Source organism: Anomalospiza imberbis, unplaced genomic scaffold, assembly GCF_031753505.1.
Source record: "Anomalospiza imberbis isolate Cuckoo-Finch-1a 21T00152 unplaced genomic scaffold, ASM3175350v1 scaffold_231, whole genome shotgun sequence".
Lineage (NCBI taxonomy): Eukaryota > Metazoa > Chordata > Aves > Passeriformes > Viduidae > Anomalospiza > Anomalospiza imberbis.
In genome coordinates, this window is record NW_027099862.1 from 1 (window position 1) to 62,550 (window position 62,550).

Consider the following 62,550-nt stretch of genomic DNA (forward strand, 5'->3'; position numbering starts at 1 on the left):
GTGAGGGGGGGCTCGGGGGGCTTGGGGGTCTGGGGGCTGCCAATCGTGGAGTGGAAGTGAGGGGGGGGCTCAGGGGGTTTGGGGGGTCTGGGGGCTACCAATCGTGGAGTGGAAGTGAGTGGGGGGCTCAGGGGGTTTAGGGGGTCTGGGGGCTGCCAATCGTGGAGTGGAAGTGAGTGGGGGGCTCAGGGGGTTTGGGGGTCTGGGGGCTGCCAGTCGTGGAGTGGAAGTGAGTGGGGGGCTCAGGGGGTTTAGGGGGTTTGGGGGCTGCCAATCGTGGAGTGGAAGTGAGGGGGGCTCGGGGGGCTTGGGGGTCTGGGGGCTGCCAATCGTGGAGTGGAAGTGAGTGGGGGGCTCAGGGGGTTTAGGGGGTCTGGGGGCTGCCAATCGTGGAGTGGAATTGAGGGGGGCTCGGGGGCTTTACGGGGTCTGGGGGCTGCCAATCGTGGAGTGGACGTGAGTGGGGGGCTCAGGGGGTTTAGGGGGTCTGGGGGCTGCCAATCGTGGAGTGGAAGTGAGGGGGGCTCAGGGGGTTTGGGGGGTCTGGGGGCTGCCAATCGTGGAGTGGAAGTGAGTGGGGGGCTCAGGGGGTTTAGGGGGTCTGGGGGCTGCCAATTGTGGAGTGGAAGTGAGTGGGGGGCTCAGGGGTTTGAGTGCTTTGGGGACCCCTCCCCAGCTGGTGCCCCTCACTTCCCCCCAGGCCCTTCGACATCCTCATCCTCGCCACCATCTTTGCCAACTGCGTGGCCCTGGGGGTCTACATCCCCTTCCCCGAGGACGACTCCAACACCTCCAACCACAACCTGGTGAGCACCCCCAGACCCCCCCAGGAACGGGGGGCGCCCCTCACCCTGGCAGTGCCTGTGGGGCCTTTACTGGTCCCAGCTGGCTGCTGGGAGAGCGCTGGGAAAGGGGGGGTTCACCCCACCCTGGACTGGGCAGGGGGTGGGGGGTGACACCCTGGGGAGGTGCCAGAGGGCGGCACCGTGGGGTGGCAGGGGCTGTGGGGACCCGGGGGGGGGTCCCTGTGTCACACGTGTCCCCTGGCACACGCCTGTGCCGCTGCCTTAATCCGCTTTGCCGGCGCCGGGGGGGGCCGGGGACGGCCTAATCCCGGCTGAGCTGCCCCAGTCACCCACAAAGGGGACACTGGGAGGGGGGCTGGAGGGGGCCCAAATGTCCCTTGTCACCCCGAGGGAGGAGACGCTGGGGCAGGACACCCCAAATAGCTCTGTCCCTTGACCTCCAAAGGAAGGGGTGGTGTCAGGGGTGTCCCCAAATGTCCCTGTCCCTTGTCCATGAGCAAAGGAAGGGTCAGGGGAGGTCCCAAAGTGCTCCTGTCCCTTTTACCCAGGGGAAGGTGGGAGGTGTGAGGGGCTGAGAGGGTTCCCGAGTGTCCTTGTCCCCAAAAGGAAGGGGATGCAAGGGGGTTCCCAAGGGTCCCTGTCTCTTGTCCCCAAAAAGGGACAAATATCCCTGTCTCATTCCTCAGGAGAAGGGGGGTGCTGGGAAGGGGAGCCCCAAATGTCCCCAGGGGGTGCTGGAAGGGGTGGAGGGATCAGTGAGCATCCTCAGATGTCCCTGATCCCCGGGGAAGGGGACACTGTGAGCAGTGAGGGGATGGAGGTGTCCTGAAATGCCCTCCTGGAGAAAGGGGTCAGGCTGTCAGGGGAGGGCGGGTCCCCGAAAGGGGAAGGGGACACTGGGTGACCCCGTGTGCCCCTGGAGCAGGGGGAGCTGACCCCCCCCCCCCGCCCACCATGCCCCCCCAGGAGCAGGTGGAGTACGTGTTCCTCATCATCTTCACGGTGGAGACGTTCCTGAAGATCATCGCCTACGGGCTGGTGCTGCACCCCAGCGCCTACATCCGCAACGGCTGGAACCTGCTGGACTTCGTCATTGTCATCGTGGGGTGAGGGGCTCTCCGGGGACAGGGACAGCTGGGCGAGGGGGGGACAGAGCTGCGTGACCCCCCGATGTCCCCCCAGGCTGTTCAGCGTGATCCTGGAGCAGGTGTCCCACAAGCCGGGCGATGCCCACCACATGAGTGGGAAGCCGGGCGGCTTCGACGTCAAGGCCCTGCGCGCCTTCCGCGTGCTGCGCCCGCTGCGCCTCGTCTCCGGCGTCCCCAGTGAGACCCCGGGAAAAACGGGGGGGAGTTTGGGGTGCCCCCCCAGCCTCCTGCCAACCTCCCCCCGTGCCCCTCCCCAGGCCTCCACATCGTGCTCAACTCCATCATGAAGGCGATGGTGCCGCTGCTGCACATCGCGCTGCTCGTGCTCTTCGTCATCATCATCTACGCCATCATCGGCCTCGAGCTCTTCATCGGCCGCATGCACAAGACCTGCTTCTTCATCGGCTCTGGTAGGCACAGGGGGGGTCACCCCGTGGGTCCCCCCCCAGCTCTGGGACACCCCAGGAGTCCCTCAGTGCTCCCACATGCCCCAGCCCAGGGACCGGGATCCCTCAGGGATACCCACACTGAGACCCCCCCTAAAACTCCTGAGACCTTCCCCCTGCAGCACTGAGGATCCCCCAGGACAGCCCAGCAGGGTTCTGGGGGTCCGTAACACACTGAGACCCCGCTAAACTCCTTGAGCACCCCCCCAGGACAGCCCAGCAGGGTTCTGGGGTTCCATAACACAGAGACCCCCCTAAACTCCCTGAGCACCCCCCAGGACAGCCCAGCAGGGTTCTGGGGTTCCATAACACAGAGACCCCCCCTAAACTCCCTGAGCACCCCCCCAGGACAGCCCAGCAGGGTTCTGGGGTTCCATAACACACTGAGACCCCCCTAAACTCCCTGAGCACCCCCCCCCCCCCAGGACAGCCCAGCAGGGTTCTGGGGTTCCGTAACACACTGAGACCCCCCTAAACTCCCTGAGCACCCCCCAGGACAGCCCAGCAGGGTTCTGGGGGTCCGTAACACACTGAGACCCCCCTAAACTCCCTGAGCACCCCCAAGGACAGCCCAGCAGGGTTTTGGGGTTCCATAACACACTGAGACCCCCCTAAACTCCCTGAGCACCCCCAAGGACAGCCCAGCAGGGTTCTGGGGTTCCGTAACACACAGAGACCCCCCTAAACTCCCTGAGCACCCCCCAGGACAGCCCAGCAGGGTTCTGGGGTTCCATAACACACTGAGACCCCCCTAAACTCCCTGAGCACCCCCCAGGACAGCCCAGCAGGGTTCTGGGGTTCCTTAACACACAGAGACCCCCCTAAACTCCCTGAGCACCCCCCCCCCCCCCCCAGGACAGCCCAGCAGGGTTCTGGGGTTCCTTAACACACTGAGACCCCCCTAAACTCCCTGAGCACCCCCCAGGACAGCCCAGCAGGGTTCTGGGGGTCCGTAACACACTGAGACCCCCCTAAACTCCCTGAGCACCCCCCCCCCCAGGACAGCCCAGCAGGGTTCTGGGGGTCCTTAACACACTGAGACCCCCCTAAACTCCCTGAGCACCCCCAAGGACAGCCCAGCAGGGTTCTGGGGTTCCATAACACACTGAGACCCCCCTAAACTCCCTGAGCACCCCCCAGGACAGCCCAGCAGGGTTCTGGGGTTCCATAACACACTGAGACCCCCCTAAACTCCCTGAGCACCCCCCAGGACAGCCCAGCAGGGTTCTGGGGTTCCATAACACACTGAGACCCCCCTAAACTCCCTGAGCACCCCCCCAGGACAGCCCAGCAGGGTTCTGGGGGTCCCAGCACACCCCTGAGCCCCTGCAACGCCAGGGGTGTGAGTAGCCAGGAGAGACAAGAGTGGGGACAGCAGCTGAGTTTGTGCATGTGAAAGAGAAGCTTGGGGACAGGAATTTTGAGCGGGGACAGGAATTTTGAGCGGGGACAAGAGTTACCCACGGGGCAGGAGCCGTCAGTGGGGGCAGGAGCTGAGTGAGGGCAGTGAGAGGCAGCGCCCTGCCGGGAGCTGTCACCAGGGCCCGCTGTCGCCTGTCCCCAGACCTGGAGTCGGAGGATGACCCCTCTCCCTGCGCCTTCTCGGGGCATGGCCGCGCCTGCCTGCAGAACAACACCGAGTGCCGCGGCCGCTGGGAGGGCCCCAACGGCGGCATCACCAACTTCGACAACTTCTTCTTCGCCATGCTCACCGTGTTCCAGTGCATCACCATGGAGGGCTGGACTGATGTGCTCTACTGGGTGAGCCCCCCGAGCCCCCCAAATCCTCATAACCCCTCTCTGAGCCCCTCAAAATCCTCACAACCCCTTCCTGATGCCCCAGAATCCTCACACATACCCATGAGCCCCCCAAATCCTCACACACATCCCTAAGATCCCCCAAAATCCTCACAACCCCTTCCTGAGCCCCCCAGAATCCTCACACATACCCATGAGCCCCCCAAATCCTCACACACATCCCTAAGATCCCCCAAAATCCTCACAACCCCTTCCTGAGCCCCCCAGGATCCTCACACATACCCATGAGCCCCCCAAATCCTCACACACATCCCTAAGATCCCCCAAAATCCTCACAACCCCTTCCTGAGACCCCCAGGATCCTCACACATACCCATGAGCCCCCCAAATCCTCACACACATCCCTAAGATCGCCCAAAATCCCCACAACCCCTTCCTGAGCCCCCCAGGATCCTCACACATACCCATGAGCCCCCCAAATCCTCACACACATCCCTAAGATCCCCCAAAATCCTCACAACCCCTTCCTGAGCCCTCCAGAATCCTCACACAAATCACTGAGCTCCCCAAGTCCTCACACCCACCTTGAGCCCCCCAAAATTCTCACACACATTCCTGATCCCACAAACCCTCCCCAAACCACCCCAGGACCAGAGCAGAGACCCAAACTCAAACTGGCCTCACCTGAGGAGGGATTTGGGGGGGACCCCATCACCCCAAATCTCCCCCCACAGATGCAGGACGCCATGGGCCACGAGCTGCCCTGGATTTACTTCGTCAGCCTCGTCATCTTCGGCTCCTTCTTCGTCCTCAACCTGGTGCTGGGGGTGCTGAGCGGGTGAGGAGCCACCAGCGGGGCTGAGGGTCAGCAGTGGGGCACAAGCCGTGTCCTTGGTGTGTTTGGGGGTCACACCTGTGCCCCCTCCCCAGAGAATTCTCCAAGGAGCGAGAGAAGGCCAAGGCCCGTGGGGACTTCCAGAAGCTGCGGGAGAAGCAGCAGCTGGAGGAGGATCTGCGGGGCTACATGGACTGGATCACCCAGGCCGAGCTGGAGGGTGATGAGGAAGAGGGGGAGCATGAGAAGCACCGTGAGTGGGGCTGGGGGGCAGTTACGGGAGTCCCCCAAAATCCCGAGCCCCCCCAAACCTCTGTGATCCTTCTTGCCCACAGGTCTGACAGCTGAGGACCTGATGGGGAAGCGGAAGCCGCGGCTGAAGTGGCTGCGCCACACGAGTCACTCCACTGACACCCACGGTACCCCCGGGGCCCCCCAAATCCCCCAGACCTGGGCACCCCAAATTCCCTGAACCCAGACATCCCATATCCCCTGGGCTGGGCACCCTTAAATGCCCCAGACCTGGGTACCCCAAATTCCCTGAACCCAAATCTGGCACACCCAGATCCCCTGAATCCAAGCACACCAAATTCCCTGAACTCAGACCCCCCAAATTCCCTGAACCCAGGTACCCCGAAATGTCCCAGACCAGGGCAACCCAAATTCTCTGAACCCAGACAGCCCAAATTCTCCAGACCTGGGCACACCCAGATCCCCTGAACCCAAGCACTCCAAATTCCCTGAACTCAGACCCCTCAAATTCCCTGAACCCGGGTACCCCAAAGTGTCCCAGACCGGGGCACCCCAAATTCTCTGAACCCAGATACCCAAAATTCTCTGAACCCGGGTACCCCAAAATGTCCCAGACCTGGGCACCCCACATTCCCTGAACCCAGACTCGGACACCCTGAATTCCCTGGACTGGGTACCCCAAATTCCCGGAATCCAGACACCCCAAATTCTTCAGACCTGGGCACACCCAGATTCCCTGAACACAGACCTGGACACCCTGAATTCCCTGGACTGGGCACCCCAAATTCCCGGAATCCAGACACCCCAAATTCTTCAGACCTGGGCACACCCAGATTCCCTGAACCCAGACTCGGACACCCTGAATTCCCTGGACTGGGTACCCCAAATTCCCGGAATCCAGACACCCCAAATTCTTCAGACCTGGGCACACCCAGATTCCCTGAACACAGACCCGGACACCCTGAATTCCCTGGACTGGGCACCCCAAATTCCCGGAATCCAGACACCCCAAATTCTTCAGACCTGGGCACACCCAGATTCCCTGAACACAGACCCGGACACCCTGAATTCCCTGGACTGGGTACCCCAAATTCCTGGAATCCAGACACCCCAAATTCTTCAGACCTGGGCACACCCAGATTCCCTGAACCCAGACTCGGACACCCTGAATTCCCTGGACTGGGTACCCCAAATTCCCGGAATCCAGACACCCCAAATTCTTCAGACCTGGGCACCCCACATTCCCTGAACACAGACCCGGACACCCTGAATTCCCTGGACTGGGCACCCCAAATTCCCGGAATCCAGACACCCCAAATTCTTCAGACCTGGGCACACCCAGATTCCCTGAACACAGACCCGGACACCCTGAATTCCCTGGACTGGGCACCCCAAATTCCCGGAATCCAGACACCCCAAATTCTTCAGACCTGGGCACACCCAGATTCCCTGAACACAGACCCGGACACCCTGAATTCCCTGGACTGGGTACCCCAAATTCCTGGAATCCAGACACCCCAAATTCTTTAGACCTGGGCACACCCAGATTCCCTGAACACAGACCCGGACACCCTGAATTCCCTGGACTGAGCACCCCAAATTCCCTGACCCCAGTCACCCCAGATGCCCCGGGGCCGGGCACCCCAAGCCCCCCCGGGCTGACCTGTGCCCCCACCCCAGCCAGCCTCCCGGGCAGCGAGACCACCTCGGTCAACACGGAGACCGTGGGGGAGGAGGAGGCGCCGCCGACCGCCTGCGACCGCTGCCTGTGAGCCCCGGGGGACACGGGACCCCGACCCTGCCACCCCCGACCCTGCCGGGGCCCTCGGGATCCCCCCACAGCCCCAGGGGCACGCCCCGGATCCCTGCGACACCCCACAGATCCCCGGGACCCCAAACCCGACACCTACGGCGCCTCAGGACAATTTGGGACCCTTGCATAGCCCCCCCATGTCCCCCCAAAACCACTCATAGCCTGAGCGACCCCACCCCCAGATGCCCCCGAGACCCCAGAACTGACCCCCACAGCACCTCAAAGCCCTCTGAGACCCCTCCATAGCCCCATGGATCCTCCATACTCCCTCCAGGACCCCAAAACCGACCCCAGCACCCCTATGATCACCCCCAGGTACCTCAACCAGGGATCCTCTAAGCCCCCTCCAACCAAATCTGACCCCAGCACCCCTATAAAGCCCCCCCGGATATCCCCCTATGGCCAAGGGACTCCCCCAGAATCCCCAAATTTTGGGGTAACTCTGCTTTTCTCTCCCCAGGGGCAAAATTACAAAGACAAAATTCTGGTGAGTGAGGAGAAGAATGGGGGGTATGGAAAAAATGGGGGGAGGGCCGCAATGGGGCCCCCCTAAAGCCTCTCAACCCGTCCCACCTGACAGGGACTCTGTCACCCCCCCACCTCCCCTCTGTCCCCAAAATCCCGCTGCTCCTACATCCTCCACCCCCTCCCATCACCCTGTACCCCGAATTCATCCACTTTTTCCAAAACGCCCCAAATTCCCCCCCTCACCTGGTCCCTCCCTACCCCCAAATCCACCCTGCCCCAAGGGAAATATGGGTTGGATATTAGGAAAAGTTTTTTTACGGAAAGATGAGTTCAAAAAAGCCTGGGTGTGGCGCTGGTTGCCCTGGTTTAGGTGAGGTGTCAGGGCTGCCTTGGACTCGGTGATCTCGGAGGTCTCTTCTGATTCTGCGTGACCCCTCATTTCCCCCCCAAACCCAAACACCCTTCCCCTCCTCCCGTGTGACGCGGGGGATGTCTCTGTCACCCTCCGGCCTCCCCTCTGTCCCCCAAACCCCCCCGCTGCCCCCCAGTCGCCGCCTGCGCCGCCTGAACCGCCTGTGGCGCCGGCGCTGCCGCGCGGCCGTGAAATCCGTGTCCTTCTACTGGACCGTGCTGCTGCTCGTGTTCCTCAACACGCTGACCATCGCCTCCGAGCACCACGGGCAGCCGCCCTGGCTCACCGAGACACAGGGTACGGCCCCCGGCACCCCCCGGTAGCCCCGGACATCCTCCAGTGCCCCCCAACAGCCCTCAGTGCCGCCCAACACCTCCCAGTGCCTCTCAAACCCCTCAGTGCCTCCCAAACCCCCCAGTAGTCCCGACATCCCCCAGAGCCCCCCAAACCCTCCGGTACCCCCGGACATCCCCCAGTGCCCCCCAACACCCCCCAGTGCCTCTCAAATCCCCCTGTAGCCCAAACACCCCCCAGAGCCCCCCAAACCCTCCGGTACCCCCGACACCTCCCACACCCCTCGGTATCCTCCAACACCCTCCAGGGCACCCCAAACCCTCAGGTACCCCTACACCTCCCAGTGCCCCCCAAACAACACCCCCCTGACATCCCGCGGTGCTCCCCGTCACCCCCAGAGCTCGGGGGGTCCGTCCCGCTCTCGGTGTTTCCCCACCGCCCTCCCCGGGCGGTGACTCGGGTGCGTCCCCCCGGTGTCCCCCTCAGCGTACGCGAACAAGGCGCTGCTGTCGCTGTTCGCCGCCGAGATGGTGCTGAAGCTCTACGCGCTGGGCCCCTCGTGCTACTTCGCCAGCTTCTTCAACCGCTTCGACTGCTTCGTGGTGTGCGGCGGCGTGCTGGAGACCGCGCTGGTGGAGCGCGGGGCCATGGAGCCGCTCGGCATCTCCGTGCTGCGCTGCGTGCGCCTGCTGCGCGTCTTCAAGGTCACCCGGTGAGGGACAGCGCCGTGGCGTGACACCGCAGTGGGACAGCAGCGGGACACCCCGACACCGGGACACCCCGACACCGGGACACCCGACACCGGGACAACCCAGTGCCACAGCACTGGGACACCCCGACACTGGGACACCCCAGTGCCACAGCAGCGGGACACCCCGACGCTGGGACACCTGACACCGGGACACCCCGACACCGGGACACCTGACACCGGGACAACCCAGTGCCACAGCACTGGGACACCCCGACACTGGGACACCCGACACCGGGACACCCGACACTGGGACACGTGACACTGGGACACCCCAGTGCCACAGCACTGGGACACCCCGACACTGGGACACCCGACACCGGGACACCCGACACTGGGACACCCCAGTGCCACAGCAGCGGGACACCCCGACACTGGGACACCCCAGTGCCACAGCACTGGGACACCCCGACACCGGGACACCCGACACTGGGACACCACAGTGCCACAGCAGCGGGACACCCCGACACCGGGACACCCGACACCGGGACACCCCGACACCGGGGCACCCCAGTGCCACAGCACTGGGACACCCCGACACCGGGACACCCAACACCGGGACACCCGACACTGGGACACCCCAGTGCCACAGCAGCGGGACACCCCGACACCGGGACACCCCAGTGCCACAGCACTGGGACACCCCGACACCGGGACACCCCAGTGCCACAGCAGTGGGACACCCCGACACCGGGACACCCGACACCGGGACACCCCAGTGCCACAGCACTGGGACACCCCGACACCGGGACACCCCAGTGCCACAGCACCGGGACTCCCCAACACTGGGACACCCTGACACTGAGACAGCCTAACACTGGGACACCCCAACACCATGATACTCCAACACTGGGATACCCCAGTGCCACAACACCAGGACTCTCCAACACTGGGACACCCCAACACTGGGACACTCCAATGCTGGGACACCCCAATGCCCCAAAACCAGGACACCCCAACACCATGACACCACAATGTCCTGACACCCCAATGCCCCAACACCAGGACACCCCAACACCACGACACCACAATGTCCTGACACCCCAATGCCCCAAAGCTGGGACACACCAGCACCACAACACCACAACACCCCAACATGGGGAAACTGCCATGTCCTGACACCCCAGTACCACACCAACAGGACACCCAAACACTGTGGCTCTCCAGTGCCCTGACACCCCAGTGCCCCCACACCCCAGTGCCCCCACACCCCAATGCCCCCACACCACAATGTCCCAGCCCTGCAATGTCCCAAATCACCGATGTCCCAAGCCAGCGATGTCCTAATGCCGTGATGTCCCAAATTGGTGGCACCCGAATGCTGCAACACCCTCCACCATGGGGTGTTGGCTCTGCGCTGGCCCCTTCCCAGTGCTCCCAGTAACCCCAGTCCCTGGGCATTGCTGAGCAAGCTGTGGGCCAGCTCCACCGGGTTTTGGCTCTGCACTGTCCATCCAGCCCTTCCCAGTGCTCCCAGTAACCCCAGTCCCTGGGCATTGCTGAGCAAGCTGTGGGCCAGCTCCACCGGGTTTTGGCTCTGCACTGTCCATCCAGCCCTTCCCAGTGCTCCCAGTAACCCCAGTCCCTGGGCATTGCTGAGCAAGCTGTGGGCCAGCTCCACCGGGTTTTGGCTCTGCACCGTCCATCCAGCCCTTCCCAGTGCTCCCAGTAACCCCAGTCCCTGGGCATTGCTGAGCAAGCTGTGGGCCAGCTCCACCGGGTTTTGGCTCTGCACCGTCCATCCAGCCCTTCCCAGTGCTCCCAGTAACCCCAGTCCCTGGGCATTGCTGAGCAAGCTGTGGGCCAGCTCCACCGGGTTTTGGCTCTGCACCGTCCATCCAGCTCTTCCCAGTGCTCCCAGTAACCCCCGTGTCCCGCAGGCACTGGGCGTCGCTGAGCAACCTGGTGGGGTCCCTGCTGAACTCCATGAAATCCATCGCCTCCCTGCTGCTGCTGCTCTTCCTCTTCATCATCATCTTCGCGCTCCTGGGCATGCAGCTCTTCGGGGGCCGCTTCAGCTTCGACGAGACCCAGACCAAGCGCAGCACCTTCGACACCTTCCCACAGGCCCTGCTCACCGTGTTTCAGGTACCCCAAAACCTGGGGGGGACCTCAGGGAGACCCCAAAGCCTGCAGAGCATCCCTGAAACCCCAAAGGAGGCTCTGAAAGTTGTGGGGAGACCCCAAAATGCACAAGGGGACCCTAAAGCTATGAGGAGACCCCAAAACTATGGGGAACCCCAGAATCTGTGGGAGACGTCCAAACCCATGGGACACCCTAAAAGCTGTGAGAGATCCCAACACCAGTGAGGGACCTTGAATCTCATGGGTCCCTTAAACCTGTGGGGAGACCCCAAAACCCATGAGCCCCCCTCAAACCATCCCATCACCACCCTATAGCCACTCCGGGGTGATGCCGTGTACTCAGAACTGGGAGGCAGCGGTGTACTGGGAGCACTGGTTGGGGGTGGCACTGAGGTTTTGGGGTGCCCCTGGTGTTTGGGGACCCCCAACTCGCCCAGATCCTGACGGGGGAGGATTGGAATGCGGTGATGTACGATGGGATCATGGCCTACGGCGGCCCCGTGTTCCCCGGGATGCTCGTCTGTGTCTACTTCGTCATCCTCTTCATCTGCGGGAACTGTGCGTGGGCAGGCTGGGCACTGGGAGGGACTGGGAGCACTGGGGGTACTGGGAGGGACCAAGAGCACTGGGAGGGACTGGGAGCACTGGGGGCACTGGGGGTATTGTGGGGACTGGGAGCACTGGGAGGCACTGGGAGCACTGGGGGTACTGGGAGGGACCAAGAGCACTGGGAGCACTGGGGGGACTGGGAGCACTGGGAGGGACTGGGGGTACTGGGAGGGACTGGGAGCACTGGGAGGGACTGGGAGCACTGGGGGTACTGGGAGGGACCAAGAGCACTGGGAGGGACTGGGAGCACTGGGGGCACTGGGAGGGACTGGGGGTACTGGGAGGGACTGGGAGCACTGGGGGCACTGGGAGCACTGTGAGCACCAAAGGGACTGGGAGCAGGGAGCTGCAGAACTGGGAATGGAGCACAGGGTAACTGATGAGCTACGGTGGGACAGAGAGAGGCTTGGAATGTGAAGGGGGGAGTGAGGGCACTGGGAGGATACTGGGAGGATACTGGGAGCACTGGTGAGCCCTTCCCTCCCCTCAGACATCCTCCTCAATGTCTTCTTGGCCATCGCCGTGGACAACCTGGCGGACGGTGACAACATCAACTCGGGGCGGGACAAAAAGTGAGCCCGGACGCCTGGGGCGCTTTTGGGGGTGATTTGGGGGGGGCATCCATCCCCTGGGCCCCCTGGGGGGTGCTCGACCCCCGGGACCCCCTGTCTGAGCGCCCCTTTTCTCCCAACCCAGGGACAAGGCCGGGGAGGCGGAAGCGGGGACGGAGAGCCAGGACGTGGCTGTGAAGGTGAGGGGGTCTCGGGGAGGTGACCGTGACCGGGGGGTCCTGGGGGGGTCCCTCCCTCCCCCCAAAGTGTGCACAGCCCTCACCCTTCCTGGTCCCCAGGTTGAGGGGGATCAGCAGCAGGAGGAAGAGGAGGAGGAGGAGGAGGAAGGGGTGGAGGAAGGTGAGTGTCACCTGCCTGGGCACTGGGGACATTGGGGGGTGGCAGTGCCCTGATGTGTGGGTCCCTGGAAGGGGGGGTGTGACAGTCCTTGAACATCAGGGTCGTGGGGGAGGTGACAGTGACATGAGGTGGAGTCCCTGGAGGGGGATGGCAGTGCCTGGGGTGGGGGTTCCCAGAGCGGGGTGACATGGAGGGTCCCTGGCGGGGTGACAGTCCTTGAACTTGGGGCTCCCTGCAGAGGTGTGGCAGTGCCTGGGGTGGGGGTCCCTGGGGAGGTGACAGTGCCTGGACACAGGGACCCTGACGGGGGTGACACTGGCTGGACACGGGGGTCCCTGGTGTGTGACAGTGGCCAGACATGGGGGTCCCTGGAGGGGGGGATGTGACAGTGGCCAGACATGGGGGTCCCTGGAGGGGGGGATGTGACAGTGGCTGGGCACGGGGTCCCTGGAGGAGGGGATGTGACAGTGGCCGGACATGGGGTCCCTGGAGGAGGGGATGTGACAGTGGCCGGACATGGGGTCCCTGGAGGAGGGGAGGTGACAGTGGCTGGGCACGGGGTCCCTGGAGGAGGGGATGTGACAGTGGCTGGGCACAGGGTCCCTGGAGGAGGGGAGGTGACAGTGGCCAGACATGGGGTCCCTGGAGAGGGGGATGTGACAGTGGCTGGGCACGGGGTCCCTGGAGGAGGGGATGTGACAGTGGCCAGACATGGGGTCCCTGGAGAGGGGGATGTGACAGTGGCTGGGCACGGGGTCCCTGGAGGAGGGGAGGTGACAGTGGCTGGGCACGGGGTCCCTGGAGAGGGGGATGTGACAGTGGCTGGGCACGGGGTCCCTGGAGGGGGGGATGTGACAGTGGCTGGGCACGGGGTCCCTGGAGGAGGGGAGGTGACAGTGGCCGGACATGGGGTCCCTGGAGGAGGGGAGGTGACAGTGGCCGGACATGGGGTCCCTGGAGGAGGGGAGGTGACAGTGGCTGGGCACGGGGTCCCTGGAGGAGGGGATGTGACAGTGGCCGGACATGGGGTCCCTGGAGGAGGGGAGGTGACAGTGGCCGGACATGGGGTCCCTTGCAGGTGACGAGGAGGCCGGGGGGGAGCGTGACAGCCTGGGGAGGGCCCGGCTGGAGTCCCTGGAGGAAGCCCCCAAGCCCAAGGTGACCCCGATCCCCGAGGGCAGCGCCTTCTTCGTGTTGAGCAGCACCAACCCGTGAGTGGCACTGGGAGCACTGGGAGCACTGGGAGCATTGGGAGCACTGGGAGCACTGGGAGCATTGGGAGCACTGGGAGCACTGGGAGCACTGGTGCTTGAGGCCCTGAGAACAATGGGGGACTTGGGATACAGCAGACATGGAGGGACTGGGGACACAAACTGGAAGCACTGGGAGCACTGGGACTGGAGGGCTGTGAGCACTGGGAACACTGGGAATGGGGAACTGAGGGTCCTGGGAACACTGGCACTGACTGGAGGCCTGGAGGGGCTGGGAACACTGGGAATGGGGAACTGGGGGTCCTGGGAACACTGGCACTGACTGGAGGCCTGGAGGGGCTGTGAGCACTGGGAACACTGGGAATGGGGAACTGGGGGTCCTGGGAACGCTGGCACTGACTGGAGGCCTGGAGGGGCTGGGAGCACTGGGAACACTGGGACTAGAGACACAGACTGGGGGGACTGGAACCACTGGGGACTGGGAGCACTGGGACTGGGAGCACTGGGATGGACTGGGAGCACTGGGAGCTGACGTGTGCCTGGTGCAGGCTGCGGGTGAAGTGCCACGCCCTGATCAACCACCACATCTTCACCAACCTCATCCTCGTCTTCATCATCCTCAGCAGCATCTCCCTGGCCGCAGAGGACCCCGTGCGCGCCCACTCGCCCCGCAACCACGTGGGCTACTGGGCGCACTGGGCAAACTGGGAGGGACTGGGGGCACTGGGAGGGACGTGGGGGAATTCACCCCATGTGGGATCCGCTTGCCCGGATTTGGGGTCAGAAATGAGGGGGCTGGGAAGGGCAAGGAGGGCTTGAGGGGGAATCTGGGGGTGTTTGGGGGGTCCAGGAGGTTGGGGGTGTCGGGGGGTTTGAGAGGGGTTGGGGTCACCCCGTTCCCCCCTCCCCACCCCACCCCCCAGATCCTGGGCTACTTTGACTACGCCTTCACCTCCATCTTCACCGTGGAGATCCTGCTCAAGGTACGGGGGACGTCTCTGGGGTTTGGGGTGGGGGGGTTCCCATGGTTTTTGGGAGTTCCCATGGTTTTTGGGGGTTCCCCAGGGTTTCAGGGGGTTCCTGGGGTTTTTGGGGCTACCCAGGGTTTTGGGAAGGGGTTCCCAGGGTTTTGGCAGTGGTTTCCTGGGGTCTGGGGGAATTCCCCAGTGTTTGGAGGCTCCCGGGGTTTGGGGGTGTTCCCCAGGGTTTTGGGACGGTGTTCCCAGGGTCTGGGAGGGTTCCCCAGGGTTTTGGGAGGGGGTTCCCATGGTTTTTGGGTGTTCCCAGGGTTTGGGGGTGGGGGGGTTCCTGGGGTTTGGGGTGTCCCCAGGGTTTTTGGGGGTTCACAGGATTTTGGCAGGGGTGGTTCCCAGGGTTTTGGGAGGGGGTTCCCGGGTTTTGGGGTGCCCCCAGGGACAGGGGGTCCCCACATCGGGGCTCACGTTCCCCCACAGATGACGGTGTTCGGCGGATTCCTGCACAAAGGCTCCTTCCTCCGCAACTGGTTCAACCTCCTGGACGTGCTGGTGGTCGGCGTCTCCCTCATCTCCTTTGGCATGCAGTGAGCTGGGGGCAACTGGGAGCACTGGGAATGCCGCTGGGGGGCACTGGGAGGGGCCAGGCTCAACACTGGTGGCACTGGGAGGATACAAGGAACCTCACTGGGGGCACTGGGGACATTGCTGGGGACCCTGGAAAACAGTGAAGTGCTGCTGGAGGCACTGAGGGCGTTACTGGGGGGGCACAGGAGGTGTTACTGGGAGCACTGGGGGCATTACTGGGAGCACTGGTGTGTCCCTTGGCAGCTCCAGCGCCATCTCGGTGGTGAAGATCCTGCGGGTCCTGCGTGTCCTGCGGCCTCTGCGAGCCATCAACCGGGCCAAGGGCCTCAAGGTGGGCAACTGGGAGGCACTGGGAGTGCTGGGAGCACTGGGATGGACTGGGAGCACTGGAAGTGGCATCCTCCCAGCAGTAGCCATGGCAGGCTGGAGTCTGGGACTCTGTACTGGTGGGACTGGGAGCACTGGGACCCCAGCATGCAATGCTGCTGATGGCACAGGGATCCCCATTGTCCCTGTGTCCCAAGGTAGCGGTGTCACAGGTGTCCGCAGCACGCAGTGGCCTCAGTGCGTCACTTGTCCACCTGCCCCGGTGACACCGCTGTCCCTGTCCCCACAATGTGGTGTCCCCCTGTCCCCCTGCCGTGGTGACACTGCTGTCCCTGTCGCTGTCCCCCTGCCCTGGTGACACCGCTGTCCCTGTCCCCACAATGTGGTGTCCCCCTGTCCCCCTGCCCTGGTGACACTGCTGTCCCTGTCGCTGTCCCCCTGCCCTGGTGACACCGCGGTCCCTGTCCCCAGCACGTGGTGCAGTGCGTGTTCGTGGCCATCCGCACCATCGGGAACATCATGATTGTCACCACGCTGCTGCAGTTCATGTTCGCCTGCATTGGGGTGCAGCTCTTCAAGGTGACCCCGCGGGTCCCCACCCCCCCTCTGAGGGGTCCCCAACCCCCCTCCCCCCCCGGAGAGGTCCCCACCCCCTCAGGGGGCTGAGGGTCCCCCTGACCCCCCGATTTCCCCAGGGCAAGTTCTACAGCTGCACTGACGAGGCCAAGCACACGCCGGGAGAGTGCAAGTGAGCGTCACCCCCAAAAATGACTCCATACCCCAAACTGAGCCCTGCGCCTCAAATCCTGACCCTCACCCACCCCACCGGTGTCCCCATGATGGTCCACCCTCTGCTGGTGGCAGTGTCCCATTGGGTCTCCCCACTGCTGTCCCTGTGACCCTGTGGTGTCCCTGTGTCCCCATGGGGTCCCGCTGTTGCTCTCCCTGTGGCCCCCCCATCAGTGGCAGTGTCCAGGGGGATGTCTCTTGCTGTCCCTGTGTCCTCATCCCAGGGGGACATTCCTGGTGTACAAGGATGGGGACGTGTCCCACCCGTCGGTGGTGGCAGTGTCCATGGGGGTGTCTCACCCTTGCTGTCCCTGTGTCCTCATCCCAGGGGGACATTCCTGGTGTACAAGGATGGGGACGTGTCCCACCCGTCGGTGGTGGCAGTGTCCAGGGGGGTGTCTCACCCTTGCTGTCCCCATGTCCCTGTCCCAGGGGGACATTCCTGGTGTACAAGGACGGGGACGTGTCCCACCCGTCGGTGGTGGCAGTGTCCGGGGGGTGTCTCACCCTTGCTGTCCCCGTGTCCCTGTCCCAGGGGGACATTCCTGGTGAACAAGGACGGGGACGTGTCCCACCCGTCGGTAGTGGCAGTGTCCAGGGGGGTGTCTCACCCTTGCTGTCCCTGTGTCCCTGTCCCAGGGGGACATTCCTGGTGTACAAGGACGGGGACGTGTCCCACCCATCGGTGGTGGCAGTGTCCAGGGGGGTGTCTCACCCTTGCTGTCCCTGTGTCCTCATCCCAGGGGGACATTCCTGGTGTACAAGGACGGGGACGTGTCCCACCCGTCGGTGGTGGCAGTGTCCAGGGGGATGTCTCTTGCTGTCCCCATGTCCCTGTCCCAGGGGGACATTCCTGGTGTACAAGGACGGGGACGTGTCCCACCCGTCGGTGGTGGCAGTGTCCATGGGGGTGTCTCACCCTTGCTGTCCCTGTGTCCTCATCCCAGGGGGACATTCCTGGTGCACAAGGATGGGGATGTGTCCCACCCGTCGGTGGTGGCAGTGTCCATGGGGGTGTCTCACCCTTGCTGTCCCTGTGTCCTCATCCCAGGGGGACATTCCTGGTGCACAAGGATGGGGATGTGTCCCACCCGTCGGTGGTGGCAGTGTCCATGGGGGTGTCTCACCCTTGCTGTCCCTGTGTCCTCATCCCAGGGGGACGTTCCTGGTATACAAGGACGGGGACGTGTCCCACCCGTCGGTGGTGGCAGTGTCCAGGGGGGTGTCTCACCCTTGCTGTCCCTGTGTCCTCATCCCAGGGGGACATTCCTGGTGTACAAGGACGGGGACGTGTCCCACCCGTCGGTGGTGGCAGTGTCCATGGGGGTGTCTCACCCTTGCTGTCCCTGTGTCCTCATCCCAGGGGGACATTCCTGGTGTACAAGGACGGGGACGTGTCCCACCCGTCGGTGGTGGCAGTGTCCAGGGGGATGTCTCTTGCTGTCCCCATGTCCCTGTCCCAGGGGGACATTCCTGGTGTACAAGGATGGGGACGTGTCCCACCCGTCGGTGGTGGCAGTGTCCAGGGGGGTGTCTCACCCTTGCTGTCCCCATGTCCCTGTCCCAGGGGGACATTCCTGGTGTACAAGGACGGGGACGTGTCCCACCCGTCGGTGGTGGCAGTGTCCGGGGGGTGTCTCACCCTTGCTGTCCCTGTGTCCTCATCCCAGGGGGACATTCCTGGTGTACAAGGACGGGGACGTGTCCCACCCGTCGGTGGTGGCAGTGTCCGGGGGGTGTCTCACCCTTGCTGTCCCCGTGTCCCTGTCCCAGGGGGACATTCCTGGTGCACAAGGACGGGGACGTGTCCCACCCGTCGGTAGTGGCAGTGTCCAGGGGGTGTCTCACCCTTGCTGTCCCTGTGTCCTCATCCCAGGGGGACGTTCCTGGTGTACAAGGATGGGGACGTGTCCCACCCGTCGGTGGTGGCAGTGTCCATGGGGGTGTCTCACCCTTGCTGTCCCCATGTCCCTGTCCCAGGGGGACATTCCTGGTGTACAAGGACGGGGACGTGTCCCACCCGTCGGTCCGGGAGCGCCTCTGGCTCAACAGCGACTTCAACTTCGACAATGTCCTGGCGGGGATGATGGCCCTGTTCACCGTGTCCACCTTCGAGGGGTGGCCCGCGTGAGTCCCTGGGGGTGGGCACGGGGGCACTGCCACCCCCCGTGGGGACACCCCCAGCACCGTGTCCCCCCTCAGGCTGCTGTACAAGGCCATCGATGCCAACGCCGAGAACCAGGGGCCCATCTACAACTACCGCGTGGAGATCTCCATCTTCTTCATCGTCTACATCATCGTCATCGCCTTCTTCATGATGAACATCTTTGTGGGCTTCGTCATCATCACCTTCCGTGCGCAGGGCGAGAGCGAGTACCGCAACTGCGAGCTCGACAAGAACCAGGTGTGGGGTCCCGCTGGCCATGGCCCTGAGGTGTCCCTTTGGCTCTGTGCTGTCCCCATGGCCCTGCAGAGTCCCATGTCCCCGTGCCATCCCACGTTCCCACAGCAGCAGAGTGCATGGGGCAGTGGCGTGGCGGTGTCCCCATGGTGTCCCCGTGCCAGCAGGGTGTCCCTGCAGGCGGTGTCTGGAGAGGAAGCAGGGTGGCCATGTCCCTGTAGTGTCCCTGCAGTGTCCCTTTGCCCTTTGCTGTCCGCTCAAGCAGCAGTGTGTGGCAGTGGGGTGGCCATGTCCCTGCAGTGTCCCCGTGCTGTCCCCGTGTCCCCGCAGCAGCAGTGCATGGGGTGGCAGTGGGATGGCAGTAGGGTGGATGTGTCCCCACACTGTCCCCTGTCCCTGCAGCGGCAGTGTGTGGGGTGGCAGTGGGGTCACTGTGTCCCCACACTGTCCCCACACTGCCTCCTTGTCCCTGCAGCGGCAGTGTGTGGGGTGGCAGTGGGGTCACTGTGTCCCCACGCTGTCCCCACACTGCCTCCTTGTCCCTGCAGCGGCAGTGTGTGGGGTGGCAATGGGGTGGCTGTGTCCCCACGCTGTCCCCACGCTGTTCCCTGTCCCCGCAGCGGCAGTGTGTGGGGTGGCAGTGGGGTGGATGTGTCCCCACACTGTCCCCACGCTGCCTCCTTGTCACTGCAGTGACAGTGTGTGGGGTGGCAGTGGGGTGGCTGTGTCCCCACGCTATCCCCACGCTGTCCCCTGTCCCCGCAGCGGCAGTGTGTGGGGTGGCAGTGGGGTGGCTGTGTCCCCACGCTGTCCCGTCCCCGCAGCGGCAGTGTGTGGGGTGGCAGTGGGGTGGCCGTGTCCCCACGCTGTCCTCATGCTGTCCCCACACTGTCCCCTGTCCCCGCAGTGGCAGTGTGTGGGGTGGCAGTGGGGTCGCTGTGTCCCCACGCTGTCCCCACGCTGTCCCGTCCCTGCAGCGGCAGTGTGTGGGGTGGCAGTGGGGTCGCTGTGTCCCCACGCTGTCCCCTGTCCCTGCACCGGCAGTGTGTGGGGTGGCAGTGGGGTGGCCGTGTCCCCACGCTATCCCCACGCTGTCCCCTGTCCCCGCAGCGGCAGTGTGTGGGGTGGCAGTGGGGTGGCCGTGTCCCCACGCTGTCCTCACGCTGTCCCCACACCGTCCCCTGTCCCCGCAGCGGCAGTGTGTGGAGTACGCGCTGAAGGCGCAGCCGCTGCGCCGTTACATCCCCAAGAACCGCACCCAGTACCGCGTGTGGGCCATGGTCAACTCCACCGCCTTCGAGTACATCATGTTCGTCCTCATCCTGCTCAACACCATCGCCCTGGCCGTGCAGGTGGGGGGGACACCTGGGGGGACAGAGGGTCACAGAGGGGACAGTGCCAGACCCCCGTGTCCCCCCCCAGCACTACGAGCAGTCCAAGCCCTTCAACTACGTGATGGACCTGCTCAACATGGTGTTCACGGGGCTCTTCACCGTGGAGATGGTGCTCAAGATCATCGCCTTCAAACCCCGGGTACGCCGGAGGAGTGTCGCAGCGTGGGGGGTCACACAAGGGAGGGGGCTGTCACAAGGTGGGGGTCACAGGACAGGGGGTCCTCACCACCTCCCCCCCCCAACCCCAGCATTACTTCTGCGATGCCTGGAACACCTTCGATGCCCTCATCGTGGTGGGCAGCGTGGTGGACATCGCTGTCACCGAGGTCAACGTGAGTCGCCCTCCTTGTCCCCTGGCTCAGGGGAGGTTGGTGTTTGGGGCAGTCCTGGATGTCTGGGTTTCCCTCCGTCCATGTCCTCATGTCCATCTGTCTGTCTCCATCATGTCCATCATTTCCATCTCCATCATCTTCATCATTTTCATCTCCATCATCTCCATCTCCATCGTCCCATCTGCCTGTCACAGAACGGGGGGCACGTTGGTGAGGTACGGGGAGGTATTCCCAGCTGGAGGATTTTTGGGGGGGCTGTGCAGGGGTTTTGGGATGCCCCTGACCCCCCTCCCCGCAGAGCTCGGAGGACAGTTCCCGCATCTCCATCACCTTCTTCCGGCTCTTCCGCGTGATGCGGTTGGTGAAGCTGCTCTCCAAGGGCGAGGGCATCCGCACCCTGCTCTGGACCTTCGTCAAGTCCTTCCAGGTGGGATGTGGGGGACATGGTGGGGGACACAGGAGAAAGGGGACATGGAGGGGGGACCCCCCAGCACCCCCTCACCCCCGCTCTGTCCCCAGGCCCTGCCCTACGTCGCTCTGCTCATTGCCATGATCTTCTTCATCTACGCCGTCATTGGGATGCAGGTGAGGGGCCTGGAGGAGGTGAGGGGTCCTGGGGGGACGTGAGGGATGTGGGGGGTGGTCTCCTGTAAGCCCCCGGCCACCCAGGCCCCCTCTGTATCCCCCAGACCTTTGGGAAGGTGGCATTGCAGGACGGGACCCAGATCAACCGCAACAACAACTTCCAGACCTTCCCCCAGGCCGTGCTGCTGCTCTTCAGGTGGGGACGGGGGCCTGGGGGTTCTGGGGGGGCTCTGGTGAGCTCAGGGGCTCTGGGCTTCTCATGGGACTTCGGAGCTTCCTCTCAGTGAATCCTTAAGGGGGTTACAGATCTGCCCCAGGGGTACAGGTGTGCCCCAGGGGTGCAGGTGTGTCCTGTGGGTGCAGGTGTGCCACGGGGGAGGCGTGGCAGGAGATCATGCTGGCCAGCCTGCCAGGCAAGCGCTGCGACCCCGAGTCGGACGCGGGCCCGGGGGAAGAGTTCACCTGTGGCAGCAACTTCGCCATCGCCTATTTCATCAGCTTCTTCATGCTCTGCGCCTTCCTGGTGAGACACGGAAGCTGCCCCATGGCCCTGCCCCACAGCCCCAGCACTGCCCCACACCTCTCAGGACCCCTATGGGCATCCTGACCCCCACTTTGACCCCCCCCAGATCATCAACCTGTTCGTGGCTGTGATCATGGACAACTTTGATTACCTGACACGCGACTGGTCCATCCTGGGCCCGCACCACCTGGACGAGTTCAAGCGCGTGTGGTCCGAGTATGACCCCGCGGCCAAGTGTGTAACTGTCCCCTTGTCCTCAGCTGGGGGGAGGCCAGGTGGCCGACCACCCGTGACCTCCTGTCCCCCTCCCCAGGGGCCGCATCAAGCACCTGGACGTGGTGACGCTGCTGCGCCGGATCCAGCCCCCGCTGGGCTTTGGGAAGCTCTGCCCACACCGTGTGGCCTGCAAGGTCTGCGGGGGGTCCTGGGGGGATTTGGGGTGGTCCTGGGGGAGCCACCCCGATTCACCCCCCTCTTGTCTCGTGCCCAGCGCCTGGTGGCCATGAACATGCCCCTCAACTCGGACGGGACCGTCACCTTCAATGCGACACTCTTCGCTCTGGTCCGCACCTCCCTCAAGATCAAGACGGAAGGTGGGGAGCTGGGAGGGTCTGGAGGGGGCAGGGGACAGCAGGGGGTGACAGTCATGGCTGTGTGTCCCCCCTCCCTGCAGGGAACCTGGATGTGGCCAACAAGGAGCTTCGGGCTGTGGTGAAGAAGATCTGGAAGAGGACGAAGCCGAAGCTGCTGGACGAGGTCATCCCCCCGCCTGAGGGTGTGTGAGGGCCGTGTCCCCTCCCCTGTCCCCTCAGACCCCCGGCTGCCCCCTGACCCTCCGTGCCCCCCAGAGGAGGAGGTCACCGTCGGGAAGTTCTACGCCACCTTCCTGATCCAGGACTATTTCCGCAAGTTCCGGCGGCGGAAGGAGCGGGGGATGCTGGGCGCCAGTGCAGGCCCCAGCAACGAGTGTGCGCTGCAGGTGCGACCCTCCCCCCCGGGGCGGGGCTGGGGGTCCCAGGTGTCACCAGGTGACCCCCCTGACCCTCCTGTGTCCCCCCAGGCCGGGCTGCAGACGCTGCAGGCGCTGGGCCCTGAGATGCGCCGGGCACTGAGTGACCTGGAGGGGGACGAGGGCGGGGATGCCCCTTCGGAGGAGCCACTCACCTACGCAGTGAGCCACGCCCACCGACCACACCTTTCCATTGGCCACGCCCACTGGTCACACCCACCAGCCTCACCTGTCCCACCCTGGCCATGCCCACAGGCTACACCTGCCCCAAAGCCACACCAAATGGCCACACCTGTCCTGTGGCCACGCCCACCGGTCACACCTGTCCAAAATCCATACCAAATGACCTGTCCCACGGCCACGCCCACCGGTCACAGCTGTCCAAAATCCATACCAAATGACCTGTCCCACGGCCACGCCCACCGGTCACAGCTGTCCAAAATCCATACCAAATGACCTGTCCCACGGCCACGCCCACCGGTCACAGCTGTCCAAAATCCACACCAAATGGCCACACCTGTCCTGTGGCCATGCCCACCGGCCACACCTGTCCAAAATCTACACCGAATGTCTACACCTGTGCCGTGGCCGCGCTCACCGACCCGCCTCTCTCCGCAGGCCCCCGAGACGCTCTACGGCTCCGCCCCCGGCTCCCCCCTGCTCTCGGAGCCGCCCCCCGTCCCCAGCCCCGCTCCCACCGAAGGGGAGGACCCCGCGCCCCCCTCCCACGGCAGGTACGGGGGGTCTGGGGACACCCCGACACGGGGCGGGGGGTTCCCGGGGAGGACGGGGGGTGCCCATGGCCCTGTGTGCAGGCGGCGCTCCGACGCGGGGGACCAGGACGAGGAAGCCCCCGCCGAGGACGTGGAGGAGCCGGGAGGGGACCCGGGGGACATCAGCCACGACGAGGACCTGGAGAGCTCGGCACCGCCCCGGCGCCGCTGGGTCGGGGACAGGTACCGCGACCCCCGAGTCTCTGGGGGAGAACCCCATCTGGAGAGGTCCCTGCAGCTGGGCAGGGGGGGTCCCGTCTCCCAGTGCCAGGCTGCCGGGACCCCCGGCGTGTAAACTGGGGAGGGAGCACTGGAGGGACCTGTCCTAGGAGGGAGTGATCCTGTCACCCCCTGGCCCCGCGCTGGGAGGTGTCCCAGGGAATGTTCCCAGCCCCGACTGACCCGCCTTGTTCCCCCCAGGGCACCGGGACCCCCGCGCTGGGCGGCGGAGCTGCCCCGGGGGGGGTCGCTGCCGCTGCCCCCCCGGCACTTCGCGCTCGGCAGCGGCGCTCGCGAAGGGCAGCAACTGAAACGGCGCCGGCTCCTGCCTCCCACCCCCGCGGGTACGGCGGGGCCGGGAAAGGGGGCCGGGGGGCAAAGGAGGGGCCGGGACCTCCATTGGGACCCTCCGTGATCGCACCCGGCGGCGCTGAACGAGCCCTCCGCCGTAGCCCGGAACGGTTCCCCGGTAGCCCGGGGAGGTCCCTGGGGCTGATGGCGGGGGGAGATGACCCTCCGTGGTGCCCCGATGGGGAGGGTGGTGTCCCGCCGTGGCCTCGGAAGGGTCCCTGATAGGGGGGGCTGACCCCTCCCGTGCCCCCAGGTGCCCCAGAAGGTTCCTAAAGCCGGTGGTGACTCTGCCCGGTGCCCTCCGATTGCCCAGAGGGCTCCTGCCCGGTGCCCCTGAGGGTCCCTGGCTGAGGGGATGACTCTACCCGGGGAAGTGACCTTGCCCGGTGCCCCCCGGTATCCCAGAGGGTCCCTGGCTTGGGGGTGACTCTGCCCGGTGCCCTGGCCAGGGGAAGTGACCCTGCCTGGTGCCCCCGGTAGTCCAGAGGGTCCCTGGCCAGGGTGGGTGACCGTGCTCGGTTTCCCGGAGGGTTCCTGGCCGGGGCCTGACCCTGCCCGCTGCCCCCCAGGCCGGAAGCCCTCCTTCACCATCCAGTGCCTGCGACGCCAGGGTAGCTGCGAAGACGAGCCCATCCCGGGCACGTACAACCCCTCGGGCCCGCCCGGCCCCGCCCGGCCGCAGGTACTGCTGGAGATGGAGCAGACAGACGAGGGGGGGGGACACTCTGACAGCGTCACCCCCGCACTGACCCCCTCTCGCCCCCAGGGCTACGGCAGCTCCGAGACCTGGCGCTTGGGAGGCTCCTCGCAGGCCTGGGCGGCCCCGGCCCGCGGGCACGTTCTGTACGCGCCGCTCATCCTGGTGGAGGGGGCTCCGGCGGCGGGGGGCAGCCTGCCCCCCCTCAACCGCTGGTTCCCCCCCGCGCCGCTGCGCCTGCGGCCCTGCGGGCCCCACGATGCCCTGGCCCGAGGCTCGGCCGACAGCCTGGTGGAGGCCGTGAGTTGGGGGGACGTGGGGGGCACATGGAGTGACACGGCTCAGCCGTGGGGGAGGCCATTAGTGGGGGACATGGGGTGACATTTCTCGGCCGACAGCCTGGTAGAAGTAGCGAGGGGGGGACACTGAGGACACCTCATGGTTTGGCCAGCAGCCGGGTGGAGGCAGTGAGTAAGGAAGGGGCACACGGGCACGCCTCCGGTGCCGGTGCCAGCGCCTCCCCCCTCAACCCAGGTGCTGATCTCGGAGGGGCTGGGGCTGTTCGCCCGCGACCCCAAGTTCGTGGCGGTGGCCAAGCGCGAGATCGCGGACGCGTGCGACATGACGATGGACGAGATGGAGAGCGCGGCCGCCGACCTGCTGACCCGGCGCCGCGCCCCGCCCGCGCCCGCCGTCTACAGCGACGAGGAACCGCTGCGGCCGCCGGCGGAGGAGGAGCTGGCGGACGAGATGGGCTGGGCCGGCGGGGTCTAGAACCCGGCACAACGGGGCCGGGAGGGCTGGCTCTAGAACCCGGCACCAAGGCCGAACCTTGTGGGGGCAATGATACCTCAGGAAAAAAAGGGATTTTTATCAAAAAAGTTTTGATTTTCTTCCTCACACAAGGAGGGTTTTCTTCTGGAAGAGGGGTATTTCCCTCATGGATGGGTTTTCTCCTGAAAAAGGTGGGTTTTTTTCCCTCAGGGCTATTTCCCTCAAAGCTCTAAAACCCCGGGGCGCAAGGCCGGCTCTACAACCCGGCACCGCGGGACCCTGTGGGGGCAATGTTACCTCAGGAAAAAAAGGGATTTTTATCAAAAAGGTTTTGATTTTCTTCCTCACACAAGGAGGGTTTTCTTCTGGAAGAGGGGTATTTGCCTCACAGATGGGTTTTTTCCTGAAAAAGGTGGGGTTTTTCCCTCAGGATAAGGGGTATTTCCCTCAAGGCTCTAAAACCCCGGGGCACAAGGCCGGCTCTACAACCCAGCACCGCAGAACCTTGTGGGGGCAATGTTACCTCAGGAAAAAAAGGGATTTTTATCAAAAAGGTTTTGATTTTCTTCCTCACACAAGGAGGGTTTTCTTCTGGAAGAGGGGTATTTGCCTCACGGATGGGTTTTCTCCTGAAAAAGGTGGGTTTTTTCCCTCAGGATAAGGGGTATTTCCCTCAAGGCTCTAAAACCCCGGGGCGCAAGGCCGGCTCTGCAACCCGGCACTGCGGGACCCTGTGGGGGCAATGTTACCTCAGGAAAAAAAAGGGATTTTTATCAAAAAGGTTTTGATTTTCTTCCTCACACAAGGAGGGTTTTCCTCTGGAAAAGGGGTATTTCCCTCATGGATGGGTTTTTTCCTGAAAAAGGTGGGGTTTTTTCCCTCAGGATAAGGGGTATTTCCCTCAAGGCTCTAAAACCTGACACCTCGTGAGGGCAATGTTACCTCAGGAAAAAACGGGATTTTTATCAGAAAGGTTTTGATTTTCTTCCTCACACAAGGAGGGTTTTCTTCTGGAAAAGGGGTATTTCCCTCACGGATGGGTTTTTTTCCTGAAAAAGGTGGGGTTTTTCCCTCAGGATAAGGGGTATTTCCCTCAAGGCTCTAAAACCCCGGGGCGCAAGGCCGGCTCTACAACCCAGCACCGCAGAACCTTGTGGGGGCAATGTTACCTCAGGAAAAAAAAGGGATTTTTATCAAAAAGGTTTTGATTTTCTTCCTCACACAAGGAGGGTTTTCCTCTGGAAAAGGGGTATTTCCCTCATGGATGGGTTTTTTCCTGAAAAAGGCGGGGTTTTTTCCCTCAGGATAAGGGGTATTTCCCTCAAGGCTCTAAAACCTGACACCTCGTGAGGGCAATGTTACCTCAGGAAAAAACGGGATTTTTATCAGAAAGGTTTTGATTTTCTTCCTCACACAAGGAGGGTTTTCCTCTGGAAAAGGGGTATTTCCCTCACGGATGGGTTTTTTTCCTGAAAAAGGTGGGTTTTTTTCCCTCAGGATAAGGGGTATTTCCCTCAAGGCTCTAAAACCCCGGGGCGCAAGGCCGGCTCTACAACCCGGCACCACGGGACCCTGTGGGGGCAATGTTACCACAGGAAAAAAAAGGAATTTTTATCAGAAAGGTTTTGATTTTCTTCCTCACACAAGGAGGGTTTTCCTCTGGAAAAGGGGTATTTGCCTCACGGATGGGTTTTCTCCTGAAAAAGGTGGGTTTTTTTCCCTCAGGATAAGGGGTATCTCCCTCAAGGCTCTAAAACCTGACACCTCGTGAGGGCAATGTTACCTCAGGAAAAAAAAGGGATTTTTATCAGAAAGGTTTTGATTTTCTTCCTCACACAAGGAGGGTTTTCCTCTGGAAAAGGGGTATTTCCCTCATGGATGGGTTTTTTCCTGAAAAAGGTGGGGTTTTTCCCTCAGGATAAGGGGTATCTCCCTCAAGGCTCTAAAACCTGACACCTCATGAGGGCAATGTTACCTCAGGAAAAAACGGGATTTTTATCAAAAGGTTTTGATTTTCTTCCTCACACAAGGAGGGTTTTCTTCTGGAAAAGGGGTATTTGCCTCACGGATGGTTTTTTTCCTGAAAAAGGTGGGGTTTTTCCCTCAGGAAAAGGAGTATTTGCCTCAAAAAAAGGAAGTTTTTACTAAAAAACAGTAAGTGTGTTTTCCTTCAAAATAACCAAACCGTGTTTTCCTAAGGGAAAGGGAGGGTTCCTCAAAAAATAAAAAAAAGGAATTTTCTTCGTCTGGAACCGCGTTAAAGGTGGAGGGACAAGTATCATCAGAAAATGAAATTTTTCCTCAGAAAGAGGGGTATTTACCTCAAAAAGTTTTTTCCTCAAAAAACACACCCAAAACCAAACACATCCCCAAATCAACTACTTTCTTCCTCGAAAAGGATGTTTTCGCTCAAAAAAAGAAAAAAAGAATAGGGATTTTGCCTCAATTTAGAAAAATGAGGGCGTTGTGTCAAGAAAAAAAAAAAGGATTTATAAAAAAGAAGGGATTTGCCTCAGAAAAAAAAAATAGGTGTTTTCCTCTAGTAAAAGGTTATTTGCCTTAAATTTGCTGCTCAGAGGATTTCCTCAGGAAAAGGGATGTTTACCTCAAAAAAATTAAAGGTTTTACTCAATAAAGAGAGGGTTTCCCTCAAAGAAAACAAAGCAACCTATAAAAATAATCCCTAAAAGAAAACTTTTATAAGGGTGGAAAAATAATTTTCTTAAAATGTGTTGTTTTCCACTGGAAAAGGTATATTCACATCGGGGAGGAGTGGGGAGGGAATAGCCTCAAAAAAGAGGTTTTTATTTCAGGAAAAGGGACATTTAAGAAAAAAAAAATTGTGTTTCTTCTCAAAAAGGAAGTTTTTACTCCAAAAAGGAATTTTTCCCCTCAAAAAAAATTAGGAGTTTTATCTCAGGAAAGGAGACACTTACCTCCTGGGGATGGGGGAATTGTTCTCAAAAAGGAATATTCCCTCTTGAAAAGGGATGATTACCGCAAAAAATCCTTTATAGAAGTTTTTGCCTAAAAAAGAAGTTTTTACTCCAAGAAAAGGAGGCGTTTTCCCCTCAAAAAAAAAAAAAAAAGGTGTTTTGCCTCAGGAAAAGCGAGATTTGCACCCAAAAAGGAGGGACTGCCAAAAAAAAAAAAAAAAAAAGGATTTTACATCAAGAGAAGGGATTTTATCACCTCAGAAAAGGTAAATTTTACATTACAAAGGAGGTGTTTGAAAGAGGAAATGGAGATTTTATTTCAGGAAAGATTTTACCTCAAAAAGGAGGGTTTTATCTCCAAAAAAGCAGAATTTACCTCGAGCAAGGGAGTTCTACTGCAAATACAGGAATTAACACAGAGGGAGATTTTACTTCACAGAGCGGAGTTTTAAACCAGAAAAAAGGACTTTTTTTAATCTGAGAAAAAGTGAATTTTACCTCACAAGAGGGGTCGTAAACCTGAGAGAGGAGGATTTTACCTCAGGAAAGGTAAATTTTACCTCAGAGACAAAGGTTTTACCTGAAGAAAGGTCAATGTTTTACTTCAGGAAGAGTAAAATTTACCCCATGAAACAGGGTTTAACTGCAAGAAAGCATTTTTTCCCCTCAAGGAGGGGAATTTTACCTCAGAAAAGGGGGTTTTACCCAACAAAAGATAAATTTTGCCTCACAAAAGAACATTTCACACCCCAGAAAGGGGGATTTTACCTCAGGGAAGGGGTGTTCTACATCACAAAAGTGGATTTTCCCTCAGGAAAAGTAACTTTTACCTCACAGAAGAGGGTTTTACCTTAGGAAAAAGCATTTCTTCCCTCAGGAAGGGGGGACTTTACCTCAGGAAATGGAAATTTTACCTCACTCACTGAAGAGGGTTTGTATCTCATGAAAGTGTTCCCTTCAGAAAGGGGGTTTTTATCTCAGGAAAGGTGAACTCTACCTCAAATGAGGGGTTTAACTCAAGAAAGGGACATGTTTTAGCTCATGGAAGACAGTTTTACCACAAAAAAAGAACTTTTCAACCTTTTTCATCTGCCTCAGGGCGGCAGATTTTGCCTCAGAAATGTAAAATTTAACTCACTTAAAGAGGGTTTTGCCTCATGAAAAAAACATTGTTCTCTATACGAAAGGGGCATTTTACCTCAGAAAAGTGGATTTTTACCTCAGAAAGGTAAATTTTTACCTCACAGAATGGGGGTTTATCTCATGAAACAACATGTCACATCTTAGAACAGGGAAATTTTACCTCCGGAAAGGGGGTGTTTTACCAAAGGGGGGGAAGGTTTTACCCTCACAGCCAAGTGGGTTTTTACCTCAGAAGAGGTAAATTTTACCTCAAGAAAGAGCATTTTTCACCTCACGGAGGGGATTTTTCCCTCAGGACCGGGACTCGCCCTGGGGCTCCGAGCGGAGGTTCCCGCGCCCGCCCGAGCCCCGCCCCTCGCGCGCCCATTGGTGGAGCCGGCGGCCAATGGGGAGGCGGCGCCGCGAGCGCCCCCACGAGGCTGCGCGGGGAATTCGGACCCCCAAAAACCCGAACCCCAAAAACCCCTGAACCCCCCCAAAATCCTGAACCCCCAAAAACCCTTAACCCCCCAAAACCCTAAACCCCCCAAAACCCGAACCCCAAAACCCCCAAAACCCGAACCCCCCGAAATCCTTAACCCCCCCAAAATCCTGAACCCCCAAAACCCCCTGAACCCCCCCAAAATCCTGAACCCCCAAAACCCTGAACCCCCCAAAACCCGAACCCCAAAAACCCCTGAACCCCCCCAAAATCCTGAACCCCCAAAAACCCTTAACCCCCCAAAACCCTAAACCCCCAAAAACCCGAACCCCAAAAACCCCTGAACCCCCCCCAAAATCCTGAACCCCCCAAAAACCCTTAACCCCCCCAAACCCCTAAACCCCAAAAACCCCTGAACCCCCCCAAAATCCTGAACCCCCAAAAACCCTGAACCCCCCAAAACCCTAAACCCCCCAAAACCCGAACCCCCCAAAACCCGAACCCCAAAACCCTAAACCCCCCAAAACCCGAACCCCCCGAAATCCTTAACCCCCCCAAAATCCTGAACCCCCCCCAAATCCTGAACCCCCCAAAAACCCGAACCCCAAAACCCTGAACCCCCAAAAAACCCTGAACCCCCCAAAAACCCGAACCCCCAAAAACCATTAAACCCCCAAAATCCTGAACCCCCAAAAACCCTTAACCCCCCCCAAAATCCCGAACCCCAAAACCCCCTGAACCCCCCAAATCCCGAACCCCCTGAAACCCTGAATCCCCCAAAATTCCTTACTCCCCAAAAACCCTAAACCCCTCAAAAACCCAAACCCCCCAAACCCTGAACCCCCAAAAACCCAAACCTCCCAAAACCCTGAACCCCCAAATCCAGACCCCAAAATTCCTGAACCCCAAAACCCCCTGAACCCCCCAAATCCCAACCTCCCCGAAACCCTGAATCCCCCAAAATCCCGAACCCCAAAACCTCCTGAATCCCCCAAATCCCGAACCCCCCGAAACCCTGAATCCCCCAAAATCCCTTACTCCCCAAAACCCCTAAACCCCCCAAAAACCCAAACCTCCCAAAACCCTGAACCCCCAAATCCAGACCCCCAAAACCCTGAAGCCCCAAAACCCTGAAGCCCCAAAACCCTGAACCCCCCCAAATCCTGAAGCCTCTGAAACCCTGAATCCCCAAAAATCCTGAACCCCAAAACCCCCTGAACCCCTCAAATCCCGAACCCCCCGAAACCCTGAATCCCCCAAAATTCCTGAACCCCAAAACCCCCTGAACCCCCCAAAATCTCAACCCCCAAAAACCCAAACCTCTGAAAACTCTGAACCCCCATATCCAGACCCCAAAAATCCTGAACCCCAAAACCCTCTGAATCCCCCAAATCCCGAACCCCCCCAAAACCCTGAATCCCCCAAAATTCCTGAACCCCAAAACCCCCTGAACCCCCCAAAATCTCAACCCCCAAAAACCCAAACCTCCCAAAACCCTGAACCCCCATATCCAGACCCCCAAAAATCCTGAACCCCAAAACCCCCTGAACCCCCCAAATCCCAACCTCCCCGAAACCCTGAATCCCCCAAAATCCCGAACCCCAAAACCCCCTGAAACCCCCAAATCCCGAACCCCCTGAAACCCTGAATCCCCCAAAATTCCTGAACCCCAAAACCCCCTGAACCCCCCAAAAACCCAAACCTCCCAAAACCCTGAACCCCCATATCCAGACCCCAAAAATCCTGAACCCCAAAACCCCCTGAACCCCCCAAATCCCGAACCCCCCGAAACCCTGAACCCCCCCAAAATTCCTGAACCCCAAAACCCCCTGAACCCCCCAAAATCTCAACCCCTCGCAGTAACTCTGACCCCTCCCCAAACCCAGACCCCCCCCCCCAATAACCTCAGACCCCCTTTTAACCTCCAAAGTTTAATAATAATAAAAAAAAAATCATAATACAATAAAATAAGCCCCCCCCCGCCCCCGCTACAAAGAGCTCGAGACCTGTTAGTGTCGGCGGGGGAGGGGGGGGGAAGGTGGGGGTGGGGGGGCCCCCAAATCCGTGTCCCCCCCCTTCCCCCCCGCCCCCATCCCCCCAATCCTATAAAAAACCCGGTGCGGGAGGGGTGGTGGGGGGGGGGGCTGGCCCTGCTGTGCTGGTTGGGGACCCCCCCCCCCAATCCCTTTTTGGGGGGACCCCCCCCGCCCCCCACTGTGTGTGTGGCCCACACCCCCCTCCCCCCCCCTCCCGGGGCTGAACGATACAAAAGAAACAACTCAAATAATTACATCGCGGGGGGGGGGAGGGGAGGGGGAGACCCCCGACCACCCCCACCCCAAATTGGGGAGGTTTTGGGTGGGGGGGGGTCTCAGAGTTGGGGGGGGTCCCCCCCCGGTCCATCCCCACCGTGTCAGCCGCGTCCGTCCGAGCTGGGGGCTCCACGTCACGAGTCCTGGAGGGGGGGGGACGGGACAGGGTTAAGGGGGGACAACCCCAAAATTACTGCACCCCATAACCAACCCCATTGATCCCTGGGTATGGGGGAACCCCCAAAGCCTCTGCCCTGCACCCCAGAATCCTCCCGTGCTCCTCCTGGACCCCTCTCACCCCGTAACTCCCCCCTGTACCCCAAAAACTCCCGAATCTTCATCCAGGGACACTCTCTCACCCCATAACTCACCCCTGTACCCCAAAAAACTCCCGAATTTTCATCCTGGACCCCTCTCACCCCATAATCCCACCCCATAACCCCATAACTCACCCCTGTACCCCAAAAACTCCCGAATTTTCATCCTGGACCCCTCTCACCCCATAACTCACCCCTGTACCCCAAAAACTCCCAAGTTTTCATCCAGGGACACTCTCTCACCCCATAACTCACCCCTGTACCCCAAAAACTCCCAAGTTTTCATCCAGGGACACTCTCTCACCCCATAACTCAACCCTGTACCCCAAAAACTCCCGAATTTTCATCCTGGACCCCTCTCACCCCATAACTCACCCCTGTACCTCATAAATTCCCAAATTTTCATCCTGGGCCCCCCTCACCCCATAACTCACCCCTGTACCCCAAAAACTCCCTAATCTTCATCCAGGGACACTCTCTCACCCCATAACTCACCCCTGTACCCCAAAAACTCGCAAATTTTCATCCTGGACCCCTCTCACCCCATAATCCCACCCCATAACCCCATAACTCACCCCTGTACCCCAAAAACTCCCGAATTTTCATCCTGGACCCCTCTCACCCCCATAATTCCCCCATTAACACCCTCTGTACCCCACAATCCCCCCCATTAACCCCTTCTGCACCCCACAATCCCCCCATTAACCCCATAATCCCCCTATTAGCCCCCTCTGTGCCCCATAAACCCCCTCTATACCCCACAACCCCCCCCAATAACCCTGTCCGTGCCCCATTAACCCCTTCTGCACCCCATAATTCCCCCATTAACCCCTTTGGTACCCCGCAATCCCCCCCATTAACCCATAATCCTCCCGTTAACCCCCTCTATACCCCATAATCCTCCCATTAACCCTTCCTGTACCCCATAATTCCCCCATTAACCCCGTCTATACCCCATAATCCTCCCATTAACCCCTCCTGCACCCCATAATTCCCCCACTACCCCCCTCCTGTACCCCATAATTCCCCCATTAACCCCTTTGGTACCCCGCAATCCCCCCCATTAACCCCATAATCCTCCCGTTAACCCCCTCTATACCCCGTAATTCTCCCATTAACCCCTCCTGCACCCCATAATTCCCCCATTAACCCTGTCTATACCCCATAATCCTCCCATTAACCCCTCCTGCACCCCCATAATTCCCCCATTAACCCCTCCTGTACCCCATAATTCCCCCATTAACCCCTCCTGTACCCTATAATTCCCCCATTAACCCCCTCCTGTACCCCGCAATCCCTCCATTAACCCCCATAATCCTCCCATTAACCCCTCCTGTACCCCATAATTCCCCCCATTAACCCCTTCTGTACCCCACAATCCCCCCATTACCCCCTCCTGTACCCCATAATTCCCCCATTAACCCCTCCTGTACCCCGCAATCCCCCCATTAACCCCATAATCCTCCCATTAACCCCCTCTATACCCCATAATCCTCCCATTAACCCCTCCTGCACCCCATAATTCCCCCACTACCCCCTCCTGTACCCCATAATTCCCCCATTAACCCCTCCTGCACCCCATAATTCCCCCATTAACCCCTCCTGTACCCCATAATTCCCCCATTAACCCCTCCTGTACCCCGCAATCCCCCCATTAACCCCATAATCCTCCCATTAACCCCTCCTGTACCCCATAATCCTCCCATTAACCCCTCCTGTACCCCATAATTCCCCCATTAACCCCCTCCTGTACCCCATAATTCCCCCATTAACCCCCTCTATACCCCATAATCCTCCCATTAACCCCTTCTGTACCCCACAAACCCCCCCTGCGCTCACCCCCGGGGTCTGGGGGCCGGGCGTGGGGCTGTCCCGGGGGTCCCCCCCGTCGGGCCCCCGACTCCTCTTTGGCTCCAGCTCCTCCTTGGCCAGGGAGGGGAGGTGCCCCCCGCTCCGCCCGGCGCTTCCGGCGCCTCTCGGGGTCACGGCCGCGGGCTCGAGCCCCCCGACGCTCCGCCTGCTCCAGCTGGAGTTGGGGGGGGGGACACCCCATCAGCCACCCCAAAATTGGGAGTGGAGGGGCTGGGCTGCCAGGGCAAGGCGGGTTTGGGGTGCCCAGGGTGGGGGGAGGTGGTGGAACAGCAGTGGAAGAAGGAATTTGGGGTTTCTAAAAAGAGTTTTGGGGGCCCTCACCCTGAGGTGGGAAGGGGTAAAGGAAGGGCATGGGGAGAGTTTTGGGGTCGCCAGAGGGGATTTTGGGGAGCCCCACCATGAGGAAGAGGGCACGAGGAGCTGCATGGTGCCGGTTTTGGGGTTTCTGAGGGAATTTGAGGGAGTCAATAATAGCTTTAAGAGATGATCTGGGGGCAGTTCTGGGGTGCCCAGCAGGGGTTGGGGCAGTTTCGGGGTTCAAGGGAGACACTCTGGGGTAGTTCTGGGCTCCTCAGGCTGCTTGGGACAGGTTTGGGAGTCCTGGGGACAATTTGGGGTCCCCTGCGAGGTTTTGGGGCAACTTTTAGGCTCCTGGAGATGCTTTGGAGGAGTTCTGGGGTGGTTCGGAGACAGATTTGGGAGGGTTCTGTACCCCTGGGGAAGGTTTGGGGGGGTTGTGTGTCCCTGGGGAGGTTTGGGGATCTCTGCGGCAGTTTTGGGGGTGTGTTCTGTATCCCAGGGAAGCTTGGGGGTCTCTGGGGCAGTTTTGGGGGGTTCTGAGTCCCCAGGGATGTTTGGGGTCCCCCGGGCAGTTTTGGGGTGTGTTCTGTATCCCAGGGCAGTTTTGGGGGTGTGTTCTGTACCCCAGGGAGGTTTGGGGTCCCCAGGGAGGTTTGGGGGTGTGTTCCATATCTCAGGGAGGTTTTGGGGATGTTCTGTACCCCAGGGAGGTTTGGGGTCCCCCGGGCAGTTTTGGGGTGTGTTCTATATCCCAGGGAGGTCTGGGGGTGTGTTCCATATCTCAGGGAGGTTTTGGGGATGTTCTGTACCCCAGGGAGGTTTGGGGTCCCCAGGGAGGTTTGGGGGTGTGTTCCGTATCTCAGGGAGGTTCGGGGTACCCCGGGCAGTTTTGGGGTGTGTTCCATATCTAAGGGAGGTTTTTGGGATGTTCTGTACCCCAGGGAGGTTTGGGGTCCCCCGGGCGGTTTTGGGGGTGTGTTCTGTATCCCAGGGTGGTTTTGGGGGTGTGTTCTGTACCCCAGGGAGGTTTGGGGGTGTGTTCCGTATCTCAAGGAGGTTTGGGGTCCCCCGGGCAGTTTTGGGGGTGTGTTCTGTACCCCAGGGAGGTTCAGAGTCCCCCGGGCGGTTTTGGGGGTGTGTTCTGTATCCCAGGGCGGTTTTGGGGGTGTGTTCTGTACCCCAGGGAGGTTTGGAGGTGTGTTCCATATCTCAGGGAGGTTTGGGGGTGTGTTCCGTATCTCAAGGAGGTTTGGGGTCCCCCGGGCAGTTTTGGGGGTGTGTTCTGTACCCCAGGGAGGTTCGGAGTCCCCTGGGCAGTTTTGGGGGTGTGTTCTGTATCCCAGGGAGGTTTTGGGGTGTGTTCTGTACCCCACGGAGGTTTGGGGGTGTGTTCCATATCTCAGGGAGGTTTTGGGGATGTTCTGTACCCCAGGGAGGTTTGGGGTCCCCCGGGCAGTTCTGGGGTGTGTTCTGTATCCCAGGGCGGTTTGGGGTCCCCTGGGAGGTTTGGGGGTGTGTTCCATATCTCAGGGAGGTTTGGGGTCTCCAGGGAGGTTTTGGGGATGTTCCGTATCCCAGTGAGGTTTTGGGGGTGTGTTCTGTACCCCAGGGAGGTTTGGGGTCCCCCGGACAGTTTTGGGGTGTGTTCCGTATCTCAGGGAGGTTTGGGGTCCCCCGGGCAGTTTTGGGGGTGTGTTCTGTACCCCAGGGAGGTTTGGGGTCCCCTGGGAGGTTTGGGGATGTGTTCTGTACCCCAGGGAGGTTTGGGGTCCCCTGGGAGGTTTGGGGGTGTGTTCTGTACCCCAGGGAGGTTCGGGGTCCCCCGGGCAGTTTTGGGGTGCCCGTACCTCGAGCAGCAGGCGGAACAGGGCCAGCGGGGGCGGGCGCGTGGCCTGCAGCAGCCGCCAGATGCTCTGGGCCTCGTCCAGCGTCACCTCCAGCAGGTCCCCCTCCATCATCAGCTCCTCCAGCGGCCGCCGCGTGCCCTCGGCCAGCTCCAGCACCGGCCCCTGCAGCCGCGGCAGCGCCGCGCTCAGCGCCTCCAGCTCTGCGGGGACACCACGGGGACATCGTGGGGACACCACAGGGACGTGGGGACATCGTGGGGACACGGGACACCACAGGGACATGGGGACATCGTGGGGACACCACAGGGACGTGGGGACATCGTGGGGACATCGTGGGGGCACCACAGGGACATGGAGACATCGTGGGGACACCACAGGGACGTGGGGACATCGTGGGGACATCGTGGGGGCACCACAGGGACATGGGGACACCACGGGGACATCGTGGGGACACCACAGGGACGTGGGGACACCATGGGGACATCGTGGGGACACCATGGGGATATGGGGACACCGTGGGGACATCGTGGGGACACCACAGGGGCATGGAGACACCATGGGGACATCGTGGGGACACCACAGGGACATGGGGACACCACGGGGACATCGTGGGGACACCATGGGGATATGGGGACACCATGGGGACACCACAGGGACATGGGGACACCACGGGGACATCGTGGGGACACCACAGGGACATGGGGACATCGTGGGGACACCATGGGGACATCGACACCATAGGGGCATGGGGACACCACGGGGACACCACAGGGACATGGGGACATCGTGTGGACACCACAGGGACGTGGGGACACCATGGGGACACCACAGGGACATGGGGACACCATGGGGACACCGTGGGGACACCACAGGGACATGGGGACATCGTGGGGACACCATGGGGACATCGACACCATAGGGGCATGGGGACACCACGGGGACATCGTGGAGACACCACAGGGACGTGGGGACACCATGGGGACATCGTGGGGACACCACAGGGACATGGTGATACCATGGGGACACCACAGGGACATCGTGGGGACATCATGGGGACATCGTGGGGACATCATGGGGATATGAGGATACCATGGGGACACCACAGGGACATGGGGACACAGGCGTTCCAGCCCCAGCAGCGCCCGTGCTCGGCGCCTCCAGCTCTGCAGGGACACCGTGGGGACACCACAGGGACACCGGGACACCATGGGGACATCGTGGGGACACCATGGGGACATCTTAGGGACACCACAGGGACACCATGGGGATATCGTGGGGACACCATGGGGACACGGTGGGGACACCACAGGGACACGGGAACATGGGGACACAGGGTGCGCTCAGCACCTCCAGCCCTGCGGGGACACTGAGGGGACACCACAGGGACATGGGGCCACTGCAGGGACCCCCAGAGATCCACAGGAACCCCCAGCCCCCGCCGAGCCCACCAGGGATCCGGGGGATCCCCAGATCCCTCTGTCCCTCCCCCGTGGGATCTGCTGGATCCCAGCGGGTCCCCGATCCCACTCACCCGAGGGCAGGGGCCCGTTCTTCTCCGGGCTGGGGGCGTCCCCGTTCTCCACCGACACCTGGGGGGGGACGGAGGGAAGGCGTTCTGGGGGGGGGCTCAGCCTCCCCCAGCCCCAAAACCTGCCCCACACCTCCCCACTGCCCCCTAGACCCTTCCACCTTGGTCTGCTCGTTGTGGCTGGCCTCGCACAGGGGTTTGACACCCCAAATTCCCCCCAAACCCCCATAATTCGCCCTAAATCCCCTGCTTGTTGCGGCCGGCTTCGCGCAGTGCCCTGACACCCCGAATTCCCCCCAAAGCTCCCCAAAATCCCCAACAAATTCCCCCAAACCCCCTGTAATTCCCCCCAAACCCCAACAAATTCCCCCAAAGCCCCCATAATTCCCACTAAATCCCCCAATTCCGACACCTTGGTCTGCTCATGGCAGCTGGTCTCACACAGGGCCCTGACACCCCCAAATTCCCGCCAAATCTCCCCAAAACCCCCACAAATTCCCCTCAAACCCCCACAAATTCCCCCAAAACCCCCATAATTCCCCCCAGAACTCCCCGATAGCCACCTGTGTCTGCTCGTTGCGGCTGGCCTCGCGCAGGACCCTAACACCTCAAATTCCCCCCAAATCTCCCCAAAACCCCCACAAATTCCCCCAAAACCCCTGTAATTCCCCCCAAAACCCTGTGATTTCCCCCAAAACCCCACAAATTCCCCCCAAAACCCCCGTAATTCCCCCCAAGCCCCCCCGATGCCCACCTTGGTCTGCTCGTTGCGGCTGGCCTCACGCAGGACCCTAACACCTCAAATTCCCCCCAAATCTCCCCAAAACCCCCACAAATTTCCCCAAAACCCCTGTAATTTCCCCCAAAACCCTGTAATTCCCCCAAAACCTCCGTAATTCCCCCCAAGCCCCCCCGATGCCCACCTTCGTCTGCTCGTTGCGGCTGGCCTCGCGCAGGACCCTAACACCTCAAATTCCCCCCAAATCTCCCCAAAACCCCCACAAATTCCCCCAAAACCCCTGTAATTCCCCCCAAAACCCTGTGATTTCCCCCAAAACCTCCGTAATTCCCCCCAGAGCCCCCAGTGCCCACCTTGGTCTGCTCATTGCAGCTGGTCTTACACAGGGCCCCCGACACCCCAAATTCCCCCCGAAACCCCCACAAATTCCCCCAAAACCCCTGTAATTCCCCCCAAAACCCTGTGATTCCCCCAAAACCCCACAAATTCCCCCCAAAACCTCCGTAATTCCCCCCAAGCCCCCCCGATGCCCACCTTGGTCTGCTCGTTGCGGCTGGCCTCGCGCAGGGCGCCGTCGCTGTCCCCCGTGCAGGCGGTGCCGCAGGGCCGCCAGGCGCTCCAGGGGCCCGGCCACCTCGGGGGACGCCAGGAGCTGGCGGGCACGGTCCTGCCAGGTGATGGCCCGCTCGGTGAGGCACTGCAGGGCCTCGCCCTCGGGCAACCGCACCGGCAGCTTCTGCAGGGCCACCAGCAGTGCCAGGATGGTCTCGAGGCGCGGCCGCCGCGAGCGCTGGCACAGCGGGCACAGGAACTTGGCGTCCCACTCCCACCAGGCCGGCGAGGGCTTCTGGGCGCCCAGGCGGGGCCAGGCCACGCAGGAGCCGTGGAACCAGTCCCGGCAGAGCTGGCACTGCAGCATGCCCGGCCCCGCCGGTTGCCCGCACACGCAGGATGGCGGCCCCGGGCCTGGCAGAGGTGGCGCGGCTTTCTGGGCGTTGGCGTGGCGGAGCCGCAGCATGCCCTCCTTCTCCTTCTGCTCGCCCTCCTTGAACGCCACGATCTGGGGGAGGGAGAGAAGGGGGTGAGAGGGGACAGGGATTGGGGAAATGTGGGTGCCCCCTCACCCCAAACCCCTTGAATGCCAAAATCTGGGGGGGGAGGAGAGCGGGGTGGGGGTGAAAGGGGACAGGGATTGGGGAAATGTGGGTGCCCCCCACCCCAAACCCTCGAAAGCCATGATTTGGGGAGGGAGAGAAGGGGGTGAGAGGGGACAGGGATTGGGGAAATGTGGGCTCCCCTCACCCCAAACCCTCGAAATCCATGATTTGGGGAGAGCAGGGGGGTGAGAGGGGACAGGGATTGGGGAAATGTGGGTGCCCCCCACCCCAAACCCTTGAATGCCAAAATCTGGGTGGGGGGAGGAGAGCGGGGGGGTGAGAGCTGATAGAGTTGGGGGTCACCCCAAACCCATGAATGCCATGATCTGGGGGACAGCAGAGGGATGAGAGGGGACAGAGATGACAGAGACTGGGGGGATGTGGGTGCCCCATCCCCAAGCCCCCAAACCCCACAATCTAGGGAGAATAAGGAACGTGAGCAGTGACAGGAATCGAGGTCGGATGCTCCAAACACCCCAATCCTGGGGTGGGGACAGCAGGGACAGGAGAGGTGCCAGCGCTGGGGGTCCCGGGGTGCCCCCCACAGCCCCCACTCCTCACCACAGCACCGGGGTCCCGCAGGTCCTGCGCCGACAGCCCCAAGCTCTCGGCGTCCAGCCGGTACAGCCCCGGCTCCTGCCGCCACTTGAGCCTCTTGCTGCTGTCCGAGCCGGCGTCGGCGCAGGGACACAGCACCTGGGGGGACACCGAGGGGGGGTCAGCGCCCTGCCAGGACCCCCCCCCCCAACACCCCAGAGCCCCCCCAGACCCACCTCGAGCAGGGTGTAGCAGGAGTTCTTCTTGAGGAAGGTGCGGGAGGCCTTGTCCCGCCAGGAGTGCGCGGTGCCCACCTGCACCTCGAGCTGCCGCAGCTCCTCCAGCCGCACCGGCAAGTCCCGGCCCACGGCCACCAGCCCCTCCAGGTCGTCCAGGCACGGGTAGTGGTCACCGTTCTGGGGGGGCACGGGGTCAGGTGGGGTGGCGTGGGGACACGTGGGGACAGGAATGGGGTGAGAGCGGGACGTGGGGGGTGGATGGGGATGTGGGAGGGACAGGGTGGGGTCTTGGTGGGGTCATGGTGACAGGGACAGGGATGGGACAGGGATGGGGACACAGTGGCAGGGACAGGAATGGGACAGGGATGGGGACATGGTGGCAGGGACAGGAATGGGACAGGATGGGGACAGGGATGGGGGACACGGTGGCAGGGACAGGGATGGGGTCACAGTAGCAGGGACATGGCAGGGACAGGAACGGGACAGGGATGGGGACATGGTGGCAGGGACAGGGATGGGGTCACTCTGGCAGGGACATGGCAGGGACAGGGATGGGGACATGGTGGCAGTGACAGGAATGGGACAGGAGGTGACAGGGATGGGGACATGGTGGCAGGGACAGGAATGGGACAGGGATGGGGACATGGTGGCAGGGACAGGAATGGGGCCTCGATGGGGTCATGGTGGCAGTGACAGGGATGGGACAGGATGGGGACATGGTGACAGGAATGGGGTCTTGGTGGGGTCATGGTGACAGGGACAGGGATGGGGTCACAATAGCAGGGACATGGCAGGGACAGGGATGGGACAGGGATGGGGACATGGTGGCAGTGACAGGAATGGGACAGGGATGGGGACATGGTGGCAGGGTCAGGAATGGGGCCTCGATGGGGTCATGGTGGCAGTGACAGGGATGGGACAGGATGGGGACATGGTGACAGGAATGGGGTCTTGGTGGGGTCATGGTGACAGGGATGGGGTCACAGTGGCAGGGACGGGATGCGATGGGGACATGGTGGCAGATGGGAGGTCCATGGGGACAAGGACATGGAGGTGTCCAGGGGGGACAGGATGGGGACACAGGAGTGTCCAGGGTCCATGACAAGGACACAGAAGTATCAGGGTCCATGGGGACAGGACAGGGACACAGAGGTGTCCACTGTCCATGGGGACAGGACAAGGAAGTGCAATGTCCAGGATCCATGGGGACAGGGACATGGAGGTGTCCAGTGTCCAGGGGGGGCAGGATGGGACACAGCAGTGTCCACTGTCCACGGGGACAGGACAAGGACACGAGGATGACCAAGGGGACAGCCCAGGCGCTCAGGGGGGTGCAGTGAGGGGTCCCAGGGGGTCCCAAGCCCCCCGGGCGGTGGTGGGGGTGCAGAGCCCACCTGGATCTCCTCAACGTCGGCGATCCAGGCGCGGGCCTTGCCCAGGGCCTCCTTCAGGGCCTGGATGTTGGGCAGCAGCGCCGGGATGTTCTCGGCCTCCTTGATGATGGCGGCCAGCGTGGCCGGGGGGTGCTTCTGCCTGCGGGGGGGGGTCAAAGCCAGGGACCCCGAGACCCCCCCGACACCCCCAGACCCAGGGCAGGAACCTCTGAGGAGTGGCTGAACCCCAAACCTTCATGCCCCTCCCCACAGAGTCACCCCCAGCCCCTTTATCCCTTCCTGGGCACGTGGGGAGCAGCCCCCAGCCCCTTTAATTCCCACACAGACACACGAGTGGAAGCCCCCAGCCCCTTTATTTCTCACATAGACACAGAAGGGGCAGCCCCCAGACCCTTTAAATCCATGTGCTGTAACCCCCAGACCCTTTAGAACCCTTGAGAGACACGAGGGGCAGCCCCCAGACCCTTTAGAACTCTTGAGAGACACGAGGGGCAGCCCCCAGACCCTTTATAACACGAAGGGCAGCCCCCAGACCCTTTAGAACCCTTGAGAGACACGAGAGGCAGCCCCCAGCCCCTTTAAGCCATGTGCTGGAGCCCCCAGCCCCTTTCTATCCCCCCCAAAGCCAAGATGGGCAGCCCCCAGCCCCTTTATTTCCCACACAGACACATGAGGGGCAGCCCCCAGCCCCTTTCTGTCCCCACCCAGGGGACACAGGCTGCAGCCCCAGCCCCCCACCTCCCCCTGGGGAGGGGTCCCTCCCCCTGACCTGGCCTCCAGGCACATCTGAGCCTTCTCCTCCCAGCGCTGGGCGATGGTCAGCAGCTCCTGCAGCTCGGCCATGGCCACGTCCACGGCGGGGCTGGGGGCCACGGTGCGGCCGGCCTGGATGAGGCCGCGCATGACGGGCAGGGGCACGCGGGCACGGGGGGAGCGCAGGGTGGCCGTCACCCCTCCAGCCACGCGGCCTGGGCCAGCTGCCGCTCCAGCCGCCGGCCCTCGGGCACCTCGACGCCCAGGCGGGCCCCCCGCTCCAGCAAGCTCCTGCAGAGCCCCCGGGCCCGGGGGGGGCACGTCCAGCGCCGCCCGCGCCTCCGCCTGGAACGCTTCCACCCGCTCCAGCAGCGCCTGCGCGGGGACACGGGGTCAGGGACAGCCATGGGACACGGGGGGACACCGCAGGGACACTGTGTGACACTCCTAGGACACTGGGTGACACCGCTGGGACATCGTGGGACACCACAGGGGCACCCCCAGGACACTGCGGGACACCACTGGGACACCGTGTGACACCCCCGGGACACTGTGGGACACCCCTGGGGCATGCAGGGACATCCCCAGGACACTGTGGGACACCCCTGGGACAGCGTGTGACACCCCTGGGACACTGTGTGACATTTCTGGGACACGCAGGGGGCACCGCCAGGACACCGTGTGACACCCCCAGGACACTGTGGGACACCCCTGGGACATGCAGGGGACACCTCTGGGACACTGTGGGACACCCCTGGGACAGCGTGTGACACCAAGTGACACCAAGGGACACCATGTGACCCACCTGCACGTCCCCGATCTGGTGCATGACACAGGGCAGTTGGTTCATCTGCTCCAGGAACGCCCGCAGCTCCTCCACCGTCAGCGCCGGCGCGGGGACCCTGCGGGGACAGCGGCACTGCTGGGACACCGAGGGGACAGGGAGGGGACAGCGGCACTGCTGGGACAAGGAAGGGACAGGGACCCTGCAGGGACATGGGGACAAGGAGGGGACAGCGGCACTGCTGGGACAAGGAAGGGACAGGGACCCTGCAGGGACATGGGGACAAGGAGGGGACAGCGGCACTGCTGGGACAGGGAGGGGACATGGAGGGGAAAGGGACCCTGTGGGGACAGCGGCACTGCTGGACAGGGAGGGGATGGGGACATTGGGACTTATGGAAGGTCTACAGGAACAGAATGGGGACTCGAAGGTGTCCAGTGTCCCTAGGGACAGGACAGGGACACAGGAGTGTCCAGGACCCACAGGGGACAGGACAGGGACACGGAAGTGTCCAGGACCCACAGAGGACAGGACAGGGACACAGGAATGTCCAGGACCCACAGGGGACAGGACAGGGACACGGAAGTGTCCAGGACCCACAGGGGACAGGACAGGGACATGGAAGTGTCCAGGACCCACAGGGACAGGACAGGGACACAGAGAAGCACAACAGGGACAGCAAACCGAGTACGAACCGAGTACGTTGAGACTCGGGCTGGACACACATGGAGAGTGCCCACGATGGTGACACTGAGCTAGCTGCTGGGGACACTCAGGGGACAGCTGGGGACACTCAGGGGACAGCTGGGGACACTCACCCGGTCTCCTGGGAGCTGATGAGCCCCAGGGCCTCGGACACGCAGCGCTCGGCCTGGCCCAGGCAGCCCTTGAGGCGGTGCAGCAGCTCGTTCTCGGGGAACTTGCGCTCCCTCGCCTCCGACTCCAGCGCCCGCAGCTCCTCCAGCGCTGGCCGGGCACAGCCAGGGGGTCAGGGCTGAGCTCTGAGCCCCCAAGCCTCACTTCAGAGCCCCCCAAAACCACCCCCCACCACACGCCCCCCCCTTCCCGGGACCCCACTCACTGCGCTTGCGGCCGTCCTCCACCTCGAGGGCGATGCGCACCTTGTTGGCCCAGGTGTCGAAGGACTCGGCGCGCACCTTGAGCTTGTGCAGCATGGCCGGCAGCTCGTCCAGGGTGTAGCGGTACCTGGGGGGCACTGGGGGGTCACTGGGAGCCCCCCCGTGCACCCACGACCCCCCCCCAAAAGGTACAAACAGGACCCCCAGACTGAGCTCATGGGGTATGGGGGGGTGGATTCCGGGGTGGTGGTGGGGGGTAGAGAGACACCCCAGCTTGGCAGAGGAGACCCCAGGTTGTGGCTGTGTCCCCCCCACCCCACGCCAGGGGCACCCCGAGATCTTCAGCACCCCCAAATCACTAGCAGGACTTCATCCAGGGTCACACCAGGACCCACAGACCCCCAGCTCAACTCCATGTGTGTCCCCAAGGTCACAACAAAGGCCCCAAACCCACCCGAAATCTCACAGACCCCCCCAAACCACCCCCAAGGCACATCCAGGTCCCCAGCCCCCAAACCCCATCCCAAATCTCACAGACCCCCCCCCCAAACCACCCCCAAGGGCACATCCAGGTCCCCATCCCCCAAACCCCATCCCAAATCTCACAGACCCCCCCCAAACCACCCCAAGGGCACATCCAGGTCCCCATCCCCCAAACCCCACCCCAATTCTCACAGACCCCCCCAAACCAGCCCCATATCCCCCCCAAGGGCACATCCAGGTCCCCATCCCCCAAACCCCATCCCAAATCTCACAGACCCCCCCAAACCAGCCCCATATCCCCCCCAAGGGCACATCCAGGTCCCCAGCCTCCCCAAAACTGTCCCCAAGTCCCTTTCCAGGGACCCACTGAGACCTCCAGCCCCCCTGAAACATCTCCACATCCCATTACAGGGCACACCAGCCCCCCAAACCCCATCCCAACACCCCAAACCCATCTCCCAGCCCCCCAAACCCCATCCCAACACCCCAAACCCCAGCCCAACACCCCAAACCCAGCCCAACATCCCAAACCCCAGCCAACACCACAAACCCCATCCCAACACCACAAACCCATCTCCCAGCCCCCCAAACCCCATCCCAACACCCCAAACCCCATCCCAACACCCCAAACCCATCTCCCAGCCCCCCAAACCCCATCCCAACACCCCAAACCCCATCCCAACATCCCAAACCCATCTCCCAGCCCCCCAAACCCCATCCCAGCCCCCCAAACCCCTGTCCAAGCCCACCAAAACCCCTCTCCCAGCCCCCCCAAACGCCATTCAAACCCCCCAAACCCCCTCTCTCACCCCCCCAAACCCCAGTCAAACCCCCCCAAACCCCATTCAAACCCCCCCAAAACCCATTCAAACCCCCCAAACCCCATTCAAGCCCCCCCAAACCCCATTCAAGCCCCCCCAAACCCCATTCAAACCCCCCAAACACCTCTCCCACCCCCCAAACCCCATTCAAACCCCTCAAACCCCTCTCTCATCCCCCCAAACCCCATTCAAACCCCCCAAACCCCATTCAAACCCCCCCAAACCCCATTCAAACCCCCTCTCCCACCCCCCAAACCCCATTCAAACCCCATTCAAACCCCCCCAAACCCCTGTCCCAGCCCCCCCCAAGCCCCCCTGCCCCCCACCTGAGGTACTGCTTGCTGCGGGGGCACTTGCAGAGGTCGTCCATGTGGTAGAGGCAGACGAGGCCCTGGGGACAGTCGTAGCAGGCCAGGGCTGACAGGAAACACGTGGTCTTGCACTTGTCACACTGCCGCTCGTCGTCGGGCAGCAGCTCGAAGGCCTCGCGCTCCGCCTCCGTGATGCCCTGGGGGGGCCAAAAAATGCACATCAGACCCACCCCACGGAGATTTTGGGTGCCCCCAGCACCCCCAATCCCTTCCTGATCCCCTGACTGGAATAAAAATTCTGTCAGATCCCCCCCCAGCATTCCTGCTCTGCCTCTGTGAAACTCAGGGGGGGCCAAAAAATGCACATCAGACCCCCCCACGGAGATTTTGGGGTGCCCCCAGCACCCCCAATCCCTTCCTGATCCCCTGACTGGAATAAAAATTCTGTCAGATCCCCCCCCAGCATTCCTGCTCTGCCTCTGTGAAACTCAGGGGGGGCCAAAAAATGCACATCAGACCCCCCCACGGAGATTTTGGGGTGCCCCCAGCACCCCCAATCCCTTCCTGATCCCCTGACTAGAAAAAAATATCTGTCAGATCCCCCCCAGCATTCCTGCTCTGCCTCTGTGAAACTCAGGGGGGGCCAAAAAATGCACATCAGACCCCCCACCATGGAGATTTTGGGGTGCACCCAGCACCCCCAATCCCCCATAACCCCCTGAGGGTGGCACAAATGCAACTCTCATCCCTTCCTCAGAGCTTTTGGGGTGCCCCTAACACCCCCATAAACCCCTAAGGGTGACACAAACACAACCCTCACCCCTTCTTCAGAACTTTTGGGGTGCCCTAACACCCCCATAACCCCCTGAGGGACCAAACACAACCCTCTCTCCATCCCCAGAACTTTTGGGGTGCTCCTAACACCCCCTTAAGGGTGGCACAAACACAACCCTCACCCCCACCAGAGCTTTTGGGGTGCCCCCAGCACCCCCAATCCCCCATAACACCCTAAAGGAGGCACAAACAAAACCCTCACCCCTTCCCCAGAGCTTTTAGGGGGTGCCCTAATCCCCCCATAACCCCCTAAAGGTGGCACAAACAAAACCATCACCCCTTCCCCAGAGCTTTTGGGGTGCCCTAACACCCCTATAACCCCTGAATGAGGCACAAACACAACCCTCACCCCTCTCCAGAACTTTTGGGGTGCCCCTAACACCCCCATAAACCCCTAAGGGTGACACAAACACGACCCTCACCCCTCCCCAGAGCTTTTGGGGTGCCCCTAACACCCCAATAACCCCCTGAGGGACCAAACACACCCCTCACCCCTTCCCCAGAGCTTCTGGGGTGCCCCCAGCACCCCCAATCCCCCATAACACCCTAAAGGTGGCACAAACACAACCCTCACCCCCTCCTCAGAACTTTTGGGGTGCCCTCATCCCCCCATAACCTCCTGAAGGAGGCGCAAACACACCCCTCACCCCTCTCCAGAGCTTTTGGGGTGCACCCAGCACCCCCAATCCCCCTAAGGGTGGCACAAACACACCCCTCACCCCTCTCCAGAGCTTTTGGGGTGCCCCCAGCACCCCCAATCCCCCTAAGGGTGGCACAAACACAACCCTCACCCCTTCCCCAGAGCTTTTGGGGTGCCCCCAGCACCCCCAATCCCCCTAAGGGTGGCACAAACACAACCCTCACCCCTTCCCCAGAGCTTTTGGGGTGCCCTAACACCCCTATAACCCCTGAATGAGGCACAAACACAGCCCTCACCCCTCTCCAGAGCTTTTGGGGTGCCCCCAGTACCCCATAACCCCTGAATGAGGCACAAACACAACCCTCACCGCTCTCCAGAGCTTTTGGGGTGCCCCCAGCACCCCCAATCCCCCTAAGGGTGGCATAAACACACCCCTCACCCCTCTCCAGAGCTTTTGGGGCGCCCCAACCCCTCCATCACCCCCTGAGCGTGACGCAACCACCCCCTTGCAACTCCCCCTCCCCACCCCACCCCTCCATCTCTCGGGGCGCGCCCCCCACCCCCCCATTTTTGGGGGTGCCCCCACCTTCTCCAGCAGGGCCTTGCGCAGCTTGCGCTCCTCCTGCACGAGCACGAACATCTCCTTGTGCACGGCGGCCGCCAGGTTCAGGTCCAGCTTCTCGGGGCTCGCTGCCATCTTGCAGATCAGCTCCTCGTGCGAGAAGACGCAGTAACGGCGCAGGCGGCGGTAGTGCTCGATGCACTGCCTGCCCGCCGGGAGCTGCAGGGGATTGGGGGGTCAGGGGGATCCCCAAAATCTGGGGGGAACCCCTAAACACAGCCCTGAACGCGGCTGGGCTGAGCCCTCAAACTGGGAACCCTCAAACTGGGAACCCTCAATCTGGGAACCCTCAAACTGGGAAGTGAGTCCCTGAACTGGGCAGTGCTCGATGCACTGCCTGCCCGCGGGGAGCTGCAGGGGATTGGGGGGTCAGGGGATCCCCAAAATCTGGGGGGAACCCCTAAACACAGCCCTGAACGCGGCTGGGCTGAGCCCTCAAACTGGGAACACTCAAACTGGGAACTGAGTCCCTGAACTGGGCAGTGCTCGATGCACTGCCTGCCCGCGGGGAGCTGCAGGGGACTGGGGGGTCAGGGGATCCCCAAAATCCGGAGGGTACCCCTAAACACAGCCCTGAACGCGGCTGGGCTGAGCCCTCAATCTGGGAACCCTCAAACTGGGAACCTCAAACTGGGAACTGAGTCCCTGAACTGGGCAGTGCTCGATGCACTGCCTGCTTGAGAGGAGCTGCAGGGGATTGGGGGGTCATGGGATCCCCAAAATCTGGGGGGAACCCCTAAACACAGCCCTGAACGCGGCTGGGCTGAGCCCTCAAACTGGGAACACTCAAACTGGGAACCGAGTCCCTGAACTGGGCAGTGCTCGATGCACTGCCTGCCCGCCGGGAGCTGCAGGGGATTGGGGGGTCAGGGGATCCCCAAAATCTGGGGGGAACCCCTAAACACAGCCCTGAACTCAGTGGGGTGCCCCCAGTGCTGAGCCACCCCACACCACTGAACTGGGCAGTGCTCGATGCTCACGGGAAGCTGAAAGGGATGGGAGGGGGCAGGGGGTCAGGGGATCCCCAAAATCTGGGGGGAACCCTAAAAACAGCCCTGGTACTCCCAGTGCTGACCCCCCAAAGCTGGGAACCCCCTAAACACAGCCCTGAACAGAGCTGGGCACCCCCAAAGCTGGGGGTCCCCAAACCCTGTACCCCTCAACACAGCCTGGAGTTTCTGGGGGTTCCCTTCAGGCCTTTTTTGGTTCCTTTCTTTGCAGATTTTATTGTTCCCCTTGAAATTTTTGGGTTTTTTCCACTCCTCCAGTTTTTTTTCTTTTATTTTTTTGTATCCCCCTGGATATTCTGTGCACCCCCAGGTACTTTCTGTACCCCCAGGTATTTTCTGCCCCTGCCAAGTACATTTTCCCCCCTCCCAGGTATATTTTCTACCCCCCTAGGTATATTTTCTAGCCCCCTAACTACATTTTCTCCCCTTCCAGATATATTTTCTACCCCCCTAGGTATATTTTCTGCCCCCCCAGGTATATTTTCTGCCCCCCCAGGTATATTTCCTGCCCCCCCAGGTATATTTTTGGCCCCCCTAAGTACATTTCCCCCCCCTCCCAGATATATTTTCTTCCTCCCTAGGTATATTTTCTCCCTCCTAGGTATATTTCCTGCCTCCCCAAGTACATTTCCTGCCCCCCAGGTATATTTTCTCCCCTCCCAGGTATATTTTCTACCCCTTAGGTATATTTCCTGCCCCCCCAGGTACATTTTCTACCCCCCTAGGTACATTTTCTCCCCTCACAGGTACATTTTCTTCCCCCCTAGCTACATTTTCTCCCCTCCCAGGTATATCGTCTGCCCCCCAGGCATATTTTTCTGTCCCCCTGGGTACATTTTCTGCCCCTCCAGGTACATTTCCTGGCCCCCCCCGGGTATTTTGGAGCCCCCAGAGCTCACCCAGTCGGCCGTGCAGAAGTTGACAGCCTCGGCAAAGTTGTAGCCCTGGTTGAAGCCGCTGTGGTAGGCGCGGGGGAAGGTGATGACGAACTCGCCGGCGCATTGGTTGGTCCGGACCACCTGGGGACACACCTGGGCTCACACCTGGGCTCAGCAGGCTGGGACAAGGCCCAGGGGGGCCGGGGGACACCCCCAACTCACGGGGACGCCGTGGGCCATCAGGGTGTTGGGGTTCATGAGGGTGACGAGCTGGTGCAGGAGGTCGGGCTGGCTCTCGAACAGCTCCGGCGTCAGCTTCTTCATCACCTCCTCCAGGTGCTCGGCCGCGAACGACGGGACCCCGTACCACGTCTTGGGCTCGCCCCTGGGGATGGGACACCCCAAAAACGTCCTGAAACACCCTAAAAACCTCCTGACCCACCCTAAAAACCTCCTGATCCCACCCTAAAAACCTTCTGATTCCACCCTAAAAACCTCCTGAGATTCCACCCTAAAAACCTCCTGATCCCACCCTAAAAACCTCCTGATCCCACCCTAAAAACCTCCTGACCCAACCTAAAAACCTCCTGATCCCACCCTAAAAACCTCCTGATCCCATCCCGTACCACGTCTTGGGCTCGCCCCTGGGGATGGGACATCCCCAAAACCTCCTGATCCACCCTAAAAACCTCCTGATCCCACCCTAAAAACCTTCTCATCCCACCCTAAAAACCTTCTGATCCCACCCTAAAAACCTCCTGATCCCACCCCAAAATCCTGCTGACCCCACACTAAAAACCTCCTGATCCCACAATAAAAACCTCCTGATCCCACACTAAAAACCTCCTGATCCCACCCTGAAAACCTCCTGATCCCACCCTATAAACCTCCTGAGATTCCACCCTAAAATCCTCCTGAGATTCCACCCTAAAATCCTCCTGAGATTCCACCCTAAAAACCTCCTGATCCCACCCTAAAAACCTCCTGACCCACCCTAAAAACCTCCTGATCCCACCCCAAACCCCTCCTTATTCCACCCCAAAACCCTCCTGATCCACCCCAAAACCTCATCATCCCACCCCGTACCACATCTTGGGGTCGCCCCTGGGGATGGGGCACCCCAAAAATGTTCCTCCTGGCCACACAAACACCCCAAAATCACCTCCCTGGGTACCCAGAATCACCCTCTGGGCACTCAAATGCCACCCAAACACCCCAAAGTCACTCCCCTAGCCCCCCAATACCCCAAAGTCGCCCCTCTGGACCCCAAATACCCCAAAGTCGCTCCCCTGTCCCCCTAAACACCCCGAAGTCAATCCCCTAGCCCCCCAAATACCCCAAAGTCGTTCCCTTGGCCACCCAAACCCCCCAAAAGTCACCGCTCTAGCCCCCAAGACACCCCAAAGTTGCTCCCCTGTCCCCCTAAACACCCCAAAGTTGCTCCCCTAGCCCCCAAATGCCACCCAAACACCCCAAAGTCGCCCCTTTGGCCCCCCAAACACCCCAAAATCCTCCCCTGTCCCCCTAAACACCCCAAAGTTGCTCCCCTAGCCCCCCAAATGCCACCCAAACACCCCAAAGTCGCCCCCCCTGGCCCCCCAAACACCCCAAAATCACCCCCAGACGCCCCCCCAGTGCCCACCAGTGGAGGTAGTTGATGGAGTAGCTCCAGTGGTCCTCGATGTGCCAGCAGAAGGCCGAGAACACCATGCCCACGTAGAGCCAGGGCACCTTCATGCCCGAGATGTCGGCGTTGATGTGGCACAGCACCGACTGCTGCAGCACCGGCATCACGTTCAGGTTCCAGCCGCTGCCCGCGTACTCCTGGGGACAGCGGGGACGGCGTCACCCGGGCACGGGGACGAGGCACTGCCGCCCCATGGGGACAGGGACACTGAGGGGACGGCGTCACCCGGGCACGGGGCACTGCCGCCCCATGGGGACAGCGGGGATGGTGTCACCTGGGCACGAGGACGGGGCACTGCCGCCCCATGGGGACAGGGACACTGAGGGGACGGCGTCACCCGGGCACGGGGCACTGCCGCCCCATGGGGACAGGGACACTGAGGGGATGGTGTCACCCGGGCACGGGGCACTGCCGCCCCATGGGGACAGCGGGGACGGCGTCACCCGGGCACAGGGACAGGGCGCTGCCGCCCCATGGGGACAGGGACACTGAGGGGATGGCGTCACCCGGGCACGAGGCACTGCCACCCCATGGGGACAGGGACACTGAGGGGATGGTGTCACCCGGGCACGGGGCACTGCCGCCCCATGGGGACAGCAGGGATGGTGTCACCTGGGCACGAGGACGGGGCACTGCCGCCCCATGGGGACGGCGTCACCCGGGCACGGGGACAGGGCGCTGCCGCCTCATGGGGACAGGGACACTGAGGGGATGGCGTCACCCGGGCACGGGGCACTGCCGCCCCATGGGGACAGCGGGGACGGCGTCACCTGGGCATGGGGACAGGGCACTGCCACCCCATGGGGACAGGGATACTGAGGGGACAGCGTCACCCGGGCACGGGGACAGGGCACTGGGTCACCCCCAGTGGGAACAGGGACACTGGGTCACTCCTCATGGGGACAGGGGCCACCGGGTCACTCCCAATGGGGACAGGGACTCTGGGTCACCCCCAGTGCGGACAGGGACACTGGATCACTCCTCATGGGGACAGGGGACACTGGGTCACCCCCATGGGGACAAGAGGACACTGGAACACCCCCATGGGGACAAGAGGACACTGGAACACCCCCATGGGGACAGGGGACACTGGGTCAGCCTCAGTGGGGACAAGAAGACACTGGGTCACTCCTCATGGGGACAGGGGACACTGGAACACCCCCATGGGGACAGGGACACTGGGTCACTCCTCATGGGGACAGGGACACTGGGTCACTCCTCATGGGGACAGGGACACTGGGTCACCCCCCACAGGACCGGGGGACACTGAGTCACTCCTCATGGGGACAAGAGGACACTGGGTCACCCCCAGTGGGGACAGGGGCCACCGGGTCACCCCGCCACGTGGCAGTGCCCCGGGAGGAGGTGCCAATGTCCCTGGCAGTGCCCCGAGGCAGGTGACAACGCCCTGTCCCACCTCCTCCTCGGGGGACAGGCGCCGTTTGCCGTCGCGCACGGGGAAGCCGGAGCCGAACTCCTTGGAGTGGATGTCGGCGCCGTACTCCACGGTCACGTCCTCCTCGATGCTGTTCACCAGGCGCCAGAACTCCTTCTCCACCAGCTCCGTGGGCACCATCTGTGGGCAGGGGGCTTCAGGGGGGGCAGGGGAAGGAACTGGGGGCATTTTGGGGGGATTTGGAGACACTCTGGGGGGGGTTTTGGGTGGGATTTGGAGATTGTTCACCAGGCGCCAGAACTCTTCCTCCAGCTCCGTGGGCACCATCTGTGGGCAGGGGTCTTCTGGGGGGCAGGGGAAGGGTTTGGGGGCATTTTACGGGGGTTTTTGGGTGGGATTTGGAGGCTGTTCACCAGAACTCCTTCTCCACCAGCTCTGTGGGCACCATCTGTGGGCAGGGGGCTTCGGGGGGGCAGGGGAAGGGTTTGGGGGCATTTTGGACGGATTTGGGGGCATTTTGGGGGGATTTCGGGACATTTTGGGTGAGATTTGGAGATTGTTCACAAGGTGCCAGATCTCTTCCTCCAGCTCTGTGGGCACCATCTGTGGGCAGGGGGCTTCAGGGGGGCAGGGGAAGGGTTTGGGGGCATTTTGAGGGATTCTGGAGACATTCTGGGTGGGGGTTTGAGTGGAATTTGGAAGCTGTTCACCAGAACTCCTTCTCCACCAGCTCCGTGGGCACCATCTGCGGGCAGGGGGCTTCAGGGGGGGCAGGGGAAGGGTGTGGGGGCATTTTGGGGGGTTTTGGAGACACTCTGGGGGGGGTTTTGGGTGGGATTTGGAGATTGTTCACCAGGCGCCAGAACTCTTCCTCCAGCTCCGTGGGCACCATCTGTGGGCAGGGGTCTTCTGGGGGGCAGGGGAAGGGTTTGGGGGCATTTTACGGGGGTTTTTGGGTGGGATTTGGAGGCTGTTCACCAGAACTCCTTCTCCACCAGCTCCGTGGGCACCATCTGCGGGCAGGGGGCTTCAAGGGGGGCAGGGGAAGGGTTTGGGGGCATTTTGGACAGATTTGGGGGCATTTTGGGGGGATTTGGGGACATTTTGGGGGATTTGGGGTGAGATTTGGAGATTGTTCACGAGATGCCAGATCTCTTCCTCCAGCTCTGTGGGCACCATCTGTGGGCAGGGGGCTTCAGGGGGGCAGGGGAAGGGTTTGGGGGCATTTTGAGGGATTTTGGAGACATTCTGGGTGTGGGTTTGGGTGGAATTTGGAAGCTGTTCACCAGAACTCCTTCTCCACCAGCTCTGTGGGCACCATCTGTGGGCAGGGGGCTTCAGGGGGGCAGGGGAAGGGTTTGGGGGCATTTTGGACGGATTTGGAGGCATTTTGGGGGGGTTTTGGGTGAGATTTGGAAATTGTTCACCAGGCGCCAGAACTCTTCCTCCAGCTCCGCGGGCACCATCTGTGGGCAGGGGACTTCAGGGGGGACAGGGGAAGGGATTTTGGGGCGTTTTGGGGGGTTTTGGAGACGTTTTGGGGGGGGTTTGGGGGGCCCACATGGACGGGCATGTTGAACTAGTCGGCCTTGAAGGTGTCACCCGCCTCACTGAAGTGAGGGAGATCTGGGGGGCTCAGGGGAACCTGGGGGGTTTTGGGGGGTCCAGGGCGGTTTTGGGGGAATCCAGGCAGGTTTTGGGGGGGCTCACATGGACGAGCACATTGAAGCAGTTGGCCTTGAAGGCCTCACCCACCTCCCCAAAGGGAGGGGAGCTCAGGGGAGCCTGGGGGGTTCTGGGGGGTCCGGAGGGATTTTGGGGAGCTCACATGGACGAGCACATTGAAGTAGCCAGCCTTGAAGGCATCACCCATCTCACTCAAGTGAGAAAGATCTGGGGGGTTCAGGGGAACCTGGGGGGGAGGTTTGGGGGGTCCAGGCAGGTTTTGGGGGGTGCGGGGGGGGGTTTTGGGGGGCTCACGTGGACGGGCATGTTGAAGTAGTCGGCCTTGAAGGCGTCGGCCATCTCGCCGAAGCTCTGCAGGGTGTACTCCCGCGTGGCCTGCTCGAAGCCAAACGCCTCCGGGGGCCGCTTGCACTCCTGGGGGGACACCGGGGGGGTCAGGGGGCTTGGGGACACCGGGAGGGGTCACTGGGGACACCGGGGGGGTCAGGGGGCTTGGGGACACCGGGAGGGATCACTGGGGGGGTCAGGGGGCTTGGGGACACTGGGAGGGGTCAAGGGGCTTGGGGACACCGGGAGGGGTCACTGGGGGGGTCAGGGGGCTTGGGGACACTGGGAGGGGTCAAGGGGCTTGGGGACACCGGGAGGGGTCACTGGGGGGGTCAGGGGGCTTGGGGACACCGGGAGGGGTCACTGGGGACACCGGGGGGGTCAGGGGGCTTGGGGACACGGGGAGGGGTCACTGGGGACACCGGGAAGGGTCAGGGGGCTTGGGGACACAGGGAGGGGTCAGGGGGACACTGGGAGGGGTCAGGGGGCTTGGTGACACCGGGAGGGGTCAGGGGGCTTGGTGACACTGGGAGGGGTCAGGGGGCTTGGGGACACTGGGAGGGGTCACTGGGGACACCGGGGGGGTCAGGGGGCTTGGGGACACTGGGAGGGGTCAGGGGGACACTGGGAGGAGTCAGGGGGCTTGGGGACACCGGGAGGGGTCACTGGGGGGGTCAGGGGGCTTGGGGACACGGGGAGGGGTCACTGGGGACAACTTCACACTTGGGGTACCCTACAGAAAGCACCTCAGGGGGTCTCTAACCCCATAGATGGGGGTCCCAACCCCACAGATCAGGGGGTCCCTAACCCCATAGATGGGGGTCCCAACCCCACAGATCAGGGGGTCCCTAACCCCATAGATGGGGGTCCCAACCCCACAGATCAGGGGGTCTCTAACCCCATAGATGGGGGTCCCAACCCCACAGATCAGGGGGTCCCTAACCCCATAGATGGGGGTCCCAACCCCACAGATCAGGGGGTCCCTAACCCCATAGATGGGGGTCCCAACCCCACAGATCAGGGGGTCCCTAACCCCATAGATGGGGGTCCCAACCCCACAGATCAGGGGGTCCCTAACCCCATAGATGGGGGTCCCAACCCCACAGATCGGGGGGTCCCTAACCCCATAGATGGGGGTCTCAGCCCCACAGACAGAACTGGATGGGATTTAGGAGCCCCCATCCCACAGACCAGAGGAACCCCAACCCCCTCACAGCACAGGACACCACACAAGGGGGGGTTCCCAGCCCCACAGCTGGGATGTGACCCACAGCGGGGGGAGCCCAGGGGGTGTCCCCACGTGCCCCTCACCGCCATGACGCATTTGGGGCAGCGCCAGATGCCCTTGGGGATCTCGGGCAGGGGGGGCAGCAGGCAGAAGATGTGGTAGTTGTCATCGCAGCCGTCGCACAGCAGCAGCTTGTCGTCCTCGTCACCCCGCGAGCAGATCCGGCACACGTAGGAATCCACCTGGGGGGAGGGAAAGGGGGATTTTGGGGTGGGGATTTGGGGGTCTGGGGGGGAGTCCCACCCCAGCCCAGGAGAGCCCTACTCACGAACTGGCTGTTGCTGTGGCTGCGGCGCAGCCTCATGGTCATCTTGGTGCAGGGCTCGGGGCTGTGGCGCAGCTCGTCCCGCCCGTCCCGCGCCCCCGGCGGCACCGGGGAGCCCCGGGGCTCCCCCGCCGGCTCCTCCTTCACCACCACCGTGGGGGGGCACTCGGGGCCATCCTTGTCTGTGGGGAGGGGGGAAATGGGGGTTACTGGGAGATTGGGGGGGGCTGGGAAGCTGGGGGGTGCTGGATCATGGGGGGTTACTGGGAGATTGAGGAGGGGGCTGGGAGATTTGGGGGGTGCTGGATCATGGGGGGTTACTGGGAGGTTGGGGGGTGCTGGATCATGGGGGGTTAATGGGAGATTGGGGGTTACTGGGAGGTTGGGGGGTGCTGGGAGATTTGGGGGGTTACTGGGAGATTTGGGGGGTTACTGGGAGGTTTGGGGGGTGCTGGATCATGGGGGCTTAATGGGAGATTGGGGGGTGCTGGGAGATTTGGGGGTTGCTGGGAGATTTGGGGGGTGCTAGATCATGGTGGGGGTTACTGGGAGATTTGGGGGGTGCTGGATCATGGGGGGTTACTGGGAGGTTGGGGGGTGCTGGATCATGGGGGGTTAATGGGAGATTGGGGGTTACTGGGAGGTTGGGGGGTGCTGGGAGATTTGGGGGGTGCTGGATCATGGGGGGTTACTGGGAGACTGGGGGGTGCTGGGAGATTTGGGGGGTGCTGGGAGATTTGGGGGGTGCTGGATCATGGGGGGTACTGGGAGATTTGGGGGGTGCTGGATCATGGTGGAGGTTACTGGGAGGTTGGGGGGTGCTGGATCATGGGGGGTACTGGGAGATTTGGGGGGTGCTGGGAGATTTGGGGGGTGCTGGATCATGGTGGGGGTTACTGGGAGATTGGGGGGTTACAGAACAATTGGGGGGTGCTGGGCGATTGGGGGGTGCTGGATAATGGGGGGTACTGAGAGACTGGGGGGATTATTGAACCTCTGGGGGGTTCTGAACCACTTAGCAACTGGGGGAGTACTGAACTATTGAGGGGTTACAGAAGAATTGGGGGTTACTGAGAGTTTGGGGGGTTACAGAACAATTGGGGGTTACTGGGCAATGAGGGGGTGCTGAACCTTTGGGGGCTATGGAACCATTGGGGGGTTACTGAGAGATTGGGGGGTACTCAACTGTGGGGGGCTACAGAATCATTGGGGTGGTTATTGAATTATTGGGGAGCGCTGAACGGTTGGGGTGTTACGGAAAAATCGGGGGAGCTCTGAACCACTGGGAGGTTCTTGAGCAGTTGCGGGGGGGGTTACAGAACAGCTGGGAGAGCTCTGAATTATTGGGAGGTTTTTGAACCATTGTGGGGTTATTGAACAACCGGGGAAAGGGATCTGAAAAACAGGAGGGCGTGTCGAAAGAATGGGAGCGGGCAAAAGAGGAGGAGAAGGGGTTCCCTGAAAAACTGGGGGAAAAGGGGTCGCTAAAGACTGGGAGAGGGGTGTCTGTCCCACTAGGGAGAAATCTGTCCGTAAGTAACTGGGGAGAGAAGGTTCCTGAAGAATTGAGAAGAAGACATCCCATAAAACCTGTGGGTGTGGGACGGCATCCCCAAAAATATGAGGAGAGGTACCCAAAAGCTCTGGGAGGCGTGACCCAAAAGAGAGAGGAAACAGGAAGGGAAAAGTCCCTGAAGAATCCAAAAGAATTTGGGAGACACCCCAAATTGTGGGCAAAGAGGCTCCTGCAAGAACTCTGGGGGTGTGCCAGAATAAAAACCAAAAGAAATCCCAAAAAGACGCAGAGGTTCCCAGAAAAATTTAAGGGGTCCCAACAACCCCTGCACCCCCACATGAGGTGGGGGGAAGGGGGGGTCCCCAATACCTTTCTTCCTCAGGGTCTTATCCTTGGCCACCAGCCCCAACCCTAACATTTTGGGCCCGGCCCCGTAAATCTGCAGCTTCTTCAGCTCGGGGTTCTTCTCGATGTCCTCCTCTGTGGGCTCGGGCTGCGGGACAGCGGCGTCAGGGGGGATCCCAGGGAGGGATTTGGGGATCCCAGGGAGGGATTTGGGGTGCCCACCTCCTGCTGCAGCCGCTTGGCACGCCGGCCGTAGCTGTTGAACTTGGAGGGCTGCACGGACTGGCGCAGGGGGATGCTGTGGGGTTTGTACTCCCGGTCCTTCTCCTCGCTCTCAAAGGGCCGCGCGTGGCACTGCTGGAGGGAGGGGGGAACCCTCAGCGTGGCCTGGGGTCTCCCCCAGGGCCCCCCCAAAGCCCTGCGCTCACCACCAGGTTGGCCCCAGACTGGTACATCTCGTAGGGGTAGATGATGCGCTCGTAGTGCGCCCGCAGCAGCGAGCCGATGTTCTTGCCCGACGGGTACGAGAGGCGCTGGGCCACCCGCGCCCACCGCCGGTCCTTGCAGATGGCCTCGTAGCCACCCTCCTCCATCACCACCTGTGAGGGGACACTGAGGGCTCAGGGACACCCCAGAGCCACCGAGAGCCACCCAAGGCCACCCCAGAGCCACCTCAGAGCGACCCGTGCCCACCGCCGGTCCTTGCAGATGGCCTTGTAGCCACCCTCCTCCGTCACCACCTGTGAGGGGACACTGAGGGCTCAGGGACACCCCAGGGCCACCCAGAGCCACCTAGAGCCACCTTCCTCCACCCAGAGCTGCCCAGGACCACCGCTGGTCCTTGCAGATGGCCTCGTAGCCACCCTCCTCCATCACCACCTGTGAGGGGACACTGAGGGCTCAGGGACACCCCAGGGCCACCCAGAGCCACCTTCCTCCACCCAGAGCCGCCCAGGACCACCGCTGGTCCTTGCAGATGGCCTCGTAGCCACCTTCCCCTGTCACCACCTGTGAGGGGACACTGAGGGCTCAGGGACACCCCACAGCCACCGAGAGCCACCCAAGGCCACCCCAGAGCCACCTTCCTCCACCCAGAGCGACCCGCGCCCACCGCTGGTCCTTGCAGATGGCCTCGTAGCCACCCTCCTCCATCACCACCTGTGAGGGGACACTGAGGGCTCAGGGACATCCCAGGGCCACCTAGAGCCACACAGAGCCAACCTCCTCCACCCAGAGCTGCCCAGGACCACCGCTGTCCTTGCAGATGGCCTCGTAGCCACCTTCCCCTGTCACCCACCTGTGAGGGGACACTGAGGGCTCAGAGCCACCTAGAGCCACACAGAACCACCCAGAGCCACCCCAGAGCTACCAGGGCCACCCCCAGTCCTTGCAGATGGCCTCGTAGCCACCTTCCTCCAGCAACCAGCTGTGAGGGGGACGCGTGAGGGACACAGCCACACCCCAGAGCCACCCAGGGTCACCCACAGCCACCTAGGGACACCCCAGAGCCACCCCCAGTCCTTGCAGATGGCCTCGTAGCCACCTTCCTCCAGCACCACGTGTGAGGGGGACACTGCAGGCTCAGGACAACCCAGAGCCACCCAGGGCCAACTCGGAGCCACCAGCAGCCCCCAGAGCCACCCAGGGCCACCCCGGAGCCACCTGCAGCCCCCAGAGCCACCCAGGGCCACCCCGGAGCCACCTGCAGCCCCCAGAGCCACCCAGGGCCACCCCGGAGCCCACCTGCAGCCCCCAGAGCCACCCAGGGCCACCCCGGAGCCACCTGCAGCCCCCAGAGCCACCCAGGGCCACCCCGGAGCCACCTGCAGCCCCCAGAGCCACCCAGGGCCACCCCGGAGCCACCTGCAGCCCCCAGAGCCACCCAGGGCCACCACGGAGCCACCTGCAGCCCCCAGAGCCACCCAGGGCCACCCTGAGCCACCTGCAGCCCCAGAGCCACCCAGGGCCACCCTGGAGCCACCTGCAGCCCCCAGAGCCACCCAGGGCCACCCCGGAGCCACCTGCAGCCCCCAGAGCCACCCAGGGCCACCCCGGAGCCACCTGCAGCCCCCAGAGCCACCCAGGGCCACCCCCAGTCCTTGCAGATGGCCTCGTAGCCACCTTCCTCCAGCACCACGTGTGAGGGGACACTGCAGGCTCAGGGACAACTCAGAGCCACCCAGGCCACCCCGGAGCCACCAGCAGCCCCCAGAGCCACCCAGGGCCACCCCGGAGCCACCTGCAGCTCCCAGAGCCACCCAGGGCCACCCGGAGCCACCTGCAGCCCCCAGAGCCACCCAGGGCCACCCCCAGTCCTTGCAGATGGCCTCGTAGCCACCCTCCTCTGTCACCATCCATGAGGGGACACTGTGGGCTCAGGGCCACCCAAAGCCACTCAGGGCCACCCCAGAGCCACCTGCAGCCCCCAGAGCCACCTCAGAGCCACCCAGGGCCATCCAGGGCCACTTGTGCCCATGCTGGTACTTGTAGCCCCTCACCCTCATCACCACTGCTGAGTACCCCAGAACTGGGCACGGTGCCCCAAAAGTGGTGACGTGACCCCCTAAATGGGGACATACCCTCCATGGGGGCAGTGAACTCCTCTAAAAGCAAACATTCCCCCCCAGAAAAACAATTAATTCTCTGATCAGAAAATGCTCCCCCAGCAAAAACAATTACACCCCAAAACAGAAAGATTCTCCCACAGAATTAAACCCCTAAATAGAAAAATATCTTCCAAAGGAACAAAATATTCCTCAAAAACACAATTAAACTCTAAATACAAAAATTAAGTTAAATTCCTAAATGGGAAAATACCCCCAAGAAGGGCAACTAACTGCCCTAAATGAGAACATGCCCCCACAAGGGGCAATCACCCACCAATAAAAAATAAAACCCCCGGAGGAAAGATCAACCCCAGACCAGAAGACACCCCGAAATTTTGGGGGAATTAACCACAAAACAGGAAAACACTCCCCACAAGACACCCCTAAATTTGAGGGAATTAACCCTCAAAATACGAAAACATTCCCCCACAAGACACCCCTAAATTGGGGGGAATTAACTTCCCCAAAACAGGAAAAACACTCCCACAAGACACCCCTAAATTGGGGGGAAATTAACCCCAAAATAGGAAAACACTCCCCACAAGACACCCTAAATTTGGGGGAATTAACCCCCAAAATAGGAAAACACTCCCCACAAGACACCCCTAAATTGGGGGGAATTAACCCCCAAAATAGAAAACACTCCCCCACAAGATACCCCTAAATTTGGGGGAATTAACCCCCAAAACAGGAAAACACTCCCACAAGACACCCCTAAATTGGGGGGAATTAACCCCCAAAATAGGAAAACACTCCCCACAAGACACCCCTAAATTGGGGGAATTAACCCCCAAAATAGGAAACACTCCCCACAAGACACCCCTAAATTGGGGGAATTTAACCCCCAAAACAGGAAAACACTCCCCACAAGACACCCCTAAATTGGGGGGAATTAACCCCCAAAATAGGAAAACACTCCCCACAAGACACCCCTAAATTGGGGGC

The 62,550-nt window shown here is 61.6% G+C and overlaps 2 protein-coding genes across 2 annotated transcripts; one reads left to right on the forward strand and one right to left on the reverse strand.

Moving 5' to 3' along the window:
* Positions 1-676: 676 nt before the first annotated feature.
* CACNA1F (calcium voltage-gated channel subunit alpha1 F) lies at positions 677-25,570 on the forward strand (the record flags this gene model as incomplete). Its single annotated transcript, XM_068178220.1, has 45 exons — positions 677-806; positions 1,773-1,912; positions 1,989-2,131; positions 2,212-2,364; positions 3,965-4,161; positions 4,893-4,996; positions 5,089-5,246; positions 5,329-5,412; positions 6,926-7,013; positions 7,519-7,545; positions 8,075-8,235; positions 8,719-8,944; positions 10,861-11,068; positions 11,503-11,623; positions 12,165-12,246; positions 12,371-12,425; positions 12,525-12,585; positions 13,664-13,796; positions 14,345-14,474; positions 14,720-14,779; positions 15,251-15,357; positions 15,602-15,689; positions 16,157-16,264; positions 16,381-16,433; positions 18,455-18,601; positions 18,677-18,878; positions 20,069-20,227; positions 20,298-20,408; positions 20,518-20,601; positions 20,796-20,816; positions 20,900-21,028; positions 21,121-21,186; positions 21,291-21,382; positions 21,550-21,709; positions 21,816-21,943; positions 22,023-22,119; positions 22,200-22,302; positions 22,383-22,484; positions 22,558-22,688; positions 22,770-22,880; positions 23,337-23,674; positions 23,912-24,054; positions 24,631-24,743; positions 24,828-25,058; positions 25,293-25,570. Coding segments are annotated over 45 exons (5,725 nt in total), but the record flags the coding sequence as incomplete, so codon positions are not given.
* Positions 25,571-34,526: 8,956 nt separating this feature from the next.
* LOC137466498 (lysine-specific demethylase 5C-like) lies at positions 34,527-59,626 on the reverse strand. Its single transcript, XM_068178225.1, is given in 25 exon segments — positions 34,527-34,687; positions 36,681-36,880; positions 38,212-38,269; positions 39,482-40,007; positions 40,666-40,800; positions 40,878-41,057; positions 42,275-42,413; positions 43,044-43,227; positions 43,230-43,317; positions 43,319-43,402; positions 43,833-43,929; positions 44,630-44,777; positions 44,893-45,017; positions 46,521-46,702; positions 48,566-48,760; positions 50,511-50,630; positions 50,712-50,874; positions 52,132-52,313; positions 53,594-53,752; positions 55,553-55,672; positions 56,897-57,055; positions 57,142-57,320; positions 59,024-59,147; positions 59,222-59,356; positions 59,428-59,626. Coding segments are annotated over 25 exon segments (3,891 nt in total). The 5' UTR covers positions 59,593-59,626; the 3' UTR covers positions 34,527-34,643.
* Between the last annotated feature and the right edge of the window lie 2,924 nt (positions 59,627-62,550).